The 68,464-nt window shown below is 62.4% G+C and overlaps 1 protein-coding gene across 7 annotated transcripts; it reads right to left on the reverse strand.

Annotated features, from left to right (window-relative positions):
- Positions 1 to 618: 618 nt before the first annotated feature.
- On the reverse strand, positions 619 to 58,539 carry BAHCC1 (BAH domain and coiled-coil containing 1). 7 transcript variants are annotated; one of them, XM_032616811.1, is made up of 29 exons: positions 57,654 to 58,539; positions 57,098 to 57,212; positions 56,484 to 56,881; positions 37,088 to 37,267; positions 26,908 to 27,030; positions 21,938 to 23,686; positions 21,547 to 21,655; positions 21,002 to 21,210; positions 20,691 to 20,849; positions 20,247 to 20,446; positions 19,735 to 20,068; positions 17,811 to 18,647; positions 13,614 to 13,813; positions 13,339 to 13,475; positions 12,588 to 12,698; positions 10,182 to 10,302; positions 9,060 to 9,351; positions 8,094 to 8,276; positions 7,693 to 7,994; positions 7,358 to 7,465; positions 7,136 to 7,271; positions 6,937 to 7,051; positions 6,760 to 6,835; positions 6,526 to 6,634; positions 5,669 to 5,788; positions 5,330 to 5,506; positions 4,037 to 5,223; positions 3,637 to 3,873; positions 619 to 3,023 (listed from the first exon to the last, which is right to left on the reverse strand). In XM_032616811.1, exons 3-29 carry the CDS (start codon positions 56,659 to 56,661, stop codon positions 2,814 to 2,816), a joined length of 7,899 nt encoding a protein of 2,632 aa, XP_032472702.1. In that variant the 5' UTR covers positions 56,662 to 56,881; positions 57,098 to 57,212; positions 57,654 to 58,539; the 3' UTR covers positions 619 to 2,813. The 7 variants fall into 7 exon arrangements, with proteins under 7 accessions (XP_032472702.1, XP_032472705.1, XP_032472706.1 ...); XM_032616814.1 differs by having other exon boundaries at positions 19,735 to 20,065; positions 57,098 to 58,539; XM_032616815.1 differs by having other exon boundaries at positions 13,351 to 13,475; positions 57,098 to 58,539.
- Between the last annotated feature and the right edge of the window lie 9,925 nt (positions 58,540 to 68,464).

Raw genomic sequence — 68,464 nt, forward strand, 5'->3', positions numbered from 1 at the left:
TGGAGGAAAAACAGCATCCCCCCCAAATTGGTAGGGTTCCTGGAAAGCCCTCGGGGCTGCAGCCTCACTGGGTGGGGCTCTCCGGCTGGGGGATGCATTGAGATGTACCCCCGCCCAACACCCCTCAGGCCCCGGGGGGCCAACCCGCTGTTGAACGATCAGGACTGCTGGTTACGACTCCCGCACAGCTGAAAATGTTTCTCAGATGAGGAAATTCATGCCTTCCTTGAGGAGGGCGTCTGCTGTCTGGTCTGCACAGACCCCTCCCCTGCACTGTGGGGACCACCCTTCCTCCCCGCCAGGGGCACCCGGCCTGGCCACGTGGACTGGTTCAGGCTGAACATCTCACCCACCGTGGGGGAGATCTACTAAGATAAGGGACCCTCATCCTGGGGGGTTTCAAAGGCCAAGGCCACCCCAAAATCATTCTGGTTGCGTGTGCCTCTCACGGGCCCAGCACCCCAAGGGGCTCTGCTCGGCTGCCGCAGCCGAGGTAGGCCTGACCCAGATGTCCCAGTCCCTCATCTGCTGAGACCCTAGCCTCTGGGGCCTCCAGGGAGTCCCCATGGGACACGCACACGGACAGCGGGGTGAAGTTAGGATTCCGGACCATTGAAAACCTGCACAATAGTTCATATATTTATTCTTAAGCAAGTTATCAATAAAAAATTTAATACTAAAATGCCTTTACATAGAGTTTGCTGTTCATAAAACCTTTGTATTTTTTTTTGTTTGTTTTTAGTGTTTACATTGAAAAAAAAATTCAACCATCCTCTTAGTTTACACATTTACAAGAGTCGTGCTTTTGCCAGGTTTAACCATGGTGGGAAGGGCCGCGCTGTCCGCACGCACACGGACAGAGGGGGATGGGAAGAGAAAAGCAAAGGACAAAAGTCCACGGACTAGGGAGAAGAACCAATGGGAGGGCGGGAGGCCAAGAAAAGGCTGCCTGTTCGTTCGCGCCTGCCTCGGTGCTTGGGGTTGGAAGTAGCCTCAGGTTCTAATTTCTGTGGTTGGGGCTTCCCCACACATGCCTTGGCACTGGCCGCGTCGCCCCACAGCATCTTGCCACTTCCCCAGCCGCCAGCAGGACCTCAGCCGCCTCTCCAGGACGACCACCAGAATGAAATATTGCACTCGAGCCGAGACAAAGTGGAGAGCTGGGGTGGGAGAAGAAAGCTGGGGTGCAGGGGAATCCCTCCATGTCCCTATACTTCCCGTGGAGCCACCAGGAGCGGGGGAGGGGTGATTTCCTGGTTGGAAAGAAAAAGGGGCCCGGGCACCCACTGACATCCCTCATTTCCCAGGTACCTGGCTTGTGTCTGTGGGTCACACAAGAGCCCATCCTAAGGAGCAGTGGCTAACTTGGGAGGCCTTCCTGGGGCTCCCACTGTGGCCAGGGGAGACTTAGTATGGTGAGACATGGGGGCACGTGGCCCTCAGTGCGTATTTTCGGGGACAAGGGCTGCTGGGCCACGGGTCTGGCTTGCCCTGCTTGTCCCTCTTGGCCTCAGGAGAAGTGAAGGTGTGATGAGTTCTCCAGGGTTACGGGGGTGGTGCTGAGGGTCTGGGACACCCACACGGCACAACGGTAGCCAGGGCGCTGGGCAGAGGGCTGCTCCGTGCACCTGAGGCTGGGTTGTAGGCAGGAGGGAACCCTGCTCTGTGCCCCAAGCACTACCCTGCCAGGCCAGCAGCCCTGCCAAGTGGCCGCAGAAAAGTCCCAGAAACCTCCACATGAGTTGGCGGGGGCCAGTTCCTTCCTTGCTCTGAGTGAAGGCTGGACAAGCTGGCCATTGAGACGGAAATCAGAAATAACTTGGAACATTCAGGAAATAAAATCAAAACATCACTTTTTCTTATCGATAGTTTAAAATATTTGTTCATTTTTGCTTTGTTTTAAACAGAGGTAAGATACATATATGGCTGCCGTCACACTCTCGGGCTGGGGAGCCTGCCCTGGCATCCCTTCTCTCCCCGAGGGACCCTTATCGTCAAGCCCGCCCCCCAATCCTTTTTTTCCCAGGAGATGAATTAAAAGGAAATAAACTTGAGTGTGACTTCCATCTTAGACAGTCCCCCCAAGATATCAACAGGTGTAACCTAGGGTCCTGTCTGACCTCTCCTGTGCCCTCCGGCCCCCCTGCCCCCACCCCCAGCTGCCTCTGTTGTCACAGACGCCCCAGTTGGAACTCAGCTAGGCTGAGGAAAACAGTGCATTTTCAAAGAAACCCACCCCCCCCAAGAACAAAATCTCTACACACACACACACACACACACACACACACACACACACACACACACTCACGCACGCATACCCTCGTGTAAGCATGTAAGGAAAAAAAAATCCTTTTCGGCTTTTTTTCCATAAAACTTTCCCGCAGAAATACAATATTTACATAGAGAAATAAATAGACAACACACCTGATTTCTGCTTTCCCTGGTGGGAGACAGTCGGAGGTACTAGGGAAAATATGGCTTGGATTCTAATCTCTCGTGAACTGCCGATGTGGGAAAACAGAGAGGGCCGGTAGGTCCCAGTCGGGGCACAGGTGACCCTCCGCAGCAGACGGATGGAACTGGGTTCTGATGCCCGAAAGCTCTCTCTCCTTCCAGGGAAAATAATAAAAAAGCCTGGATCTTGCCTTGGTGGTTTTGCATATTTGCTCAGACCTGCCCCTCCGAGGTGTGGGCCAGCCTCCCGCTCGGAGGCATGGGGCTGGGTCCTCACGTCCTCACGTCCTCACGTCCCTGTGGCTCTGGCACTGGGCATGGCGGGGCAGGTGGGTCACCTGCAGCCGGTCTGCGCGGGCTCAGCACAGGACGGGCACACCATCGGCCGTCACCAGGCGCCCGGTGGTGGGGTCGTAGGTGCCCGCCAGGTAGTAGAGGTCCCGCCGGTCCTGGTACTTGCGGCTCCGTGTCATCTGCTCATACTGCTCGCGCCCCACTACCTGGCACTTGTGGGAGATGGTCTGCACGTCGTTCTCATCCTCGTGGCAGGACTGGTACAGCGCGTTCTGCTGGGGAAGGGGGGCGAGGAGCGCTCGGCGTCAGGTCTGGCCTTGGCCAGCGGACCCCACCCGACCCAGGACCCTCCGTTCTGGATAAGCTCTTAACTGTGTGGCCGGGGTCTGCGCCCGGACCCCCAGCAGGCTGGCAGAATTGGAGAAACACTTGTTTCTGCACCGTCTGCAAACATGGTTCTCAGGGAAGACTGGAGAGTGAGCTGGGGGCATTTTCTGTCTTGGGTTGACCTTGGGAGGCAGGGATCAGCAGGCCCGTGGTGGGGGACATGGGCTGCTGAGGGCAGGTGCTACAGGCTGTTGTGGGCCACAGCCCCCCCCACAAGGTGAAACTGTCACCCATTGCGTGGGGAGCCACAAAGGCCCAGCTGGGGAGGGATCCAGGTGGCCTGGCTCTGGGGCCTGAGTCCTCAGCTGTGTTACTCTCTGTGGGGCCCACGGCACCCTTGGGCCGGGAGGCCTTGAGGTGTGGGAACCGGGGGCGAGGGATGTCCATAGATGACCACTCCCCTTCTGGCTGCTGGTGCCAGTTGCTGAGATACCCCTTCCCAGGCCCCCCACTCTGAGCCTGCCCATACCTCCGGACCCCCTGCCCCACCCCAGGCCCCACCTTCCCGTCGCTCTGCCGCTTCCCCAGCTTGGTCTCCTCTGGGTGGTAGAACCACTTGACCTTCACCACCATGTTGCTGCCCCACGACTCCCACATGCTCTCGATGCGGCCGATGTAGGGCAGGTTGGGCCGCCCAGCTGACAGGAAGACGGCACAGTCCCCGATGCGAAGCGTCTCCTTGCCCCGGACGATGGCCTTGTAGAACAGCTTCCTGGCCTTCCCCTTCATGCCGCGTCTCTGTAGGAGACAGCCAGGGGCAGAGGGCAGTGAGGACAGGAGCCTCGGGGACAGGCGGTGGGCAGGGGACACAGGACAGAATGACAGAGACAGGCGCAGGGAGTGTGTAGGAGAGACAGATGGTGTGTCTTGTGTGTAAGTGTGCATGGTTGGGCCCACCTACCTGTGTGGGGTTCCCCGACCACTTCCAGAGCTGCCGGGCAGGCAGGAAGGCTGAGATCTTTGGCCGGTTTTCCACGGAGGGCAGCCGCTGCCTCCGGGACAGCTCTTTGGCTTTGGAGAAGCTCAGGGCCTCCTTGCGCTTGAGCCTGGGTCTGCCACTGCTGGGGCCCGCGCCCACACCCCCACCGGCCACCGCGGCCCTGGACAGGAAGCAGCGCTGGGCGTGCGGGTGTGGGCCAGCCCCCTTGGAGCGCAGGGCCTCGGGCTGGGCCAGGAGAGCGGGCACCGGGTGGGTGAGGCAGGTCTGCAGCAGCAGGGCTGGGTCCTCCTCGTCTGAGCTGTAGGAGGAGCCCTCGTCATCCGAGGAGCAGAGGCTGGAGGTGGACAGGGAGCCAGAGGAGGAGGAGGTGGACGAGCCCGAGGAGGAGGAGGACACGGAAAGGCGGGCGAGGAAGCGGGAGGGCACGCCGGGGGCCAGGCCAGGCCCGTCCTCCTCCTCGTCCGAGTAGGAGCTGTGGCAGTCACTGTCGCAGGGCAGCGGGTACTCGGCCTGGCCTGTGAACTTGCGCAGCGCCAGCCCCATGGGCAGCGGGTGGACAGGCGACCGCCCCTTCCTGTCCTTGCCCACAAGGGCCGGGTGCCCATAGCTGGGGCCGGGCAGGGGCCTCCCTGGCCTGGGTCCCACATCCTTGTCACCCGCATGCAGCGCCTTGCAGTTCTTGCTCTTGGGGGAGGTCACGCCCTCATGGTCCAGCTTGACCAGGAACTCGCCGCCCGCCCGCCGCCGCCCGCCCTTCTCGGCCTCCGCCCGCTCGGCCTTCTTGGCCCGCAGCAGCTTGTGGGCACCCCCGGGCAGGCCGGGCCCAGCCCCGCCGACAAAGGGAGCGTAGGAGCTGGCCAGGCTGCTGAAGGAGTCGGCGCGGAAGCCGTTGCCGAACACGGGAGCGGCCACGCTGTGGACGGGGAAGAGCGCCTCGCGGGCCCGCAGCTTCCTGGCGCTGCCGTTGAGTTGGAAGAGGTTCTGCAGCACGCCCGGCCCCTTGCCACCTGCTGCGGCCGTGGCCACCGCCTTCCGCTTGGTCTGCGCCACCGCGGACCAGCTCAGCAGCGGGCTGCCCCGGCGGCCCAGGAAGTGGTCTGAGGCCCCCGCGGAGGGCTTGGTACCAGAGGCCAGGAGCTCCGCTTTGCCTGGGGAGAGGCCAGGGAGAGTCAGAGGAACTACCTGCCCGCCCCTTCTGGCCCCCCACTCCCGAGGGTGCCTCCCCACCCGAGGGCCCCGCAGTCCCGCGAGTACCAGCTTTGTCTTTGCCTACGGATTTCTTCCCGGGGGTCTTTGAGGCTTCAGGGCCATCATGTGCCTTGGGAGACAGGCTGGGAGCGGCGGCCTCACCAGGTGGGGGCGCCTCGCAGGAAGATTTCTTGGTCCTTCGGCAGCTGCTGGACACCAGCAGGGCTGGCGAGGGCTCTGTGCCTGCAGAGTGGACCAGTGGCCTCAGTGATGTGCTGCCAGGGTGACCGCCTCCCCTCGCTCCCTCCTTGGGAGACTGGACGCAGGGGAGGCCCAGCCCGACTCCAGCCATAGGGGCTGACCCAGAAAGGGAAGGACCCCACGCTGGAGGGCCCTGGGGCTCACACTGGATCTTGAAGTCCGGAGGCAGCAGCCTGATGTTGGAGACAGCGATGTGGCCAGTGTCCCCATCGTCAAACTCCACCACCACGGAGTCCAGGTCGTCTTCCTCATCACTGGAGGCGCCTGGAGACAGGGCCCACCTGAGCACGGGGCCCTCTGCTCGGGGCCCACGGGGTTCTCCCTGGTGGCCGGGTGGCCGGGACGGGAGGATGACAGGAAGGGCTCCGTAGCACCTGACAGATGACGCTGGGATATTCTGCTCCCTGATCACATTTGACCTTGGAGCTGCCATGGCGGCTGGGAGCAGCCTGGCTCCCCTCCACCTTCCGGAGTGCGGCCGGAGAGGCAATATTACCGCCATCCATCACCCGCATCCCAGGGCACACTCACAGGGACGTGGGGCCCCGACCTCCCCCTACGCACACGCGCATGTGTGCAAACACATGCCTGGTTGAGGCCTGCCCGCCCCCCTGCCCCCGCACCTGTCAGACCGCAGGGTCCCCACATCCTGTGCCTGGGGGAGGGGGCAGAAGGATTTACCCCAGGAAAGCTGGTGCCCAGGTGACCAGTTTATAACCCTCAGGTCTGGGGCTCTGGGGCCCCTTCTCTGCTAGGCCTTCTGGACAGCCAGAGGCTCCACCCTGTCCTCACCCCAGGTCCCCCCTCGCCTTTTCCTGGCGACCAGGGAGCTGATGTTATCATCTGCTCTGTCTGACCCGCTCCAGCTTGGGAAGCAGGGCTGGCGGGAGGCCCTCCTTGAGAGACAGGGTCCCCTCCCTGGCACTCGGGTCTCTCATCTGCAGCTTCGCCTAAGGGGAGGGGCTGATGGGCCTCCCTGGGGGTCCCTGGGCGGGGCTTACCTCGCACTACACTGCCTGGGTACAGACAGCGGGACTTCTGGCTCCAGTAGGCACAGACCCTCGTGCCGGGCGGGAGGTACCTGCTGGACTGTGGCCGGACATCAAGAACCTGCGGGACCAGTGGGGGCGGCAGCCGTGAGTGGGCGGGGCTGGCCAAGGGCTGCCCGGGAGGGGCTGGGTGCAGCCAGGCCCACCTCCCTGGGGTGGTGAGCCGAGCGGGGGCTGTCCCCTCACCGCCTCCTGCAGCAGCTGCTCCAGTGAGTAGATCCTCTGCCGGTTGCCTCTCTCACCCTCGATGACGATGCTGTAGCTGAGGCGCATGGGTGGGGGAGCATGAGACAGGCCTGCGCATCCACCACCTCCCGCTCAGGCCTCAGCCCTCGTCCCTCCCTGCGCACGCCCAGGCCTTACATGTCGGGGGGCTGCAGGGTCCTGACACTGCCTGCGTATAGCAGACTGTCCTCTTTGGGGATGAGCACGGGCAGCCCGTCCTGTAGGTCCTCCTTGTGGATGGTGCATGAGCGTGCTGGGGAGACGGGGGTGTCAGCACCTGGCCCCCATCCGCCCCCTGCTGGCCCCAGACGCTCAGCATCCCCTCCTGGCCGCTCACCCAAGGCGGCGCTCTGCTCGGCGCTCAGGGGGCCACTGGCCTCCTCCTCCTCTGAGAGGCTGCTGCTGTCTTCAAACTCAAAGTCGTCCTCCACCGCGAAGCTCTCCAGCAGCCGGCTCACCGCCCGGCCCTTGCCCTGGGGGGTCAGAAGTGTCAGCTCTCTTGGGAGGGGCAGGAGAGGTCAGGGCTGGCTGGGTCTCAAGGTCGGGGTGGGGATGCTACCTGTTTGCCGGCAGCCTTGGTTTTCACCTTGCCCGCTTTCCTGCCCCTCCCCAGGATGGCCTTGGCGTTGCGGGGCGACAGGGCGATGGACAGGGCCCCGTTCTTCCGCTGTCGGAGGGGAGGGGCTGAGGTGAGGGTGGCATCAGCCTTCCTGCCCCCAGCCTGACCATGGTGTGACTCAGGCCGACCCTGAGTGTGACCCTGAATGTGAGTCCCAGAGTGTGACTTGGTGTAGCAAGTGGAGAGGAAGAGTGGAGTAAATGTCCCCGAAGGCCCTTCACATCTGGCACCCCCCCTGCTGGGCCCAGGACCCTGGCGTGCCCACTGGCCCTCACCCGCAGCCCTGGCTGGAGCACCGTGCTCTTGCGCGTGGCTCTCTTGAGGCGCTCACTGGCCAGCCTGCTGCCCTCCTCGTGGCAGGTGAAGGCCCGGGTGGGGCTGCAGAGGGCTTCCCTGCCGGGTGTGGCCCCCGGCTCTGCCCGCAGGCTGCCCTTGGCCTTGCCCTTGGCTTTCTTCTTGCCGGGCCCACCTGGGGGCCTGCGCCCCGGGGCCTGCTCCAGCTTGCTGCCCACCTTGGCCTTCACCGTCCTCCTCTTGACCTTGACCTCACTCTCGGGGCTGGACAGGCGGCAGGCCCCTGGGGAGGGAGGGATGGAAGCCGTCGCAGGAGCCCCAGCTGCCTGCTGGGGCCCTCGTCGGCCAGGCCTGCCCCAGCCCGCCCTCACCCCCTGGGTACCTAGCAAGCCCTGCCTCTCCTTCTTCTTCTTGGCCTTCTGGTTGGCCTCCATCTTGACCACGGAGGAGGGCGAGGGCCCCAGCACGGCCACGCGGGCCCCAGCGTGCAGTGCCAGCCCGGGCTCCTTGGGAGGTGCCTCTGTTTCCAACAGACCCTCGCAGTTTTCACTGTCCGAGCCGCTGCCTGGGGAGAGGCGGGTGGTCCAGGTGATTTGGCATCAGGGCAGTGCCATTTTGGGGTGGGTTCGGGGGAGCGGATCATTCGCATGTATGGATGTGTTGGGGGCTGAGTGGAGCCCGTCACTGTCATCCCGGGGCTGCTTCGAGGGCAGGCACCTGGGCCAGGTATCCAGGTGAGGGTGTTTGGACCAGAAAGGAGAAGGGGCTGCCTCTCTGACCTCCCTTTTTCTGCCTGTTTTCCTTTCTTATGCGCTGGGCAGTGGAGCACCCGCCTTGCAGGGCTGGGGACCCCCTTCCCCAGGGCAGCCCCTTCCTCTCCCTCGTCCCCCTGCCAGATGCCCTCCTGTTTCCTGCTTCCTCTTCCCTCCCTTTGTTCTTTCTCAGGCGGGACCTGGGGGAGGGGGCAGGGGCTGGCAGGGAGGAAGCATCTATTTTTCCAGGCTCCTGTTTCTGGACATGTGTGTTTGCTGGGGGCCAGATAACCCCTCCAGGTCACCGGGCCGGACGCTGCAGGAAGGCAGGCTGGAGCAGGCAGAAGGGCTATTTTTAGCCCCTCTTTCCAGGATGCATCCAGCAGCCTCTTTTCTCCCTGTGGCGCACGCCCCCCCCCGAGTGGGGGTGGGGCACGGAGAACCCATCCTGGGCCAGTGAGAGCTTCTCCCTGTGTCCGGCACACGCAGTGAGCCCTGACCAGGCGCTGATGGCTGTCCCAGCTCCCGCCCACCCACTCCCCCAGCCTCCAGTGACCGTGGAGGTCCTGGCCGTGCTGCTCAGACCGACAACTTGCCTGCCTCACGTGTTGCGGCCGCTGCCGGCTGGGCTGGGAACTTAGGTGTCTCCCTGCCAGCAACGCCACCATCTGGCTGTGGGTGCCGGGCTGCCCCAGACACCTTGGCGCTCTTGGCTCGCGACAGCTTCTTCCGGATGCGACCCCCTGGGGTGGCCTCCTTCCGCCGGAAGGGGCTGAGGCTGGTGGGCAGCCCCTTGCTCTTGACCTTCGGCTTCAGCTGGGCCGCCTTGTGGGTCACTGCAGATGCCAGGTCGCCCTGATCGCTGTTCTTCTTGCACCGAGCCTTCTCCTGTAGTAAACGGGCAGGTGGAGGCTGCAGTCACCGGGTCCCCCACCCTGAGCCACGGCCCTGTGACCTTCGGCCTCCCCTCTGCCAGTGCTGGGCCTGGAAGGTGGCACTTCGCTGGCCTTGCCCTCCAAAATGCCTGAGAGGGAATCTGGCCCCGGGGCACAGGGCCTGCCCACTGGAGCCTAAGCTTGTGCCTGTCCTGCCTCCCATTTCACAGCCTCCCCGGACGGCCCAGCCTACTCAGCTTGGCGGAGGGAGGCCAAGGGCCCAGGTGTTTGTCATGTCCTAGAGAGAGGGACCAGCCTCCTGCTCCGGGAGGGACAGGCAAAGTGACAACAGACTCAGACCCACCTCTCACCTGTCCCTCCCAGGTGGGAGGCACCCACTGCACTGAGAAGGAATGGGGTGCTGGCACCCCTGGGGAAGCCTGTCCCAAGGGAGGGGCAGTGCCCTTGGTCCACCCACTACACCAGGTATGCACCTGACATGGTGGACATCGTGAGCCCTCCCTCCTGAAAAGTCTCCCTGTGACCTGTGGTAACTGTGTGTTGCTTTCCTCCCGCTGGAGTGAGCAGAGGGAAGGGAGGCGTCGTGGAGCATGACCGGCCCCGGGTCATACCTGCAGCCTCAGAGGCTCGCCTCTGTGTGACGCACACGAAGCTCGCCCGACCTTGTCTGCTCATCTGAGCAGTGGGGCCCCAGCCGGATGGTGACACGGGGCAGGGCGGGGTGGCAGTGTTTGGCCTGGGGCTGGTCTACCGCCTGCCCCCTGTCCTGTCCATCTGACATCCTGCACCCGGGCTTGAGGGTGAGGCTGCTGGGGGACTCACCGCAGATGCGGGTTGCAGGCCCACGTAGGTGCCCTTCTCCAGCCGGCCTCGCTTCTTCGAGGGCTCATCATCGCCGCCCCGCAGCTCGGTGCACAGCAGGCTCAGGCTGGACCGCACTGCCCTGGGAGCACGGGGGGCGCGGGTCACACGTGGGCACCTGGGCCTCGTCCCCGAGACAGTCCCTGTGGCAGCAGCCAGGGCACCGTGGTGGGTCGTGTGGTGCAGCTGCCTGCCTGGGAGACCCACTTGCCCCTGTAAGGGCCCTGCTTCTTTCCTGGCCAAGGCTGTGCCCCTGGGCTAGTCTCCTCTAAGCACACAGAGCTGCTGGGAGGCCAGGGGGGCCAAGCCAGTGCTGAGCCCCCCGGCCCCCGCTACCTAGCTAGCCCCCTCTGCCCACTGACTGGGGAGGGGCAGCCCAGTGCTCGGGGGCCAGGGCTCTGTGGCCAGCTGGGCCACTGTGTGACCTGGGCTGTGGCCTCAGTCTATCTACCTGGAAAATGGGGATGCTTTAAACTGTGCCTCTGTGCAAGGCTGGGGTGGGATCATGCTGGCCTTTGCACTCACTAAGTGACCTTAGTGAGTGCAAAGGCCAACAGCTACCTCAGTTAGGAACAAAAAGGGCATCAGGAGAGGCCCCTGAGAAAGGGATCCACCCCGAGCATCTTTGCCACTGCCAGGAAGAGGATGTGGGGGACAGCGGCCAGAGAAACTCGTGCCCAGGCTCTGCCTCCTAGTCCCCAGGGACCCCCAGTGCCGGGCTCAGACCCCTCAGAGCTTTGTCCCCTGCTCTCAAGTCTCCGTCTCAAAGGAGAAACTCTGCACCCCCCGCCCCGCCACCCAGCTCCCAGATGGGGCCCTGGAAGCTGCTGACTCTGAGCCTGTTTCCCTGTGTCCCACAGGTGTGAGGCTGGGAGCTTGGCTGCCTGTCCTTTGCCAGACAGGGGCTGGGGGCTAGGCCTCTCACCTACTCCCTCCCTTACCCACACAGCATTAATGAAAATGAGTCACAGATGGAGGCTGAGGGCCCTGGCCCAGCCCTGGCCTTGTGCGGCCAGACGTCAGCTTTTACCTTCCCGCCCAGAGAGGCCAGGCAGGAAGCCGGCCCGGAACCATGCTTGGCCCCCGGGCCTCGGCCCTCCCGCTTCCTGCCTGGGCCCAACTGCCAGCAGCTACTGAAGGGCAGGGGCCCCCCAGAGGGATGGAGAGTGGGCAGGAGCCTGAGATGGGGGAGGGCGGGAGGGAACCCCGATCCTTAGGAAGGGCAGGGCCCCCCAGAGGGATGGAGAGTGGGCAGGAGCCTGAGATGGGGGAGGGCGGGAGGGGACCCCGATCCTTAGGAAGGGAGGGCCCTGGCCTTGGCTTCCTTCCTCGTCCAGCCAGGGCCTGTTTTCTCAGGTCAGTGGAGAAAGTGGCCACAATGCAAGCACCAGGATGGGGCTTCCAGGGTCAGGCAGGGGCTTGGCGCCAGGCGGGCTCGAGCAAAGCATGGGGCAGCTTCGCCAGGGGCTCCCCAACAGGGCCCCCTGCCAGGCCCTGGTCTTAGCCAGCAGCCCCTACAGTTCTGGCTGGTCCTCAAAGGGAGGCCCCTGGAGCCCCCGCCGGGTGACACCTGGGCAGGGCGGAGGGACAGCCTGGGGAGGCCCCCCAGCCATGTGGCGCATCCCCTCCCCGTCCGCAGCAGCCTATGCGAACTCCCCTCCCTGTAACCTTCTCCGCGTTCGCTAATGTTTTGTGACATAAAGCCCTGAGATTAATTTTTTGCCTCTGTCTTAACTGAAGGAGCCGTTTAGTGCCAATGTAACTATTATTACCAGATCGTCAGGACTGATGCAGTGCGCACACGCCGCGCCAATCGTGTTTGGAGGAGCTCGAGGATTTATGCAAATGGGCCTGCCGGGAGAGGCAATTTGTAGCCGAGAAGGACAATTATACCAGGCCCGGGAGTGCGCCAATGACTGCGCCGGGCGGGTAATGGATAATAACCGCGCGCCGGCAGCCACGCGCAGCACCGCAGCGTGACCAACGACTCTATACGGTGCAGATAAAGAGGCTTTTACGCAACGCCGCCTCGCACTCGTGGGGCCGGGCTGGGGCTGGGGCCTGGCAGGAGGGATGCCACGGCCCCAGCCGGCCACGGCCGGGTGCGTGGAGCTGGTGCGGCCATGCCCCAGGCCCAGGGGGAGGGGCTTGTCTGCTACGGGCTCAGTGCCCCAGACGCTCCCCACCGCGGCTGGCCCGGGGTTCTGGATCTTCAGGAGAAGCTGTGACGGAGGCCCAGCGGCCACGGAAGCCAGAGAGGAGCCCAGCCCCCACTGCCCGGGCCTCAAGGGCACCTGGGCCAGCCCAGCGCCACTGAGTAACCTCCAGCCCCACGCACCCCACGGGGCCCACGCATGCAAGACTCACTTGACTTTCTTGCCTTCGCTGGGTCGCAGGGCAGGCAGCAAGCTGGAGTATTTGCGCTTCCGTGGCCGGCCGGGCCCTCGCCTGGCAGGGCTTCGCGAGCTCTCGTCTCTCCTGGGAGCCACAGGAGGGGTGGGTGGTCAGAGGCTGATGCCTGTCCTGGCTCCCTGACAGGGGTCCAGGAGAGGGCAATACCCTTGGGGGCTGTGGCGGGGGGCGGGCCCTCCCAAGATTTGGCGGGAGCATGGTCCCCAAACAGAGGGCAAGGCTGAGCCAGCGTCCCCGCTGCCCCCACCATCCCTGCTTCCCAGTTCCAGCCGTCCAGCACACTCCAGTCAGGTGAGCTCCCCGCACTGCTACGGCAACTTTAGGGGTTCCCTCCGCCCTCCCACACCCCAATCCTGCCCCGGCCTCCCAGCCCCCTCTCAGACACCACTATTCTCACCCTTTGCCCCCCCCCGTCATGAGGACCGGCCTCTGCCTTGCACCAGTCTCTGTTGGGTGGTTCTTCCACCCCTCCACTCTCCCTTGGTTTCTCCACTGAGTGAACGCCTCAACCTTCCGCTACCTCTGGGGACCCTCCCAGGCCCCCACTTCTGGCCCAACTCATCCCAGCACACACAGGTTGACCTCTTCCCACAAGCCGGTGGCCCTGGGCTGGGCTGTGCCCACATCTGCCCCAGTGCCTGAACTGGGGGTGTCTCCACAAGCCACGCTCCAGCCCTCCCCGCCCCACTGCCAGCCTGGGCCATACTCATGGTCATGCCTGCGCTGCAGCCGGGCCAGCTCCCTCTGCTTCTCCTTGTAGCGCCTCTGCAACTCCGCCAGCTGCACACGCATCTCCACCTCCTGTGTGTCCAGCCGGTCGATGGCAGCCTTCAGCGGGCATACCTGGTAGGCAGGGGCACAGGGGCCTGTGAGCCCAGCTAGGGGGCCAAGATGGGGTGGGCAGGTGGCCAGCCTGGGCACTCGAGGCCTCCCCCAGGTCACGGCACTGGGCAATGGGGGCGACCAGGGCCCCCCACTCACAGGCTTGGTCTTGGGGGTCCAGGTGTCCTTGCGCTGCAGGATCTGCATACGGGGGGTGAGCATGGGAGCCCTGCAGGGGTCGGCAGTGGAGGGCTGGGCCAAGGAGGCGGGGCTGTCCAGGCCAGCAGCCTCTACCAGGGACCAGGCTGAGGCCAGCGTGGCCAGGCGCTGCAGGTTGAAGGCTAGCACATCCTCCTCTTCTGCAGGGGACATGAGGGTCAGTGTGTATGCAAGAGGCTCTTGATATCAGCCTGCATCTCAGCACAGCACAGCCCAGACTACTCCCTCCTACCCCGTGTACCCACCCCCCACCCCCAGACGCCCGGAGGCAGCCGGACTCCCTGAGACAGGCAGAGTGAGGCGGCCTGGAACAATGAGATGGGCACCTGGCGCTCGCCTCTGGTCTGGGTGGGAGAGGCGTCACCCTTGGTTACTGTGGGCCAGGTCGGTTGGGATGGCACAAGTCCTCAGGACAGTGCCCAAACCATTTAGGCACGTGGCTTGTTATGCTCTTAACAGAAACTGCCTTGCATTTTTGCCCTCTTCCAGATCCATGAAAACCCGGAGAGTCAGCCCTAGTGGGTGGGGAGGGATGGCCCAGTGCAGGGTCAGAGCCGAGCCAGTGGAGGGCAGTGTCCATCCAGGGGACAGGCCTGGAGTGGAGACTTGGGACTGAGCGCAACCATGGGGAGAGGGTGGTGGCAGAAATGGGGGTTGGGCATGCACAGGTGGGCTGATCGTATGAGGAGTTACGGCTGGGGAAGGAATCCGCCAGGATGAGCCCTGTGGGGTCAGACAGGGTGCCTAGTGCTGGAGGTGTCAGTGGGCAGTCGTGATTTCTAGAACACACAGCCAGCTCTGCCCTCTGAGAAGGCCTGAGAGCAGCAACACCCCAGTAGCAACGAGCACAACTAGCACCCTGAACTTGGCTTCTAAAATTCTCTGAGGAAGGGAACTGGGCTCCTTGGAGAAATGGCTGATTCCAGGGACTGGGACGTTCGGGGTGAGCTGGGAACACAGGAAGTTCTCAGAGGATGATCCAGCTGAAGGGGCCGAATCTGAGATAATTCAATCACCAAAATTAAATAGTGACAGTGACAAATTATAACGGACTGAAGTGAATAAAAATCCACAAGTCACACTGATATAGATAAATGAATCCAATGTTTGAAGAGGAAGGGGATATCACACCATTTCAAAGTCCCTCCCCACGAAATACTTAGTAACTACAAAAGGGGAAGTGCCCAGCCATAGCCTTAATGGAGTTATCATGGTGACCCACCCTCAGTGATGGGACAAAGCACAGGTGGACACCGGAAGTTCAACCCTCTGTACGCAGTGCTGGGTCAAGGCCAGAGGTGGGTTGCTGGGTCAAAGGTGCCCCGGGAAGGTGGGGGAGGCGCTGGGGGGGCTTTCTCCTCCCACCTCCAGCTGGGGCAGGGATATCTGCAAGCTCCATTTCAGCTAAAAGTTCCACAGGGTCTCCTCATCTCTTGGGGTTACTGTGACTGCTAGGAAGCCCCTCTGTTCCTCCCTGAAGCCCCCCCACCCCGGCCCCCACTCCTCAGGCTAAGCCCGCTGAGACTGCAAGGTCCTGCGGGGTGAGCTCTGCGAGGGGATGGTGGGCTCGGGGAGATGGCAGGGGTGGCGGTGCTGCTGGGTTCTCCTCTGGCCTCCAAACAACAACCGGCCTTGCTCTCCAGTTCAGGGAGCTGTGCGGCAGACAATAACAGCCCCACCCCCTAGCCTCGGGGGTCTATAATCCCTGTCCCGGGAGAGATGTAGGGCTGGGCTGTCCAGGCAGATTGAGGGCTCCACAGGCACAGAAGAGGGCCAAGGCTTGGACTTCCCCCAACCAGCCAGGCCGGTAGAAGCTGCTGGGGCCAGGAGAAGGTGGGAGGAGGGGTGCAGGTCAGCAGGGAAGTTCAAAAGGGGGGTCTGGGATCTTTGACTCACCTAAACCAGGTGGGTCACTCAGGAACAAGGGGTAACCATACTCCGGAAGGGACAGGGCCTGGCCTTCCCAAAATTCCAGGGTGGATGGGAAGCCCAGTGGGCACCATGCCCCCCAGTGGCCCCTCCAAATGCAGAGTGGAGCATTTTGGGTGTCTTGGGGATGGGCCCTTGCAGGCAGGCCCCACCATCCACGCCAGCCAAGTGAATGGCCAGAGAAGTGTCCGACTCCCTCCCACCCCAGGGCTCCATCTGGGGCCTGAGTCCCTGCCCCCCTGCGATGGAGGTCCGCGGGCTGGGCAGCCTGCCCACTGAGCTCCCTGGACTTGAGCCCAGGTGGGGGATAAGCCAGGGTCCTGCGGCCAACTCCTACTGGTGGGGGATGTGAGGGCTCTGGACGCCCACATCAGTGAGGGTGGGGCTGGCCCCAGCCTGGGAGCAAAGAGCCCGGGACCTGAACACCAGCTCCACTCGGCCCGGCTATGGGAGTTGGGGGCCATGTCACCTTTCAGAACCTGGTTACCTCCTCACCCCCACTTCTCAGGGGCCGCCACCTGGCCTTTCACCAGCTCTGCCTGGCCTGGGAGGTACTTCAGGGGGTCTCCTCTGGGAGGAGGGGGCAGGAGGCCCCGATGTCCCTCTGGATCTCTACCCCTCCCTCTCCCCTCTGTACCCTGGCCAGTTCCCGGCATGGTCTTCTCCCGCCTCCTCTGTCTGTGAGTCCTGCCTTTTGCTCAGAAAATGAGCTGATTTCCTAAGTAATTTCAGGCAAAGCAGTCACTGAGCTTGCAGGGAACGGCTCTAGAGCTGAGAGGCTGCGCAGACGGGCCAATTAACTGGGGCAGAGGGAGGGTGGGGGCCTGGGAGCAGCAGGAGGGGAGGGTGAAGGCCTGAGGGCTCCAAGAGGGGAGGGCGGGGGTCTTGGGAGAAACAGGAGGGGAGAGGGGGGTTTGAAGGTTCCAGAAGGGAAGGGTTGGGTGGAGACCCAGCAGTGGCAGCAGGGCCTGGCCTGGGCTGGCAGCTGCAATACCCACAATGGGACACACGTGGTCTACACGTGAGCATCCATTCAATGAATGGGCACGGGTCCAGTAGGCATTCACATGCACAGACCGGTGGCCACACACATGGCGCCCGGCAGCCTGCTCAGTGCACCCTCACGCCAGCCACGCTCACGCGGTGGCTCTGGGCAGCAAGGCCCTGACTGGGGCAGCCCCGCCTCACGCTACAGCTCCAAGCGAGGCCCTCCCAGAGTTCCTGACCGGCAAGGGCTCCCCGGCTTACTCTCTTCAGCACAGTGGTGGCCCCTCTGGTCAGACAAGAGAGGAGTGACACAGAGACCTTCAGGGAAATTAACTTTACAAGAACCTTCCCGTATCTCCACGCAGCACAAGAGGTGCTGGTGGCTGGCAGTTGGCAGTGGAGAGCTTCACGCGGTGGGAAAACGAGCGGGCCAGCTGAGGACTTCGTTGGGTTCTTTCTATAAATATCAACAGGGCACAAAGCCTGGCTGGGGGTGCTCCCCCCACCGCCTGAGGGGTTCCGGCAGGGAGCGCCTGGGAGGGGTCCCTGTGGGGGACCTAAGTGCTAGAGAGGCCTAAGCAAACACCTGGCCCTTGGGCTCTGGTCCGAGTCAGGGCGGCAACAGCCTTGGGCTGGCACCCTGGGGACCTTGGGCAGGGTGCAGGGAGCCCAGGAGCATCTTGTCCCACAGGTCAGCCCCAAGGCCTAGTGAGGCTGAGGGGGACGTGGGGGGTGCCACCTCCCCGGGGCCTGGGAGGCGAGGGCTGCCACGTCCTGAGCTGGGCCCCGTGCAGGCTAGGTTCGGAAGCTGCAAAACCCAAGGAAGTGAAAGCTTATAGCAAGAGCACCATCTTTCCTACCCGCTTCCTGGCTGTGAGGCCGTAGTTTAGTGACCTGACCCCCCTCACCCCCACCCCTGTGGGCCTTGGCATCCTTGCGTGTAAACTGGAGACACCCTCAAGCCCCTTCAGGGCACCGTGAATGTCCACGGCCACCTTTCTGACACCGTCGTCAGGGTGCAGGCCTGGCCCTGAGGCCCTACCCCATGGCTCATCCTGCAGCCAGGGCTGGGGGTAACACCGTGTGGGCACACCTGCCTGGTTTCCTGACAAGGGGCCACATTGTGGGGACAACGGAGCAGGGCTGAAGGCCACTGGCCGGCTGACCTTGAGCCTATGCCCAAGGGTCCAGCTCCTGGGGCTCCGGAGGGATGGGGCTTACCTTGCAGGTCTGGCTCAGTCCTCTGCTGCTGGATTTCCAGGTCGGCCAGCTCGCTGAGCAGGGCAATGCCATGAATCCCTGAGCTACGGGGCAGGGGAGCTGTGCTGGGTGGCCCAGGGACAGTGGGGGGCTGAGGGTCCAGTGGGCTGACAGCGGGCAGATCCCCCAGGTTGATGGTGGCTGCCACCAGGGCGTCCAGACCCGGCAGCTCCCTGGGCGGCTGGCTGTTTTCGGGAGTCAGCCCCCAGTCCTCCTCCTCCTCCTCCTCCAGCTCGGCCTCCTTGAACTTGGCCGCCTCCTCCGCCTCTGCTTCTGCAGGGGCCTGCTGCTCGCCCGGCTTGGCCTGATCCGGGGCACCCAGGCTCTTTGCTGGCTGCTCCATGGCCTGGGGGCTGGCCCCCAACGAGGGCCCCTGCTCTCCCTCCTCCCGTCCCTCTTCTGTGGTCCTCTCCTCTTGGGCCCCTCCCTGAGTAGAATCAGCCTGGCCAGTGGCCTCAGGGCCCCCTCCCTCGAGGAGGGCCCCACACCGCAGTTCTCGCAGCCCCTCCAGTGGGCTGGGGTCCGCTGCCTTCCCCGGGGGTCCCCGCTCGGCAGGGTTGGGGTGTCCGGCAAGGTCCTGGGTGGCCTCCCTGGCCCCTGAGGGCAGCCCAGGCTCCTCCAGGTTCTGGGGGCTGTGTGGGCCCAGCTCCCTGGGTGGGAACGTCCTGGCCAGCTCAGGCTGGGCCCCCGGCGGGGCGGTTTGCATAGTTTCGGGGTCCGAGAGGTCAGATGAGTGCACAATGCGGGGCAGGGAGAAGCCTGAGCCGGCCGCAGGGCACGTGTATCCGGGAGGCAGGTCTGCAAAAGAGGGCGCTGTCAGGAGAGAGCAGCTGGGGGTGAGGGTGACCTCAAACACCTCAGACCCACACCTGGCGGGGAGGGTCCCCAGACAACCCTCTGCCTGTGAAATGTGTGAGGCAGGAATGGGGACGTGGTATGTTGAGGGGGGCAGCAGGGGAGCACCAGGTGCAGGAGGGGAAGCCCCCAGGCCCTCCTCCTTGGCCAGGACAGCTGTGTGCTCCCCAGCTCGGGCCACTGCCTCGTGCGGGGTGGGGGGTGGGGGGTCCATGGCGGTCCCTGGAGGCCATCCCTGGTCTGTGTGGTGTGGCTAACCAGAAAAGGGGGATTTTAAAACAAGATACTTGAATCAGGGCTTTCCCTGAACCAGAACGAGCTGGCAGCCTGTCGGAGGCATTATGCCCCATTAACTACAATAAAAAAAAAAAAAAAGGAAAAAAACTCTAAAAAAAAAAAAAACCCAACAACCTCGGATGGCTTCAGCCTCCTTCTTGTGGAACTGGGACGAATTTTATGTTCGCCACACGGGCTTCCCGTGTACACTCTCAGCCTAATTCAGAGAGAATCAGATAGCTGTGGAGGAGCTGGGGGGCGGAGGGTGGGAGGGCAGCTACAGAGGCCGAGGCCAGGCCTGGACCCTCCACCACAGGCTGCCTCTCCTTGCCTTGGGCCCAAGTGGTGGCATTTCGGGCCCTGACAGTGAGGATGAGCTCCCTTGCCCAGCTTCGTCCCTGCTGCCCTGTGGTCCTGCCACTGTCCCCGGCGGGCCAGGCGCTTCCTTATCCACAAGGCTCCAGTGCCAGCCGGCTGGGCCTGACCTTCATCCTGCCCCATCTGCCAGGGGCGGGGGCCCTGAGTGCCTCCCCTGTGGGTCCCCCAGAAGGACTGTGGAGAAGAAGGAAGAGAAAGAGCAGGGGGACAGGCGACCTTGCCCCAGGCCCTACTGGGGGGACTGGGTCGGTGAGGACACCCTTGAAGGTGCTAAGCCAGGCAGCCCTGCCCCCCATTCAGCTCTGCCCACCAGACAAGTGACAGGCCTGAGTGGAGGGGGGCAGGCCAAGGCCAGCCCAGTGCCGCCCGCTCTCACCTGGTTCCAACGTGTTGAGGTCGGCTCCGGGCCGCTGGCCCTCCCCACTCTTCTCCTCGGCGCTGGGCAGCTTGGAGCCTGGCCCGGGGCTGCCGGTGGGGCAGACGGATAAAGTGCACGGGGCGCCAGGATGCGGCGGTGGTGTAGGGCAGCTGGCGGCGCGGGGCTTCGGGGCGGGAGAGTGGCAGCAGGGTGACAGCTTGGCAGGGCCTGCGGTGGCGGGTGAGGGGGTGCCCTTGGCCGTGGGGGTTAAGGCAACTGGCTTGTGGGTGGACTTCAAGGCCTTCTCCTGGGCGGGCTCCTCCAGCTCCAGGTGGCGGTCCTCAGGCTTCTGCTGTTGGGTTGGGGCAGAGGCTCAGCCCGGCTGGGCCCCCTGCTCAGGGCATCACATCAGCGTGGGGCAGGGGTGGGGGGAGCGTGCAGTGGGGACTCCTGGGCCAGGCCAGGTTGCAGCAGAGAGGCAGCCAGCAGTGCCCTGGGTCCCAGCTGGGTGTGGCCGAGGGGGCAGGTACCTGGAACTGGGTGGCCCGCTGCTGCTCCAGGGCCTGAGCGGCTCGCTGCTGCTGCTGCTGCTGCAGGGCGTAGAGCTCCTGCTGCCGTAGGAACTGGGACCGCGAGTAGACAGGGAGCTGGCCTGGGTGCTGCATGTGGGAGGCAGGGCCCCGGCCCCCGTACATGGGGGGCCACAGTGAAGCCTGGTCCATGACATCAGCTGTGGGCCGGGCCAAAGGGCTCGTCAGCCCCGGCGGGGACAGAGCGCGGGGCTGCATCCCAGCCACCGAGCTGGCCTCTGCCAGCCCTCACCTCCCGCTCGACCGCCTCGCACCTGCCTCCCGGGCTCTGGCCGGGTGCCTGCCTCCCTGTCCCTTCCCCTACCCCCGTGTGGGCCTGCTCCCTTCCTCAGACCCACTTCTGACAGCCGCACACGCGAGCAGCCTGGCCCGGGAGGCCCTTACCAAGCGCATGGGGGGCGGCGTGGGGCGTGGGCTCAGGAGGCAGGATGACGAGCTGTGTGGGGGCGTCCTGGGAGAGGGGGAAGACGGGGGGCATGGAGCCAGGCACGGACGCAGGGAAGCCGGGGGGCAGGTTCTGGTGCAGGGCAGGGTGCCCGAGGCCTGGGGAGACAGGACACTGAGGTCAGGCAGTGCGGGGCAGGAAGCAGGGCTCCAGGTTGAGGGCTGTCAGCCCCAGGCCAGCAATGACCACCACGCCCGGCCAGGGCTCTTGTCCTGCCCCATGCACCCCTACCTGCCCTCAGAGCACTGACCGTAGGAATGTCCCCCCATCCACAGGGAGGGGCTGCGGGTGCGGGGCAGCCAGGGGGGGTGGGCAGGGTGGGGATGGGGGGCTGGGTCCCCGCCCAGCTGGCTGCTCTGCAGGGAGGAGCCCCCGGCGATCATGAGATGGGGGGCCAGGTCTCCAGGGCAGCCGCTTGACGGGTGGATCCGGGCGAACTCCACGAGGTCCTTGTTGTCCCTGTACGTCACGGGGGATGGGTGAGGGCTCAGCACAGCTGCCATCCCTGGCCCAGCTCCTCCACCTCACCCCTCGGGGTCACGCTCAGCACCAGAGGTATCTGTCCCAGCAGCAGTCCCCCAGCAGAAGGGGAATTAGCAGAGGAGGGAGGGGGAGTTAACAGAACTCCCTCCAACAGGGACAGAAACCCCAGCAAAGCCTGGGGTGGGTACACAGCTGTGCCCGAGACAGGCCACAAAACCTGACACAGTGGCCACTTAATCCCACACGGCAATATCGGGTGAGCCCAGAGGCACGGCCCAGACCCCACCCCGAAGGCTGCAGCCCGGTTCTTACTGCAGCAGCAGCTCACGGCCGGCGAGCCCCAAGCGGTCCTCGCACAGACGCACCCTTTCCTCCTCGGCCTCCAGGTCCAGAGCGTGGGCGGAGCGGGGCCCACTGCCAGCTGCACAGGTTAGAGATGGTAGAAAGGGGCGAGGGTTGGGGCGGCTGGGGAGCCAGCAGGAACCCTACTTCGAGCCAGGGGGGCCGACGAACTAAGAGAGGGTCTCCTGACCCGTGGCCCTCGCAGGGAAGGGGCAGGGCAGGGCAGCCCTGGGAGGGCCTGGAGACATGGGGAGGTGATGGGCACAAAGGCCCAGGGCCCAGCCCTGGGAGCCTCAGGTGCGTGGATGAGGGCAGGTCAGCAACACAGCCCCACGCCTCCCTCTCTGTGGAGGGGCCATACCTTTGAAGGCGGGGGCTGCCCGGCCCTGCCGCCCTGTGTTGGCACTGTAGGCTGACTCCGCCCGGCTCACCGTGTCCTTCTGCCGGGCCAAGGCCACCGCAATGCCCACAGGCGGCTGCCGCACCTCCCCATCGCCATGCGGAGCGTCGTGCTCTCGGCTTCGGGCACAGTCGGGCCTTTCCATGTCGCCGGGGGCCTGGCCTGTGCCCTTGGAGGCTGGGAACTTCCCGTCCTGCTGGGCACAGCTGGCCTTCAGGCCCCCCAGGCCCACGAAGGGCACCTTCTGGCCGACGACCAGTGCTTGGTTGCTGTACTTGAGCAGGTTCTTCATGGCCGAGACCTCGTCAGGCGGGGCGGGCAGGTCCTGAGGCAGGAGGGCGGCCTGCTGCAGGGTGCCGCCAAAGGGGTCCAGGTAGGCGCCAGCCTTGCACTCCTCGCTAATGGCCACGGTGGCCCCCTGGCCCGACTGGACACTCCAGGGGGTCGGGGGCGGCCCGCCGTAGCCCAGAGACGCCAGCTCCAGAGACTTGCGCTTGGCCTCGGCCCCGCTGCCCCCCGGCTCTACCTCGGGGGCCACCGACTGCTGCTGATGCCGGATACGAGCCACCTTCTGGGCCCCGGGGGCACCCACAGGGGTCTCCTTGCTGGCAGTCTTGTCTAAAGTGCAGCAGGCCTGGGTGACTTTCCCGCCCAATGGGTCCTGGTGACTTGGCCGGGCGCAGTCCTGTGAGGGGGCGGGTAACTCAAAGTAGCCGCTTTTGTCCAGACCTGCTTTGGGGAGCCCCGGGAAGGGGGCCTCGGGGCCTGCGCCGTCCAGGTACTCCAGGCCCTTCAGCCGGGGGGCGTTGAGGGCCGCCTCGAAGCTCCCGGGCCGCCGCTCGCCCTTGCCCTCGGCCTTCAGGTGGGCATAGGAGACCCCATAAAGCGCAGCATGGTCAGGCACTGCAGGCCCATTCAGGTGCCGGTCCTTGCCCTCACCCGCCACGGCACAGGCCTCGGCCACCTGGAACGGGCGGCTCTTGTCGGCCAGGTGTCCCACGGAAGGCACGAAGGTGGGCCCGCTGGCCTTTGGGTCCCGGGGGGCTTTGTCCTGCAGGGGGCAGAGCCCATCCGGGCCCCCATGCAGCTGCAGGCAGGGGAAGGAGCCGCCGGCCGTGCTGAGGGGTGGGGGCGGCCCGGCAGGCAGGCCAGACGGCACCGTGTAGGGCACGGCATGGTGCAGCAGCTGCCTCCGCTCCAGGCACTCGCCGAAGGCTGGCCCAGGCTCCACGGGGCCGGCTGCCTCCTTGGTGCAGCGTCCAGAGGCCGGCACGCCCACAGCCGGCCGCCCCAGCACACCCCCTGCGCAGCTGGCCAGCGCGGACCTGCCCAGCTCACCGTCGAGCACCTTGGTGTTGAGAAGGCAGGAGGCCAGGTGTTTGGGGCGGCCCTCGCAGGCACCCCGGGCCACGCCACCCTCCTTGCAGTGCGAGTCCCCCGGTACGGGCAGCACCAGCTTGTGCCGCCCCCTGACGATATCCTCCTCCACCACCGGCCGCTCCTTGCCCTCGGCCGCCTTGCCGGCTTTCTCTTTGCCCATGAGGAAGCGGTCGAACTCCTTGGTGCCCTTCTGCAGGTGGCCGGCCTCGCCCCGGTCGCGGCTGCAGGAGCTGATGGGGTGGCCGGGGGCGGCCCGGGCCACGCTGGGGAAGTTGTGGTTGGCGGGCAGGAGCGTGGGCTGGGGCGGCAGGTTGCGCAGGTAGAAGTTATCTGTGTGCCGAGAGAGCTGAGGTCACCGGGAAGCCTGGGGCAGGGGCTGGAGGGCTCAGTGCCCCCAAGACACTGTGCCAGGTGCCTCCCCACTGCCAGCGGACGCTGACCCACTGGTACTTTATGAGGAAAGTTTATAATTGTAAAATACACGTGAGGTAAACATCGGCACTTCAACCATTTCTAAGTGTGCCGTTCAGTGGCAATTAGTACACTCGTGTGATGCAGCCTTTGCCACCGTCCATCTCCAGGATTCTTCACCGTCCCAATCTGAAGCTCTGTCCCCATTAAACACTGACTCCCCATGCCCCAGAGCTTTTGACTTATGTTCAGCCCCTAGGAGATGGGAGCTGCAAAGAGCCCAGCCGCTGTGCCCAGCTGTACCCGTGGAGATTAGTGAAGGGAAGGCAGGAGTGGGCGGCAGTGTGCCCTGACCAGAGCCAGGGGGTGAGGTCTGGGGCCACGGGCATCCCCCCCAACCCCACACGATGCTGGGGGAGTGTAAGCTGGTTGGGTCTTTACAAACAGCCGTCAGAACCTTAAAAGCTACGGAGGCTGTGGGCTCACAGTTGGGGAATGGCTAAGTGGACAGCATGTGGTGTGATGTGGTCACGACACAGCTCCGGATGCCCAGCCACGTGGAGAGTTGCCTGAGAGATGCCCCTGTAAGCAGGACCGTGCACTGTGGACAGTAAAGTGGACAGCCTTTAGTAGCCCCCTGTAAGTGCTAAGACCCCCAGGAGGAAGTGAGGCCCAGGGCAGGTATGTGTCTGAGAATGGGCTGGGTGCGAAGGACCCGGCCCACCTACCTCCTGAATACCCTGGAGGCCCCCAGCCTAGGATGATCATTTAAAGAAAGGAAAATGGTCCCAGATGGCCGTCCCCACCTAGTCCACTATGGGCTCTCAATGCCTCTACAGCTCTGGGCCCATCCAGCTTGGGTGGGTGGTAGGCGTACCCCCAGCTCCCTGCGCTGGGCCATGGCTTGCTGTCCAGCATGGGCCCTCAACCTGGGGTGCCTTGCTCTCTACCTGGGTCCCCAGCCAGCCCTGGGGACACCCACAGCTCCCTAAGCCTGTCTCTGGGGACCCTGGGGGGCCAACCCCATCTACACCCAGCTGGCACCCTGGATGGCATGGAGCAGAGAGGGAACAAAAGAAACCTTCAGAACTTGTAAAACCGTCCTGAGTCATGTAAATTACTTGTCAATTTCCTGCTAATTAAAGCAAGGGGGAAGAGTGTAGCTAAACCTAATTAGCTCAATTTCCAAAACTAAAGTGTTCTTGGGTGGGGCTCCACCACAGCACTGTGAAAGCCGGAGGCCACCAGCCAGTGAGTGCTCCTGGAAGCCAGTGGCCCACACCCTGGAGGGGGTCGCTAGCTGTGGCTCCGATCTCTGGGGCTGGGACCACCTGCTTGCTCCTGACGCACTGCCAGCAGCACACATTGAGGCTGCTGTGGGAGTTTGAGGCACTCAGCCCGAGGCCTGCGGGGCTCTGTCCTCTGGGCAGCAGTGCACCTGGCCTCCAGCCCCGAGGAGACTTGGTTCCCTGGGAGCATCCAGCGTCTGTCCCTACCCTTGATGGGGCTGGGGAGCTCTCCTGGCCCTGTCTGTAGGCGGGGTCTTACTTGCACCAATCAAAGCTGGCCAGCCCTGGGCTGGGCCAAGGCCTTCCCTAGCCCTGCCTGGACAAAGATGCAAGATGGGCTCCAGGACATAGACAAGCTGAGGTCACAGAGTGGGAGGCTGTGAGAAGGGGCTGGGGACGGCGGTGGAAGGGCAGGAGGGCTGGCCACAGGCCCGCCCCCAACCTGCCTCGCAGGGTCACCTCTCTGGGGTCCCCTTCCTTCTGTGAGACCCTTCAGGACTCTCTCCTGCTTAGCTGCTGCCACCTGAAGCCGACCCCCACTCAGAGCCCTGATCTTGGGGCTCCTTGGGCTCCCCAGAGCTGCTTCTGTCCTTATCCACCCTCCTTACCCAGGTGGTCCCTCTCCTTGGCCTGGGTCAACCTCTTAACCCGCCCCTCTAGCACTGACCCCCCACCATGAATGTCCAGTCACCCCTGGGAAGGCAGGTCCCCCAGTCCCTCTGCATGGAAGCTGAACTCACCCCTCCCCTCCGAACTGCTCCTCTGCAGATGCGCCGCCCTCCTACAGCCTGGGCCACAAATGGGGGGTGTCTGGGAACCCCCTGACCCTCATGCCCATTTCAGGTCTCCCATGGGATCCCATGTCCCCATTCAAGTCCATTATTTGTCATCCGAACGCAGTAACTAACCGAAAAACCTCTCTGCCCCAGCTTCTTGGGCACCACCCCCAGAAGATCTTTATAAAATGCAAATGAGACGTCACCCCACCAAGGAAAATCCTGGAGACAGGGCACCAAGGCCTCAGGCCACTCCCCACACCTGTCTCATCTCCAGGTGGCTACATCTCCCACAGGCTCCTTGAGGCTGGGCCTCTGCACGCAGACGTGTGAGTGTGTGTGCGCATGGCGTGAGCATGCCCTCTTCACGGAATGCCCTCCCCATGGCTCCACCAACCCCGCCTTCTCATCAGCAAAGCCTCAACCTCAGCATCCCCTCTCCAGCGACACCTCCTGCCAACAGGGTAGATGTTCCTCTGTCTGCTGGGGGCACACTATTGCCCCCCTTCCCTGCTGCCGCCCCCACCCCCCCGCCACCCCTCCCCTGCCCGGTCTTGACCTCAGGCCCAGGTGTGGGGTGGGTCCTGGGCCTCGTGTTGCCTAGCTTGGTGAGGCACAAAGTACAGGCTTCTGGGGGGCCTTCCCTACTCCCACCCGATGTCCCTGGGACCCCTGTTGGGGCGGGGCGGGGGGTGCTACAGCAAAAGGCCAGGTGCTGAGGGACCCAGGTGCCACCCCTCAGGGCCACGGTTGTTTGCAATGCTTCCATCTGAGCCACGAGAGCTCAGGGAGCACGGCTGTGTTTTCAGCCAGCTCGCCTGACCCCGGCATGTAACCTGCTGCTTGGCTGTGGTCCTGGGCCCTGCAGTTCAAAGTCTCCAGCGGCCTGAGAAGCAGGCCCACCCTCCTCCAGCCCCTATCCCTGCCGTGGCCTGAGACCTGGAGGTGAGGGTTCACCCAGGCTGGCCACCTTTACCTGGCACCCCAGAAGCCCCCAGCCCTGCCCTCCACCCCTCCAGGATGACCTGTGCCCCAGGCCCCACGCGATCCCTCACGGCCCCACACCAGCACTTGCCTTTTTGGGTTCCATAGAAACGATGTTGCCCATAGAGAACATTGCTGTTTCCATGGTGATCCAAGTGGCTCATGGGTAGGAAGGTAGATGCCAGACTCCCTGAAAATCTGGGGTACCCTGGAGCTAGAGAAGCAAGGAGACAGCTGTAGAGGCACCTCCAGGCCCCAGGCTCGCACCCGCCCTGACCCCAGGGAGGCGAGAAGCTGGCGGGTGGCCCGGGAGCGATGCCCCGTGGAGCCTGGTGCGTGCAGCCCGCCGGTGGGAAATCAACCCATCAATACATCATATTAACTCTGACTCGACTAATACCATCCCTCCGGTGTGGCACAAATTGAATTGCTGATGGGCTGGGGAGAGAGTGGAGGATGGAGGAGGGAGCCTTTGATTTCTCACCCAGCAGCACTTAGCAGTGCGGGAGCTTTGAGGCAGGGCAACAAAAGGGGCTCTGGAGAGCGTCTTGGGAGGAGGGAGACGCGGTGGTCACACACAGTGGACAGAGGCCCTTGCAGCCCTGGCTGAGCTTCTGGCCAGGAGGGGCAGGGCTGGACACAACCTGGGCCTGCACCATCCATAGCCTCCAGGTGAGCAAGCAGCTCTGGGGTCAGTGACCCACACCCCGCGGCTGACTTAGTTGGGTGTGACAGGCTTCTGCCTTGCTGGAGGCCGCAGGTATGGGGCTCTCCACCAGCCGGGCCTCCTCTGTGCTGTGAGATCTGCAAAAGGAGCTGGTGCCCAGCCGTGGCAGCATCGCCCCCAGGAGAGTTCCCTGCATTGGTCCCTAGCCTGAGACCCTCCCTGGAGCTTCCCAGTCAGGTCAAGCAGGCCCCTCTCTGTCCCTCTGAGGGGCCTGGACTTGTCCTCCTGGCCTGGCCCTGCCCAGCACAGGAACACCAGCCACACCCTGGACCTCGCTCTGGCCACCTGGGACACGCACCCTGCCCCCCAGAAGGGATGAAGACAGAACTAACACTTGGCCGGGGAGGCCCATCTAGGCACTGACGTCCTGGCCAGGCACATCCAGGGGAGGTGTGTCTGCTGGATGCCCAGAGCTACCAGCCACTTGGAATGTGGCTCCTCACAGCTGGTCCTTCCCCACCAGGCCCAGCAGTGAGGGGGCAGGGATGGGTGGAGGGCCTGCAGCTGGGATGGCCGAGTCGGCTGGGCTGGGGTGGGCAGGACGCTGTCTTACTCCACAACTCATGCTTTGAGCTAATGCTCTGAACGTTTTCCCCATGGAAAATGAGTCCCAGAAGAGTTTGTCTTGGGGACCCCATGATTGTCCCAAGAGTGACCGGCTGCTGGGAGCGGCTTCCCACCTGACTTCTGGGGCTCCTGGGCTTTGACGAGGGAGTAGGAATCACCGGGTCTCCCCAGGGAGCAGTGGCCTCAGGGACAGGGAGAGGGAGGGGCTGGAGCAGGGCCCTGAGGCAGCAGTCCCCGAGGGGAAGGCGCGGGTCGCAGGGCAAGTGTTTGAACAAGGTCATAACTGTGCCTTGAAACAAGGGAGCTGTGAGCCCCATGCCTGGGGAGCAGGGGTGCCAGCACCCCACTTAGTGCATCATGTCGAAGTTACGGACGAGTCTGAGTCAGCGAGTTCCGTGCGAACCTGCTCATTAACTGTTTTCCAAACTCCTTTTAGGACAGGAGCCCTTTGCTGTTTCAGTGGAACTCCTTGTGGCAACTCGTGGCCTCACGCTCTGCTCCACTCCACAGAATACACGAGACAAACACCTTTCCAGAAGGGGAGGCTCAGAGCCATAGCACAGACCTCCAGGCCCCCAGGCCCTCAGAGGCCCGGAGGCCGGCCTGCCATGTTGCTGCAGCTGTTGAGATGGAGAGTGAAGGCCAGCTCTGTCTCAGCGCTGGGGGCATCTGTGGGGGCATGGGGGGCAGCCCTGGAGCTCACCGTGAGCATGGGGGGCCCAGAGGCCCCTTGGCAGGTCTGAGGCTGAGGGGGAGCTATGCCAGCGTGGGTGGGGCTGTGGAACCCAGCTCAGAGGTAGGGATGGACGAGGAGCCCCAGGAGAACCACTCAGAATGGGAAATGGGCAGGCATCCAACAGGGACACTCTGGGATGCCCCAGGATCAAGGCCCCCAGTCCAAATGGCGCACCCTGCACCCTGCTCCTGGCAGCCCCCTCGGCAGTAGCCACCGTTCAGCCCTAATAACGCAGTGTCATGTTCTCTAGCCCAGGGGATCTGAGGTCAAGCTCTGGAACGCTATCCCCAAGAGGTGCTCCACGCAGAACACGGCCCATGCCAGCCCCATTCGGAGGCTCTCCACCAGCGTGCATGTTGTGAGAGCTCTGAGAAGTCCCAAGACGTCTCCCCACTGGGGGTTCACATCCCAGGCCCATCTGAGGACGCAGGGAAGGTGCCCACCGCCCCCCAGGCCTGTCCCCCCGCAGCCCCCTCCTGCGAGGGCACGGCTGAGTTCGGAGAGCCTGGCCAACTGGCCCGGTTTGTGTGCAGAGACACATCTGGAGCAGATGTTCCCTAGATTAAACGCAGCTCCTGGAAGACTTGACAAAAGCCGAGAGCCGGACGGGGGTGGGGGCGGGCCGGGGCAGGGGGGCTGAGGCCTGTGTGTGTAGTATGGGGAGTGGTTAAACCACCACAGCTGTCCTCCTTTAATTGGCTGCTGTTAAATGTTTTACGGGGCCTCGTTTTGGTAAACAGAAGTCTGTAAATTCCTCCTTCCCAGACGCCGTTTCCCAGGCACAGACCCCCATGACCCCTCGGGAGGTCTGGGCCTCCCGCCCACCCGCCCTCCGGGGAGCAGGCATTCAGCTGGCCAAGTGGTGGGCTCCTTCCTGCCGCACCCTTTGGGGGCAGTGGGAGGGCGATGGCCATGCACGTCCTTCCACTTCTGACCCTGAGATGGTGGCCAGGGATGAGGGGACAGAACTCTACCAGGGGCCCTTCCCCCATCTCCAGCCTGCCTGAAGCCCCACCCTCTGGGACCCCAGAAGGGGAATTAAGGTTCAGGGAGGAAGGAGGGAGCAGCTGGGGGAGACGGAAGAAGAAGCAGAGGGGGCATGGGCCAGGGCTGAGTGGGGCGGCCGGGGCGAGTGTGAGGAAAGAGGCCCGGACGGGTGGGTATCTGGGGTGGGGGGCAGCGAGGGAGGAAGGGGAGAAGTCCTTCCAGCCCAGCCACAGAAAGGACCCTTTCTTTTCCCAACAAGACTGTACTCTCTGAACTGAAGAAGAAAATAAAAAATGATTTTCCTGAATCAGAGCAGCTGTTCTGAAACCAGAAGCCAGGGCCGCTGCGTCCAGCCTAGGAGATGCCTGGTTCTCGAAGGGGCTTCTGCAGAGGAGAACGTGGTGGTAGTGTGGGGCTCTGGAGAGGGCTCAGGGAGCAGGGGACGGGTGTCAGAGTTCCTCTACCCAGTACTCTTTCAGGAGTGGTGTGGTCCAGAACCCCATCATTCCCAGGCCCTCACACCCCTTGAGGTCGGGCTACTGTGATCACCCCAACTGACACACGAGCCCACGCTGTATCCCTGGGCCCTGCTGCCCTCGGAGCCTTGGAGGCCCCTGGTGAGCTCCGGGGAGAGGCCCTGGGCCTCAGGGAACACCTCACTGAGGATGCCCCCCATCCTGGCCCCACGCTCTGAGTCGCCAGGAGGCAACCCAATCCTGTGACGTAAGTGGCAACGGAGGACAAAAGGTTGACGCCATCAGCACCTAATGAGGTGCAATGAAGTGGAAGCAGTCTTGAACAGGGCAGGGACAGCACAGACCAGGTCCTTGGGCTGCTGGGACGCCCCAGCACCCCGCCCCCAGCATCCCCTATGGTGGGAGTGTTCCTGGCCAGGTCCTGGGGGAGGGGTGCATGGCCAGCCAACAGAGGACCAGAATCCCCGGAGCGGGGTGGGGGTCAGGGGACCTCCCACCACAGGGTCCCTCGAGATCCCCACCCCCAGGCCCACAGAGCTCAGTGCAGACACTGAAGGCTTAGCAAACTCTTCCAGGGGCCTGACGCACAGGGCTCTGATCACCCCCATGCTACCAGGGTCCTGCCCCAGCTCCCTGTATGCACACCCACGAGGGCAAGGCCTTCTGCAACGGATGCCCCCTGCCCCCCATGCCACCTTGACAAAGACATTGCCACCTCTCTGGAGGCTCCAGTTGCTAGAAAGTTCTCCCCACCACTGAGCCCTGAGTTAAGGCCAGGGGCTGCCAGCAGGGTTCTGGCATCAGGTCCCAAGGGCAGCTGCCCACAACATGACTGGCTGAGCCCCCAACCCCTGGGACCAGGAACCATCCTTTTACATAGCCAGCCATTCTGGGCAGGCTCTGGGAAACCCGGATCGGACCATCTCAACTACCCATCTCCTCTGGGTCGGGGCCACCCTCCAGGGCTCAGCAGAGGCTAAAGCCCCTCTGGGTAGAGCCCCACCGGACCACGCCATCCCCCCACCCATGTCCTGCCAGCCCTGACAGATCCCATCCTTTCTCTACCCACAGCAATCCCCGCAGACACCTAGGCAAACCACCCTTGCTCCTGGGGCCCTGCACACTCCTGTCATTTTGAATTCTGCCACACGTGCCAGGCTAGGGGTCCCGACCCAATGCCCAACACTAACTGGGTGCTGGCTCTCTCCCATGTGACACCCCTTTCACTCAGGGTGCCAATGGGTTTCGACTGTGGTGCGTAAGACTACTAAACGGTGGTGACCACCCAGAATGCTGGATGAAGAAGGATTCTGAGGCTGCATCCACATGCAGTTTAGAAAGTGCTGCGATTGACTAATAACGTCTGCCCTGGGTGCAGGAGGGGCATTGGCAACAAGTTGCGAGGACGCTTGCCACCACCTCTGCTCTAGTATCTGAAGTGGGTAACCTTGCAACAGCCCCCTCCCCACGGCCTCCCTCTTCCTTGCCAAACACTCCAGCTTCTGTCCATAAGCCCTCTCAGGCTTACAGTGGTCAGAACCCGTGGGTGTCCGGGCCGTGCATCGGAGTGCAGCTCCCAGGACCAACCACCCTGGGCTTTGCTGGGAGGAGCCTAGCGAGACCCCTTCTGGGGCTGAAGGTGGCTTTGGAAGCTGGGCCCCTCAGGGAGTGGCCAGGCCTCGGCCTCTCACAGTTGGGGGCTGGGGTAGGGGCCCGAGGGGGGCCCAGGATGATTCCTGCCCCACCCCATCCCATCACGCACATACACTGACCCCCAGTCACCCCAGGTTTGGGCCTGGCAGCCTTGGTCTGTTCCCAGGCCGGGAGGAGTGGCTCAGAGCCGGGGGGAGGTGCCAGGCTGCCGCGGGCACCTCTGGAACAAAAGCAGCGGGCAGCTAGCCCAGGAGCCAGGCGGTTGTGGACAGTCCTGGGCTCCTGGCACGTGCTGCGCAGGGAGGAGCTGGGCTCACGCCGCACAGAGCAGAGATGCAGGGCTCGGCAGCAGTCCCTGCGAGGGAGCAGGGCCTGCGGGCTGGGGAGGGTTGGGTCCAGGGCTCGCTGCAGGACTAAAGATGGAGAAGATAACAGACTCTCAGAGCTTGGAGCTGGGAACAAGCTGGCATGACCTCCCAAACCCTCAGGAACACCCACTCGGCAGCTCTGACTGCCAGGGAGCTCAGCTGGAGGGAACCCTTACACCGCCCCTGCCCAGGCCTCCTGCCCCTGGCTCCGCACTCTGCCTTCTTGCACGCTGCAAGCCTCGCCTCCCCCCGCCACCACCCCGGGGTGTCTATAAGATACGGGGCTTGGGGCCACAGGAACAATGCAAGCCAGCCCCACGCCCAGATGTGACACCAGGCCTCTCCCCAGCCCTGTCAGGCCCAGGGCTGCCCACACACACTCCTGCTGCAACGTCAGCCCGGGAAGGCACCACGGCCCCCGGCCCAGCAGTGGACAGTTGCTACAGGGGACCTGCAAGGACAGAGGGGTCCCCGGAGGCTGGGACCCTGATGAGGAGGCGGGCTGAGGCAAGGCCAAGTGAGGGGCCAAGGTCACAGGGAGGGCTGGCCCAAGAAGGCTCTGGAGGGGGTCAGAGGTCCAGACGGGACAGGCCTCCTTCTGACTAAGATGAAGCTGGCGGGAGAGGGCCTGTCTGGCAGGGCAGCCCTGATCCCCACATCTGGATCTGGGTAGCTCGGGCCCTTCCCCCATGCTGTCCCAAGATCTCAGAGGAGCCAGCTGCTCCCACTGACCCAGCTCCTCGCCTCCAGCATGGGCAGGGACAGGTGGGCAGAGTGAGGGGTGCCGCTTAGACGTGGGGGCATCTTCACCGGGCTGGGGGGCAGTGATCGTCAGTGGTCCTGTGGGGGCAGGTTCAGAGGCCATTTCGGCCACCAAGAAAACTGAGGCCAGGAGAAGGGGTTGGAGCTGCCAGGGTCTGGGGGAAAAGGACCAGGTCCAGGGCAGGGACCTGCCTCAGAGAAGGGCTGGTGGAGGGCTCCTCTAGACGGTGTCACCACACACAGATGGTGACACTGGCTGGGACCTTTGTCCCTCACACAGACATGCTCCCAGAAGCCCTGGTGAGCCCTGAAGCCTCAGAGGGGACAGAGGGGGACAGAGGGACAGCTGACAGGGCTCAGGGAAGCTGGGGCGCCGGGAACAGCAGGGGGTGCCCAGTGGCTCTTTGGTGCAGCCCCTGCCCCCACTGGAGGTCAGCCCAGCCTTGGATGGAGAAGTGGCTGCCGGGGCGGGTGCGGCTCTGACAAAGAGGCCAGGCCAGGCTAACGGCCAGCGCTGGCACATGTACCTGCTGCCTCTCGAGGCTCCCCCTCCAGGTGGCACAAGAGACCGTAAGTAGCCCAGGCTGTGGGAGCACAGCAGCTCCGGCCCCCATCCCTCCCCCGCTGAACCCCCAGGAACAGAATCCCCTTTCATGGCCCTGTGGGTGGTCCCACCAGGCCGCCGGGGGTGGGGGAGGGGGGGAGGGGGCCAGGCTTGCTGACAATAGGACCAGCTGTGCTGCACCCCACCCCCGCTAGGACCCACCCAGGACAGGCTGGCTGGACACTGGTTCACCCCTGCCTTGGGCCAGTTCCGCCGCCCACCCCACCCCAGGCCCCAGAAGGGAAAGTCTAGCCTCTGGCAGGACCCCTCACTTGGGTGAACCTGGGGGGCCAGGAGGCCCGAGGGCTGCACAGACGAGCTCTGCCCCAGGCCAGATGTTCCTGGGCGGCTCCTCCAGCTCCGGGGTGCTTCTCCTGCACCACAGCTGCTCCACCAGGGAAGCAGGAAGCTCTGGCCCCTGCTCTAGCAGTTGTCCCACAGATGGTGGACTGGGTCCACCCACGGAGAGCTAGGGGGCCCTGCCTGGAGTGGAAAGGCGCCTGGGCCCATACCCCTCCTGGCCCCCGCTGACATCCCCCGAGCCCATCCTGGCCTCCTTGCCCTTAAGCTAAGAGCCCCTTCAAGGGCCTAGCCCTGACCAGCCCCAGGCTGGGGAGGGGGCGGCAAGCAGGCTTTGCCAGGCACCTGTCTTCCCACCCATCCTGGGGGTGGTGAAAGGATGAGGGTGAGGTCAGACCTCTGAGCAGCCCGCCCAGGCAGCCCACCGTGCCTGCCGGCCCCCGCTCTCCAGCCATGTCGCGTGCCCCCCGCCCACCTCTCCCCCCTTTCCCCTGAACACACACGGCAGAGAAACAGGCCCCGGCACGCAGGGAGCCAGCTGGCACCCAGTCAAACTAGCAGCCCGGCAAGCTGCCAGGGCAGCCCGCCAGCAAGCACTGCCACTCGGCCCAGCCCCGCCCGCCCGCCCGCCGGCCTCTACGCCGGGAGCTCACAGCGAGGCAGCCACACCACGTGGCCTGTCGGAGCGAGGCTGCAGAGGGCGGAGGGCAGGGGAACCCCGTAGGAAGGGGATCCCAGGCTGGGCAGCCTACCCGGAGGCAGAGAAGGGGGGAGTGTGAGGGGGAGACCGAGGCACAGGCCTGGGAGGTGGTGTGGTCCCCAGGACAGATGCACTAGCTACCTCAGGTGGGACCCGGCAGGCTGGGGTGCTCTCCCCGGGGGCTGCTGCTCTCCCACACTCATCTTTAGCCCCGGATGGGCCCTGCTCCCCACCCACCCCGTGTTCCAGAGGCTGTGTGGAGGTGGGAGGCTCGGAGGCCCCATCTGCTTCCCCTTGTCCTGCATCCACCAGTGTTTGCCCACTGAGCCCAGTGCCCCACATGCGTGCCCTCCCCCGTGAGACCGTGGGCACGTCCAGCCTGAGGAGGACCCGGGGCTGTTTCAGGGCTGCTCAGACTGCCCTTGCCTCGAAGTAGCTGCCTCCCCAACATGCAGGATGGGTAGGGTGGGTAGGGGGCCGGCACAGCCAGGGTGCTACCCCCACGCTGGTCCCATCCCACTGGGTGGTGACAACTGTCACTGCCAGGTGGCTCTGAGGCTGTGGCTGTGGGCGGCGGGGTGTCCCACAAGCAGCTCCGCCAAGGCAGCCGTTGGCCGGGGGAAGTGAGTGTCTGGAGGCCGTTGAGGGTGCCATCTGCAGGCTGCCTCCCACCCGCCTCTCCCCAGCAGTCCCCAGAGGGGCAAGACAGGGGCACCTTCTCCCCGGGCCCCAGGGCAGGTGGCACTGCCCACAAACTGCCCTCCTTGCCGGCAAGGTCCCCAAGGGTGGGCCAGAGCGGCGGGGGATATATGTCTCCTGACGCAGACCTCTGCCATCCCGACCCTGACCAGGGGCCACCGTTGCAGCCAGCCTGGCTGTGCCCACACACCTGTGGCTGGGCCAGGGCAGGGCAGCGGCCGTTACTTCGGTCGAGGTGGTCCCACGTGGCTGCTGTGGGTATCCCCTGCCCTCGCCACAGCAATCGGCCCTCTCCTCCCTCCCACAGACGTCCTGGGAGCCAGATGCTCCCACCAGGGCCAGGAGTGGGCCTGACAGCCACAGAAGGCGGAAGGGCTGGAAAGAGCAGGGGAGCGAGGGGTGCCACGAGCTTGTGGGGTCCACCCACAGCCGGCCCAGGAAGCCCTGAACCAGGGCCTGGCACTGTTGCACCAGGTCTCCCCCGGGGAGGCTGCTAAGAGGCAGGGGTGGGAAGCAGGCAGCAGAGGTGTCTCGGCCAGGGAGCCTGCTCTGCCCACCTGGGTCCTCAGGGCCAGCCCGGCCTCCCCTCCACCGGGGAGGAGAACTGCTCCTTATCGCCTGCCCAACATGTGCGCTCCACACGGCGCTTAAAGCCCAGATTATTTTAACAACTGTCCCTCACTCGTCACCTGTCCTGTTTGGAAAACAGCCCCTTTCTTGTTGCACAAAGAGAAGTTTCTCTCGCTCTCCAGCAGCACTGGGCGCTAATCTCCCCGCCTGGAACGCGGGTGGCAGCGGGCGCGGTGTGTGGGTCCACGTGTTCTGCAAACACAACGCCCGCTGCTCAGCAGTCATTGAGTTACGGCGGTGCCGGTGCCAGGAGCGGAGAGCCCTCTGTGCCCGCTGCCAACTGCAATTACCTCTCCGTGTGCCAGCCGCTGTCGGGTTTAACCCTTCCCACGCTGTGGTGGCCAAGCCAATACCAGGAACCTCGGGTGGGGGACACTGGGGCCCAGGGCCTCTGCCCACGTCACAGTGCCCAGGGGCTGAGCGGACAGTGGGGAGCTGGGCGGTGCGGAGCTCTGTCCCTCTGTGGGAAAGCCAAGGGGAGCCCCAAGGTCCTAGAAGGGTGTGCAGGGGCCCTTCTGCCAGCTACGAGGACTGAGACACATATGAGGCACCTACTGTGTGTACGAGGCTGCAACCAAGGGGAGGAAGGGACCGGGAGGGGCTCTGTTCTCGGCCAGGCCCCCAGGGTGGCAGCTGGAGTCTGCTGACAGCTCTCTCCTCCCCACCCCTCCCTCCCAGCTGACACATCTGGAGCCCATGCCTCCCCGAGTCTAGGAGGTGGGCGCAGCCCTGCCCGGCCGGCCCAGCTGTGTTCCACATTTCCCCGGCTCCCCAGAGCCTTCCTGGCCCCACCCCCTTCTTCCCTCTCTGACCATCTCTGGTGCACATCTGGCCAGGATCACTGACTGGCGAGACTGGCCCCCTGTTTCCAACCAATTACCACCTCCCCCGTGGGGGCCTCCTCAACAGGGAGGCAGCCCCTCGCCAGAGTGCTTGGCACGGTCTGCCAGCTGACTCTTGCCAGCCACAGCGGGGGAGCCCTTTGCCTCACCACTGGCCCTGGGCACCACAGTCAGTGGCTCCAGCCGTGGGGTGCGGCTGGGAGCCCCGGCCCCGACTTACCTTCGTGGGAGTGGGAGAACCAGATCTGGGAGGTGGTGGGGTGGGAGCCACGGTAGGCCTGATCCGAGGGGGAGGGGTTGGGGCCACTGGGATGTGCGGAGGCCGCTGAGCCCAGGCTGCTGGTGAGGAAACTGCCCATGAAAGAGGAAGCCGGAGAGTTCCCCATCAGGCGGCTGCCGGCTGTGGACACAGGGGGCAAGAGTGAGTCTGGGCAGGGACAGCGCTAAGGAGCCCTTCTCCAGGGCTGACTATCAGGTCCCAAGCTCCCTGGGCTTCTGTCTTCAAACAGCCAAGAAGCCGAGGTGGGAGAAGCTGCCCGCTCAGGCCTCTGAGGCCCTGACACCCTCTTGTTACTGCAAAACCCCCAAGAATGGCACTTTTGCCGAATGACGCACCTTCACCCCCACCCCCATCAACCAGGTGCCACGTACTGTGGGCCCCAGGGCCTGTAGGAAACAGGTGGCCCTGTGGGCGGGCCTTCGACTCGGAGGCTCTGACTCTGACTCTCCCAGGCCAAGGCCTCTTAGCTGCCGGCAGACCTGCTAGAGTATGTACCTCCTGGATAGGTCCAGGACCAGCAGGTGCCGGCAGTCTCTGCCCACCCCCTGGGTGGCACTGGGAGGGCCGGCCTTTCCCCCAGGCAGCATCTTCAACCTTCTCCCCAGGTCCAGTTAACCACCTCATCAGACTGGGGTGCCCTCTCCCAGGTGACCAAGAAAAGAAACCAAGGCAGAGGAAGAGAGACATGCAAGAGGAGCCTGAGGATGGAAGTGTCAGGATCTGCTTTAACGCCCCCAGGGTTTCTCAGGGTCAGGCCCTGACCGGCGGCATCGGGATGCAGGCAGTCACTTATGGTCCAGGACACTCTTGGCATTTCCCCTGGCAGCCAGCCTCCGTAGCCTGTCCACGTGCACCCTCCGACACTGTATACCCTATCTGCCCAAGCCCAGTGGCCAAGGCCAGGATGATCAAGCCTCCCCAGGTTACCATGGCGACCAGGGGATTGCATAGGAAGGATGTACACAGAGTACTCTGCGCAGAGCAGCGCCTGGTGGGTGGTCTGGGCTGCACTGCTCAGCCCCCACCCCAGCAGGGCCCCCGGCACCTTGTCACCTCTGCTCCATGGGCAGAGAGCCTAGCTTGGGACCATCCCAGGGGACAGGGAAGTGGAACCTGGGGGCTCACCATCCCATTAGGCTGAGTGTAGGGGCCTGGCGGGGTTTGCAAGGGTTTTGGCGGCCCCAGGAGGCTGCAGGCCCGGCCCAAGGTGAGGCAGGGCAGCCGTTCCCCTGCCCGGGAGGCAGGGGGAATATGTGATGCCTCATCCAGCCTGGCTTGGCCCCGGGAGCTTCCCAGACACCCCGTGACTCAGCAGAGAGGCGGCACGGCCCGAAGCGGGGGAGAGGGAGGGGCTGCCCCGCCGGGACCCTGGCCGCTCCCCTCCCCTTCCCTCCACTCCCGTGCCGGAATGAGACATGTGGATGAGAGAGGCCTCTCCTCGTCACGGGCCTCAGAGGAAGTGTCTGTGAGAACTGCTGGGCACCAGGGTGTGAACTGACCTCTGTGGTGGGTATCAGGCCAAAGGGAGACCGTGAGAGGACCCAGGGGCAGGGGGCGAAGGTGCCCAGGAGCCAGGGACTTCCCAGACCGCAAGGCTGGGACTTCCGTGGGCCCCAGCCAGACCACAGGCATGTCCAGCCAGGGGAGGGGACTCTGGGCTGGGAAGGGAAGTGCTGGACTCCCAGGCGGGCGGGTAGAGCCTGCAGGAGATGGAGGGCGGCCCCTGCTGTGCTCCAGGGACCCTGGAGGCAGAGGGCCATGCCTGTGGGATGACTGAGGCCTCTTCCTGCCTCGCCCGGGCCCACCCCATGTCCCCCAGGCCTTCCCACCCCCGCACCCTCCCAGGGAAGTTCCTCCGCCCTGCCCTTCCCGGGGACAGTGGGAAGCAACTGAGTCCAGGAGTCGGTCTGGATAAAGGGTTTCTCCAGGAGCGTGGCCTGAGAACCTTGAATTCTCCCACACCACGGTGGGCGGGGGCAGTGGGCAGGCCCCAGGCTGGGTGGAAGAAGCAGCCTGGCGTTCCATAGGGCCCTTCCGGTTTGAGGATCCAGGGAAACCGAGGCTCAGAGGCGGCCCCCTCACAGGGCCTCCCACACCTGGGGGCCCTGCACGGGCAGCAGGCCACCTCTGCAGACCCACCACCCACACCCCCAAGGACCACCCACCTGGGGCAGGGGCAGGTAGGAAGCAGGCCTGAGGCCCAGAGGGGTGTCTGACCTGACTGGTCCCCTAAGCTGGAATTGGGGTGGGGGTGGGGGAGGCATGGGACTTCATGCCCTCCTCCCCTGGGAGACCGATCCTGGCCCTGGGTGGGGACTCTCAAGGGTGCCTGTTTTGACACCATCCCAGAAGGGGGTCCCACTGCATGGGAGATTTGCGGGGGGGTGCTGCAGCTCAGCCAGCCCCAGTCCCGACTCTACGGGGCAGGGGACAAACCAGTAACAGGCAGTTTCCTGCTGTGTGCCTACCTTGCCCCACGCCAGCCAGTCTCCCAACTTGGGGGACCCTCTTGGGGCCCTTCCTGAGTCCATAATGAAGGAACCTCTGTCCCAGAGTGTGGTAAGTGAGCAAATGGGACAGCGCTCCAGCCCCGCCCTCTGGCCTCGGTTCTGGGCTCTCCAGGGCCCCCCTTTGCTCCGAGCCTTCTGGGCTGCCCCTGCCACTCCACCTCTCCCAGCCTCGTGGGCAGCTTGCAGCCCCCTGTGTCCTGCCTCCGCCTGGGCCATTTATCTGGGGTGTCTTTTCCCTCCGTTTTCCTTTCATGTTGAAAACGGAAGAGGCTTGTCACATGAATATTATGTCTTTATGTCTTCACTGTAAGACGTTCAAGTGATAGACACAGCAAGGCAGGAAACAGAGGTCACGGGAGACCCCACTGCCCTGGGGCAGAGCCACACACGTACGTGTCCCAGGGACCACCTTCTGGGCACTCACCCACTCGCCCTGGTGGGAGACCTGTGCAGGTACCCAGGTGGCCTCTCCTCTGAAAACCCCAGCCCACGGCAGCAGCTCCTGCCAAGGGCTCTCATACTCTCTGACCAGCAGGCCAGCCCTGGGGGATGCACGCTGGGCAGGTGCAAAGACAACTCCCTGACGGGCCCCCCAGCCTGGGCCCTGCACGATGGGGCTCCATGAGCCTTGATCTGAAGGGGTCCGTTTCTCCCCCGCCATCCTGGGCTAGAAGTTTGGAAGCAGACAAAGTCCTACAGGCTTTGCTGGGCCGGCACTGCCATGGTGGGTGTGGGGGAGGGGACTGCTGGTACCCAGAGTCCCCCCATCCCCCCCAGCTGGCTCCTGACCCTCAGACAGAGCGTGCGGGCTCCTGTGTCACTTCCACCTCCAAGGAGTTTGGCCATGGCACCGTGCCCAGCCAGCAGAGGCGTGGGCAGACCTGGCTGCCACCTCCCCAGCCCCCGCCCGCCGACCAGTAGCCAGGCCCAGACAGAGCCTGAGCAGAGGCGGCCTGGGCCCTGGCCAGGGCTGGAGCTGCACAGCCAAGTCTGGCCGGGAACTGGGCTGGAGGCTTCTTTCCTCTTGGCAAGGTCCTTGCCCACGGAGTGCTGTGGTTAGCAACCTGGGAGGGGACAGTGGGAGCCCCAAGCAGCAGGGAGGGCCAAAGGGGCTTTCAGCTCAGAGCCCCCCGGGCCGGGAGCTCCGATCCTGTCACCATCTGCACTAGCCCTTCTCACGGCAAGGGCTTTATGAACCTTGTATCAATTCAGGTCTTCGCGATCCCAGGTGGCGGTCCCACCACGGGGCTGACAAAGGAACGGGCATCATCAGTGTTGGCCCCACGGCCCCAAGTGCCCGGGCTGGGGTTTGGATGAGGCTTGTCCACTCCAAGGCTGCCCTGGCCCCTCCAGTGAGCATGGTCACGGTGGCCAGTGCCCTGTATCCTCTGCAGGCTCTCATCACAGCGATCTGGCCAAGGTTAGCATCGTCTTGGGACAGGGACCCGAATGCTGTGTGAGGTGTCAGGCTGTGTGAGGCAGGCCATTCTGTACTACGCACCAGCCCCCAGCTGGCCATCCCCACTGCCTGGCTGGCCCAATCCAGGGTTTGCGGCCCCAGACACAGGGCTCCAGCCCCAACTCCAGCGCTGCCTCAGCTCTGCCTAGGACACCACGGAGGCCTGGCCCGGGTGCCGGGCTGGCTGAGAAAACCACTCCGGAAGCCAGAATGCCCAGGAGGGCTGGTCGACACCCCCCACCCACTGCCATGGCCCAGTTCCTCAGGCCAGGCCCCACCCCCGGAGGCCCAACCTTTCCCACGCTCCAAGGCCCAGACAACCTGGACCGGGAGACAGGCCGTACCTGGACCCTGGCTGTGTGGCTACTTCCCTCCCAGCTGCCCCAGCTGGACGGAGCCGGGCGGGAGTGCCCTGACCACTAAGCCCAGCCTTTGCTCACAGGGCCTCTATGTGCTGGCCGTGGTAGAGGCGACCGCACATGCCCAGGCAAAACCAGGGGGAGGGGCCTTCCTCTGTCAACCCGTGCCAGGCCCACCTGCTGCAGCCAAGACGGTCAACAGATGTTGGGCAGGCCCGAGGGGTGCTGAGGGTGTTCCTGCCTTGGAGCCCACGTGCTACCCCGGGGAGCCTCCAGTCCAGGGAGGGGCTGACTGGCAGCAAAGCCCCCAGAGCGCGAGGGGCTGGCACACCAGAGGCCAGGCCCAGAGCCCTGGACAGCCAGGTGCGCACCGTGCCTGCTCACCCCCTCTCCCTCCAGCCTCCACCTTCATGCCAGGCTGACAGAGGGACAGAGAAGGGCCTCGGAGAGCTGGGGAGAGCGAGCGGGAGCGCAGAGCTACAGCAAAACGAGCATTTGTTTTGACTTAAGTGAGCTACCTTTTCTGGAAACGGTGAAACTGGTTGTAAAAAACAAAAAGGGCCTCGTTGCGACGGCTGGCGGCCGCTGCTGAGAGGCAAGCCCCTTCCCAGGCTCTCCTGATGCTTCTGGAGGCCCAGCTGACAGGCTGCTGGCACCGGGCTCCCCAGCTCTGCGTCTGGCGGCTGCACCCTCCGCTCGAAACAGCTCCCGCCCTCCTGCTCACACCTGCTCAGGCTCCCCACGGCCTCCAGCCCCCTGAGGCCATCCCTGGGTCTCCCTCAGGACACCAGGGGCGGCCTGCCTAGGAGGCCAAAGTGCCCCTCCGGTGCTGGGCCAGGCTCCAGAGGGAGCGGACTGGAGAAGAGGAGGCAGGAAGGATAACAACCCACTGTGTGGACCCGGCCCACATTCCTCTCATTCCAGGAGAGGGAAGGGGAGGGAGGATGTCCACCCTGGGTGTCCGCGTGGACGGGGGGTGGAGAAGCTTCAGTCCAGCCTGCTCGAAGGCAGGTGGGTGTCCATCTGTCTGACCACCCAGGAGCAGAATGGGGGGAGGGGGACAGGGATGGGGATACCAGGCCCTGGTGGGAGGGGCCGCTTTGGACTGCCCCACAGGAAACCCAAAGTGGCCACAGCAGGGGTCACAGAGGCTGCACCAACCACACCACCGGCCACCAGACCCACTCTAGGTGTACACGAGTTTGCAAGCTCAATTCCTGATGCCACCAGGGACGTTCCCTGCTGGGCTGGAACCCACCAGTGGCCCAGGCGTGAGATACTGTGTGTGCCTCTGTGTGTGTCTGTGCACAGGGGCACAGAGGCAGCGAAGGGACTACGTGTGGGCACTCAGGGTGTGTCTGGGTGTGTGTGCATGGCTGAGCGTGCATGTGGGCAATGGCCGTGCACACAGGCACAGACGTGCATGCGGGTCTGCGGCAGAGGCTCCGAGGGTGCACTCTGGACGTGGGTGTGCACGCCTGGCTCCAAGTGTGCGCAAGGTGGTGACTTGTTCTTGTGTGAGGGAGTCACACACGGGCTGGGCCGGCCCTGAGGGATGCTGCTTCCCAGGGTCACGCTGCCACCAAACCGGTCTCCTTCCTGGCCCAGGCTCTGAAAAGGGCTCCTGGCCTTTAATTCTGTCTGATGCCTGTGGTGGCAGGCGAGAAACAACAGGACACTCCCCCCGCTCCTTCTCCACCCTGGGGGGCACATCCAGCTTACTCACGGTGGAAGGGGAACTCTAGTCTCAAGCCTGTACCAAGCTGCGGCACCAAGACCCCCGACCCCCTCCTGCCTGGGAGTCGGCCCCCTCCCCAGCCCAGCTGCTCAGCCCCCAGCCACCTGGACCTGAAAGTGGGTCCAGCGGTTGTGTGGATTCTGGGGGCAGTTGGCAGGTCACGTGGCTGGGGCCATCTCCCCACAGACAGCCCAATTCCTCTGTGGTGGAGAAGCAGCTCAGAAGCCCCCTCCGATCTGGGACCCGCTCCGGGCAGGCCCAGCCTCACCAGGCAGGCTCTCCAGGACCCAGAAATTATGGGGATCTGGGGCAGTCCCCTCCAGCCACAAACCGGTGGCCTCCAGATGTCGGCCTGTCTGACCCCCCTCACTCACTTGGTCTCACCGGACACGGAGCCTGCCCTGCTTCAAGCCACCCCCTGCTGCCACAGTCCCAGAATCCCTGAGGATGCCACCCAATGACCCCAGCTGCCATCCACAGCCCCGAGAAGACAGAGGGACAAGAAGAGGAGGCACGAGGAGGAAGGAAGGACAGAAGAGAAGGAGGAGACTGGAGGCAGAGAGAGACAGCTGCAGCCGTGGGAGAGGGGGTGCTGGTGGGGGAGGGGCGTGGGGCGGCAGCAGTAGGAGCAGAACGCGAGCCTCCGCCAGCCCAGCCGTGGGACGCAGGGGCAGCCCCGGTGAGGGGTGCCCGCCCAGAAACATGAGTGCGTCACAGGGGAAGCCCCTCTCTGCTGGTCCAGCAGAACCTTCTAGAAGACCCGGTTGGCCCAAAGGCAGTGTCTCACAGGCCATAATAGGAAAACTCTGTGTTTGTTGAGCCACCAGGCCCACAAATATAGAGGCAATGATGACAGGGGACGGGCCCAACCACCAACAGCCCAGAACTAATAAAAGAAAAGGAAAACCGGATATAAGTCTGGTTCTTATTAAAAGGGTAAATTTAGCCTTTTGGCTAGGCGGGGAGTGCGGGGTGGCCAACACTCCCCACCAGGGCCGCCTCGGACTCTGGCCGAGAGTGACTCAGAGGGCTGCCCCCCACCCCCTCCTCATTCTTCACACCTTCTGGGGTCTCCGCCTCCCTTCCCTCTCACACCCTCCCTGGCGAATGACCAGCACTCCCCCTCCAGGACGCCCCTGAAGGCCAGCAAACAGGCGGGGGGCGGGGGGGCGCAGGGAGGTGACCAGGGCTGGTCGGCGCCACCCCCTCCAAACCCCGCCAGCTGGAGGAGCACCCTCAGCCAGGGCAAGGCTTCCCTTCACACCATCTTGAACTAAGCCAGCTGCAGGGCGACAAACGCCCTAGTGGTTGCAGTCCAGTGCAGACATCAGGGTGCACACTCACGCCCTAGCCCCACCGGTCCCCTCAGAGGGAGAGCCATCTGGACAGGGTCGGAGGTGCCCACCCCGCTCTCCTACGCCCCATCCCCTGGACCCAGGCACCCAGCACCTCGAGCTGGTCTGAACGCGCCTCTTTCTCAGCTGTGGGTAGGCAGGGGAAGAGGGCACCCAACACTCCCAGTTCATTCCCAGCAGATGGGGGGGGTGCCCTGTGCTTCTCCCAGCAGAGCCCTCCAGGGAGCCCACATTTTGGAATTTCTGACAGGCCACCCTCTGCACCCCATCCCTGCCTTCTGAGGCTCTCAGCAGACCTGCCCTCCCAACCCGACTCTAATGTCTGTGACCAGAAGCAGGGAAAGGCCTGGCACCGGGGCTGCCCACGGCTCCTGGTGGGAGGAGCATTTGGGGGGCAGCCCGCTGGGGAGCAGGGATCCCCCACAGTGTGCTCCTGGGGGCAGCGCTACACCCCCATAAGAAGGGAGATGGGGTGGGGGCAGGATGCACCCAGGGCTCTGTATCCTTGTAGTTTCTTCTAACAGCGCTGCTTTGACAAACCACCCCACTTCCTTCAAAGAACGGAGAGAAAATATTTTAATTTCTAAAGATGGTGAGTATAAGTAGGGAGAAAACCTCAATTCTCTGACGTAAAACGACGGTGTTTCTGGGAACTCTTGAAGTGAACAGGGCAAGGAGAGCTGTTTCTGGGGTGAAGTGCACCCCACTGGTCTGGGGGTCCCAAATGGGGATGGAGTGCCAGCCAGCCCAGGGGAGCCAGCGGGGAACCAGCCTCGAGGCGGCCCAGCAAGAGCTCCCAACGGAGAGAAGACCCCTGCCCCGTGCAGCTCACCCACAGCCTGGGGCACCCAGCCCTGTGCTCCCCCAGCCCCACCCCATGCCAGGGGCGGGGGGCTCAGGCAGAGAACCAGCCTTGGACCTCCAGCCCAGAAGCCTGTGCTCCTGGGTGGCTCCCGATGTGACCACAGAGCAAGCACGTGGCATTGCTGAGCCTCCACCTGGACCCCACCTGCCTCAGGACCAGGGGGCAGCAGGGGACTCAGCCCTGAGCCTGAGGACTGACCCCTCGCCCGATTCACATGCTGGGCTCCGACCAAGTGTCGTGTGTGGGAAAGGCTCTGTTGCCAGACCAGGGGAGGGGGCTCTGCGCTGGGCTGCCCGGGTGGAAGGAGGTCTCCAAAGGGTGCCCCCCACACAGCCTAGAGACCTCAAGATGCACCATGCCCTCCGGCCACCTGGTCCAGCGGCTCTCGGGAGCCAGGGCCTGGTGGGGCTGCCCTGAACCTCCGTCAGCTCCAGGCAGTCCAGGAGGAGTGCCCAGGTAAGCCCGGGGCACCTGCTGACCTCACCAGGGCAGGCAGCTGGCGTGGGAACATCGGGAGAGAGTGCTGCCCAGACCGGACAGCACAAACGTCCTTGTCACCCAAGCCACAGACTGGGCTCTGAGCTCCGTCCAGAGAATGAAATTCTAACCCAGCTCACTCGTTAAGACAAACAGTTACTGAGTGGCGGCAGTGTGCAGGGTCACTCACCCTCACCCTGGAATCCGAGGAAGTCGCAGGCTGCCCGGGCACCCTGGCTTCCAACAATGGCCCTCGGACCTCTCGGTGACCCACACTACCGTGCGCAGCCGCTTGGGGCCGTCTCACTGGCCTGTACCTTTTCTTGATTTTATCTGTATTCATACCTGTTAAGGGCTTCTTAAGAGCTCGCCTAAAGATGCATTGCAATTTAATTTAGATTTAATTTTAATATTAATTTAAAACAAATTAAAAGCTTATTTTTAGGAGACCCAAAGGGATGCAAAATGTCTCAAAAAGGGGACTGGCTTCAGGCAAACTGCCCTCAAGTGACCTGCTGGCCAGGCCTGTGGAAGGCCAGTTGGACAGGGCAGCTGCCTCACCAGGCAAACAGGCAAGTCCTGGGGGACCACAGGTCCGGCTCCTTCCCCTGCATCCTGTGTAGGGTGAGAAAGGCTGTGCACACAGGCCAGGCACAGAGGGATCTGCTGGCACCCTTCTGCACGGTGCTGCTGAGGCCAGGAGGCGGGCGGGAGCCCCGGTCCTGCCCTCCCCACGTCTATGTCCAATACTGGGTCCTGAATCCCCACCTGCCGGCCGCCAGGACCCTATAGGGAGTGATGGGAAGAGGCATCAAGGGCCTGTGCCCCACTGAGTACAAAGTGCAGGGATGTGAGCGCTGCCTGGGGGAGAGAAGCGACCAGGATCTGGAGAGTCAGGGCTTGTGGGAAAGAGCCGCCACGAGATGTGCAGGCAGGGGTGTGCCACTAGCTGCCACCAGCCCCGGGCAGCCACGCACTCCTCCCAGACTGGGCACTGGGGCCCAAACCAGGAGCGGCTCCTAAGCCTCCTGGTGTGTAAATGCTGGAAAGCAGAGTGGTGCAGCGAGCGGGCCCCACCTGGCAACACAATGCTCCAGTGCCTGCAGCCCCTCGCTGCCATGCCTGACTGCCCGGGATGGAGATGGAGCAGACAGCGAGGGGCCACAGCCTTGCTCCCTCATCTCTCCTGTGCCCTCATTTCCCTTTTGTTGGTTGTCCCCCCACCCCAGCCCCTGCCTATGCAGCCACCCACACAGCCACCACAGAAGGGAGGGGAGGGGGGCGGGCAGCTCTCCCCCAGCGTCTGTCCCCCCTCGCCCACCAGGCCCTAAGGCCCAGGTGAAGCCGCTAGCTTCTGTCCTCCAATCTATCGTAGGTGCCCAACCACACATGTTGACGGTGAGGGAGTCACCTGCAAGGGGCCAGTCAGGGGACGGGCAGGAAGTGGTCCCACCCGGTGCCCAGCTCCTGCACCACCAGGTCCCTCCCTTACTGCAGGGGGAGGGGGTAGCGGTGTCTCCGCAGGGACAGTCCCATCCTGAGCCTTGTTCTATCTCCACTGGTCCCCCTCTCCACTGCACAACCTCACACGTGCGCCCAGAGGCCAGCCCGCATGCCACAAGGATGACGCTGGGCTGCACTGCCCAGTGGACCTCTCACTGCCACCCCCTCACCCCGTCACTGGGTGTGACACTAAGAAGGAGGGGATTGTCCTCTCTGCCAATCTTTTTAGCTCTGACACCTCTTTTAAATGGAATGCACACAGTCTGGGAGCCTCTGCGGACGACAGAAGATGCTTCTGGAAGGTAAGGAGATGCTGACCTGGCCCCTGGGAGGTGGCCACACAGGCTGGAGATACTGCCCACGTGAATGTCCCCATGTATGTGTGGTCGGGTGTCGGGCGGGCATCTTGGTTTTTAGTGAAGAGACCAGGGCCAGTTCAGAATCCGGTGTCTCCTGCCCTTCTCTTCCTCGTGAGGTTCTCCCAAAGGGTTATCGTCTCGATTTTCCAGTGTGGGGTCAAAATTGCAGGAGAAAAAAAATGAACAGGGCTCTTTTCGTGTCCACAGGCACGTGTGTACCTTACCCAAGTGTGGACAGGCACGCACACCCCGTCTCGGCCCCAGCCATCCTGCACGGGAGGGAGGCCAGCAACGGCCAGGCCCAGCTCTGGGGGAACCAAGGGATGGAGGGCACAGACACCCAGACTCAGGACGCTGGGGTCCCACGGGGAAGATGGCCCCGCGTGGAGAAGGGCGGGGGTGCTGCAAGGCCTGGGGGGACAGACTGCCAAGGGCGGTCAGGGCAGGAGGTCACGGACCATGCGGGTGGAGCCTGGGCACTGGTGGCTGTAGGGGCTGCCCAGGTCGGGAGACTCCAGGAGGGACAGGGGAAGGGGAGCAGAGAAGGTACCTGGGGCAGCAAAGAGGGGAGTACAGGTGGCCAGAGCCTGTGGGTGGCTTGGCACATGTGCTGAGTGTTGGGAACCTTCGGGGACAGTGATATGACAAGGGTGGTAGGTGGGAGCTGACCTACGGTGTAGGGGGCTTGGGGAAGGGAGGCCCCAAGGGAAGGAGAAGCAGGGCTGAAGGCTCAGACAGGCTTGGGGCTGACCTGCAGGTAGACGCAGAGCAGGGAAGCTGACCGGCACCTCCTGGAGGAATTGGACGTGGGGATAGCTTCATTCGAAACAGAAGCCTGGGGCGGGTGCTGGGAAAGGACCAGCTCCAGTTCAGCAGAAGCCAGTGACACAGTGAAGAAGGGGGCTGAAGCGGGGGTGGGCAGCTCACCAGCACCAAGCTCTGCACGTCAGGCCCTCAGTCTGCCACCGAGGGTCACTGGGGACCTTCAGGCTCCATCCCCGGCAGGTGGCCAGGAGCTGAAGGATGGAGCAGGTGGCGGGAACTGGAGACAGATCAGAACGCACATTCCGACTGCGGGGCGGGCTGGCTCTCCCAGGGGCCAACTGGGATGTGACTCCTTGAAGGCCAGTTGTGAGTGACCGTGAGCGAGTGTCTGCATGAGTGTGAGCAGGTGTGGGTGTAAGGACATGCCTGGGGGTGTGAGCACACGTGAGCAGGTGTGACGTGTGTCCATTCACCGTGGGCTCATGTGAGCTCAGCCAGTTAATGCCCTGGAGGGCCTGTGGGGACATTGGGGTCTGCAGGGTAGGTCTGTGCCTCTGCCCCCAAAGGGGACACGGGCTGGGCCAGGCAGCAATGCCTGTGCTGACACGGAGCCTGCCACAGGGTGCTGTGAGATGCTCGTGAGATGCTGGTGGACAGCGGCCTGGGAGTGCAGCCCCTTCCTTACACCTCCACCGCGTCCCCACCCTGGGTTCCGCCCCTTGGTTGTTCCCAAACTGCCTTCTTTTCACCCCCATCCAGCTGTGCTCCCAGCATGCCTGCCTTGATGGTGGGGGGCCCTGCCTGGTCTGGCTCTGTGATGATGGGGCCATGGTGCCCTCCCCAGAGTTGCCTTCAGAAGGAAGTCCCAGGGAAGAAAGGCTCTGGCTTCCCAGAAGGAGGAGCAAAGGGATCCAGCCAAGACTGCCTTTTCCCAAGATGATGGCAGAGCGCGGTTTAGTTATTAAACCACCACTAAAATGTGGCCGATGAGTCTCTCTTACTCGGCGAGGTTCCCCAAGAAGACACCACCCCAGGCCACCCTTGGGGACCCCAGCCTACTGCTCAGAGGCCTCTCTCAGCAGCACACCTATCCCCTGCCCCTCCCCTGCATTTCTGGTAATTTCTAGAGGAAACCAAGTTCCTATACTTAGATGAAGCAGGGCTGCTTTAACTTTCCTTCCGGTTCCACGCACACAGTGGGTCCCCCCTTCCCCAGCCTCAAAAGTCTTTGGATCTAAAAACACTGGACTCTTTGTTGGGGGCCCTGGGGGAGGGGAGAGGGGGCAGGGAACCCAACCCACCTGTTCATTCCCTCCTCCCCCTCCCCCACCCTAGGTCAGAAAGAAAAAAAAAAAAGCTTCCTGGCTGATCCAATCTGGAACCTAATCGTCTGGACAGCTGCAGCAGCCCTCAGATGCCAGCCCGGCTGGCTCCCAGCTTGGGCACTGGATGCCTCTCCGCCAGGCCCGCAGCCTGCTGCAAACGCACACCAATCCCCTAAGCGGGGAGGGGGCAACCCCCACCCGGCGCCCCCCCACCTCCTCTAAGCCCACACCCAGTTCCCACCAACCGGTCCCCGTCCTCCAGTGGCAGCTGCTGGCAGGGCCACAGGAGGCAGTAATGTTATATATTACAACAAACAGGGGCGGCCCACTGACAAATAGGCCTGCATGATCTAAATGGTATATTATCCCATAAAAACGTCATCGGGCAGGGCGTCAAAGCCGAGACGGAGCAGCAGTCTTGGAGTGCCGGCTGCAAAACCCGAACCTTCCTTGGCGTGGCCCAGGGCTTTGGGGACATGTTCTAGACAGTGCATGCTGGTTGTAATTTTGTTGTTTGCTTTTAATCTGGAGTCTTTGGTGGGAGAAAGGAGGTCCCAGAGGTTAATGGGGACAGGGGAACCCCGGGGAGCCATCCCCTGGCGGGCAAGGCAGGAGGAAGCCCTGCAGTGCAAGTCACCTACTGCCGAACAGACAGGGCACATGCTGCACCCCAAAGCCCTGAGGTCGGCCTCAGCTCGAGAGCTGTGGCGCAAGTCCCAGCAAAGACCTCCGACGAGGGCCTTTCCCAAGGGGTGCCCACCTCTCCAGGAGGCTGTCGGGAGCGGCAGGAGTGAGAACTTTCTCTGGATGGGTGATGATGGGCTAGGCCTTCCTTCCAGAGGGGCTAAGGCAGCACCCCCGTCCTGGGGGGATGGTTTCTATTCATCAGAAGTCATCCAGGGTGGATGCTGGTCAATACGGCATTGATAGGGTTTACTGCCGCCTGTCAGTGGGAGGCTGGGGAGTGGGGCGCCGCCCCAAAGTCTGTGCAGGGTTTTCTCATGGGACTCTCTAGGCAGAGATGCCCTGATGCCACCCAGGTGGAGTCCCCACATCCCTTCCAAGCTGACCCTTTGCCAGTGTGACCAGGGCCCCTCTGAGAAGGCCACGTGCAATGGGCTGGGATCAGGGCATATGGTGGGAATCCCCCTGGGACTCTGGCCACGCCAATAAAGGCAGCTGCCCTCTGCACAGGGTGCCCCTGGGGCAGAGGGGCAGCTCCCATCTTTTGGGGCCTCTATTCAGATATTTATGGTAGGGAGGAAGCCAGGCAGGGCCCAGAGGCCTCTTTCAGGAGGAAGGGCAAGGGGTTACTGGAGGTGGCAACCAAGGCCCCCTTCCGCCCAGAAAGCACTCATTCCCAGTGGCACTGGCTGAACTCTATCTGAGCTTGGGAATTCCCAGCTCAGGGCCGGTCCCAGGCTCAGACCCTGGAGCTAGACCAGGAGCATTCTGGGAAGTGTAGTCCTCTGGGAGTTGGGAGGGCCTGCTGGGATTTCCAGGGGCGTCTCATCAAGAGCAAGCAAGAGGACAGAGCAAAGGAGGTTACCCTGACTGTAATCCCAAGGTGGAAGTTTGACATTCCTGGGAAATGGCTGAACTTAAGACATCTGCTCCCTGAAAAGATACCAGCCAACGCTGGATTCCAGCCTCAGATCATACCCGCAGTGGTCTCTCTGAGCAAGCCATCTGGAGCTCTTATTTTGGTGGGAAGACCTGGGGACTCCCCAGAGGGAAAAAAACCCTGCCTGAAGTGCCCGGACTCCTATCCTCCTCTGGCAGCTGCCCCCAGACAGCACGAGAGACAAGGGTGCTACCTGCCGGGCTCCTGGAGAGGCTGTAGCGCATCCCGCACACTCTCGCACATTATTTATGCTCACAGCCCCCGCTGATGACATATGTAAGTTGACAGCGAACATCCTATCAACTTGCTGGAGTGTATCTTGATTGTTAAAACACACTCTTAAAGGTATACGATCATTTATCAAATTAAAATAGCGGCGCCTTGCCTGTCCTCTTTTCTGCCTTCCCTGACCACTCCCCTGCAGCCTCCCTCCTCTGGCCTCCTGGGCATCCTGCCCTTGCACCCAGGCCCTGCTCCTCGGGTTGGTGGGGAGAGACACTGCCCTGCTTCCAGGGACCCAGACTCAGCACCCCATCCCCACCCTACCCCAGGCCAGGGCAAGCCCACTAATCGCCAAGAAGTGACAAACGCCAGAAGCCCCACCAATTAAATCTAAACTCAAGCAAAGCTCAGTGGCCAGTAAATTATTATTTTTATTAGCTTGAACCAAGTTCCCGTAAGAGAGAAAGTCAACTTGCTCCCATGAATGGCTCTTGTATAATTTATTTAACTCTGTGCTCTTTGCCAAAGCCTGGAATATTTTTAGCTCGTTCTGTTGTTGGATTTGGCTTTTTTATGTGTGTTTCTGAGGGGTATTTTTAGCTCCCTCCATGTTATTCTAACAGCCTCCTGTGCGTTTTGTCCTGTCTGTGCGGGCTGTTGAACCCAGTCTCACAGCAGACGAGGGAGATTTCTAAGAATACACGGGAGCGTTTGGGGGTGATGAGGGATGGCACAAGGCTGCTCCCTGCCTCGCTGGCTAATTTGCCTTAGTGCTCACGTGACCTGGATATTCCTATAGGAATATCCTTGTAGGAAAAATCAGACATGGGGGCAGTACAAGCCCCACTGAGAAAAAACCCACATTCCAAAAATGGCTTCACTGGGGTGGGCGAGGCGGCCACAGCCTGGCCGATCCACGAGGCCACTGGATTCCTGGCTCCGCAGGGCAGCCTTGGCTTTGATGTCTGCTTCTGTCACTTACAGAGCAGGATGGGTAGAGTCTTCGGAAAGTAACTCTTTTCACACCTACTTAATGTTGGTAACTGTTGCGGAAACACTCCACCGTGTCACTGAGTTAATGAGGTATTTACGAAAATGTATTTTTATTCCTTTACAAAAAAATATCCCATGAGGAGGGAGGGGGACCCTTTGATGGGGTCTTTTTACACCCGGAAATTATCTTTTTTTTCCTCTGTATTTTTCTTTTCTTTTCCTTTTTTTTTTTTTTTTTTTTTTTTTTTTTTTGAGATTTGGCAATCAGGAGCACTGTTAGCAGGAGAGAAGTTTGTGGTTCTCCCACCAGAAGGAACGTGCCGTCCTGTTTACTCCCAACAACCGCAGGCCGAGGGCACCTGGCTTCCAGGCCCGGCCATTTACACCCCAAAGAAGCAGGGAGAAGGGGCGGAGAGGAGAACCCACCCGCTGTCACATTGCTGAAACCAAGACTTGATCGGCTCCTCCGCCTTCCTCGGGTGGAGACCCGGTGATTCTCGAAGGTTCAGCCCTGAGGGGGACGTACAGAGAAGGATGGAGGGCAGGAGCTGACCGGCTAGAAGAGGGGGCGGGGACTGGGCTTCTCCCAGGCCGGGCTGCCTCCTACTAAACGCGCTCGGAGGAGAGGCGCGATCCCCAATCGCTCCAGGCAGTAGCGCTGATGAAAAATCTTGGGTTGGTGCGTTGTTGATTTTCCTTTTTTTTCCCCTAGATTTCACAGCTTTGCCTCCGGACCATCTGTATTAGAGACAAAATCTAACACTGCACTAAAAATAACGATTCCAAACATTCTAATTACACCTTTTGGTGACAAGGTTACTGGAACAGCACTTTACCATAAAACCCTTCAGCCCAATGATAAAGCTATGGGCACTTTCAGTTTTAGAAAAACAATGAAAGAAGCCCTGGAGCCCAACATCCCATCGGGGTCCCTCAAGCTGACATTTTGAAAGCACTGGGTGGGGACGAGGAAGGGCAGTACTGGCGGAGGGCAGGGAGGGAGACCCTTGGCCAGGCCGTGTGTCTGTGCCAGGGACGAGCAATCCTCAGAAGCCAGAGACTCAATCTCTGGTGGCTGGATCTTACTCCCGTGTTAGAGCCGGACAAATAGGAAGAAGCTCGGAGCAATTTTCCTTTCAGCAGGATAGTCAGTGCAGGGAGGGGCGGGATGGGCTGCTGCAGCCGTGGCCTGTGGACCTGAGGCCATCCGCGAAAATGGGAAGAAAGTCTGCCAAACTGGCCATTTTGAAATCCATACAAGAGATGCAAAAAAAATTTTAACTTAATTATACCTTTTTCTTTTTAAACTAGATCATATACAGACACAGACCAAAGCAAAGTAGTCTGGGGTATAATTCCTTTTAAAAAAAATTGATGTAGCTATATTTTAAAACCAATACAAGATACTGGCTTTCAGCAATTTCAAAAGGCTTTCAGCGGCAGATGTTTCTAGCTGAACACCCTGTAGGCCAGCCTTCCCGTCACAAATGGGTTGAACATCTCCAAGCACAATAGGTCTCTTTGGTCCCCCGGGAGGTGCAAACAGCCTCCAGGAGCAGGGGACACGTGGCCCTCCAGCTCCCCCCCGCCAGGGTGCCCTGGGGACCTCCAGCGCCCCCTAGAGCACCCTGCATATGGGGGAGGTGGGTAGGGTCTGGGTCAAGGACACAGACCAAGCCAGCACCCACCCAATTTCTCCAAACCCTCCATGGCCTATGATCCAAGAACCACGTGGTCAAACTTGGAATGAACAAGACAATGGTTTGGGCCACCCAGACCACGCTCCCACCTGACTTGGTGGTGCCGGCATCTGGATATAAGAACAGAAAGGGGAAATGGCGGCTGACCAGGACCTGGGGAAGGCCGTGGGCTGTTGAATGGGGACGAGGGAGACAGCAGTGACCTGAACTGACGGGGAATCTGGTCTGGCCCTGCCCCACCCCATGGGGGGCACAGCCCCAGCCTGTCTGTGTACTACTGGGAGAGCCTTGGTGTCGGGGGCCCTTCTGGACCGGTTTCTGTACCCTCCAGGCTAGAGGGTATGGCATATGCAGGGTGTGTGTGTGTGTGTGTGTGTGTGTGTGTGCAGCCAGAAGGGGCTAGGGAAACTGTAGCACTGTCCCTGCTGCCACCACAAGCCCCCAACCTCAACCCCCCAGTGTGGGCTGAGCTGGGCGGGCAGCATCTCCAATGCAGGGGCAGGAGAGACAACCACAGGAACAGCAAGGACAGATATTTAAAATCGCCAATTGCCCAGGCAAGTACTTTTGCTTTTTTGAGTTATAAATCTGTAAGAGAAAAAAGCAAAGGAGAGGAAGAAGGAAGAGCAAGGAAGAGAAAAAAAAGCAGCGCTGCAGAAGGCTCGCACTGGAACAGGAAACGCGGGCGAAGGGCTGATTCCAGGAGAGTGCTGAGTCCAGCCCCTCTACTCCCAGCGTGCTCGAACTTTTTGTATCTCACGTTGTAAATGCTAAACGCCCATTAGTAATCAAGCAATTTCTCGTATTTTTTTTCTTTTTAGGTAATTTATGTTTTTCTTTCTGACTGCCCTCTCTTCTGACATTTTCCCTTTTAGCCTGACTCTGCCATCCGTTTTAATCCACACACTAATTGTAACCCCATTAAAGCAGATATAATTTTATTAGTATTCACAGTTCATCAAGCTAGCAATAACTGTTACTGCCAAATTAACAACAACAAAAAAAGCGGCAAACAACATTTCTGATGTTTAGAACAAACTGTAAACAAAAGCAAGCCAACCTTTCAGGGTGACCAGCGGGTCCCCACACACGCAGCCCCTCCAGCTTCCTGCAAACTCAGCCGGCGCTGGCCAGTAACCTCCAGGGTCTCAGGCGAGATCGCGGCCCCTTCGCCACCCTCTGCCCGGCCCTGCTTCTCTTCTGACCTGGCTCGACAGTAATATCAAAGCCACCCGAGACGGGGACTGCTCTGGAGGCCTGGGTCAGCTCTGCCAAGGAACAGCTCTCTCCGGGAGAGAACTGGAGAAGACCCGAGTGCAGGGCGGCCCCAGCTCTCTCCTCCTGGAGCAAATTTGCTGCGAACTCGCCTGCACCGAAATCCGTCGGCGGCCCCCGCGCCGCCCCCAGCCGAGCCGGCGCCGGCGCTGCGCTCCCCCAGGGCGCAGGCCGCGGGGCTGGGCCGTGATCTGGCCACGCTTTGTCCGGCTTTAGCAGGATACCAGAGGCACTTGTTAAAGCAAATGCATCCCCTGCAAACCCATTCTCGCCCTGACACTTCAAGGCTTTATATAGAAACAGGATTTGCTCGTCTTACACCAGCAGTCCCTATTAACGCTCACCCCGCGCACACACCGCCCTAATCCGAGAGGCCGCGGCACCCCCCCCCCCACCTTCACAACGGCCGTTTTGTTCCCGCAGAATGTGCCTCGTTGTCCCAGCCCCGGAATGTTTTAAGGATGTGAATGCAGAATGCAGAAATGAGGTTTCCGCGGAATTTAGTTCTTTTGCAGGAAGGAGTGGGGGAGGGTGGCAGGAGGGGATAGGCTTTATTTTTAGTCGGCTCCGAGGCTGCCCCTCCGAGACACTGGGGGACCCTGGGGAAGGCCGCTCTAAACCGCGATGATCCGGCTCGGGGCGCCCGTAGGATGCGCGGGCCGCCACCGGTGCCGGAGCAGGGAAATGAAACCGAAGGCTTCTCCGCAAATGCTCCAAGGAGAGGAGGGGCAGGCTCCCGTACGACCCTCGACTGTGCCCACCTCGCGGCAGGGCCTCCTCTCCCGCGCCCACCCGGCCGGCACTGACCTGTGTGCGAAGCCATGGGCAGCGGCGACGGGAAGTACTTTCCGGGCTGGAAGTGCGCCGGGGGCTGCGCAGCGGGCCCGGCCGGGGCGAGGCGCGCGGCAGCGGCGGCGCTGCGGTGGCCCAGGCTCCCGCGGTCCGACAGCAGATGCGGCGGCGGTGCGAAGTCGCGGCCATCCATGCCGGGCCCCGGCCCCGGCCCGCCGCCGCCTCCCGGGAGCAGCGCGGCCGGGGCCCGGGGGCGGCTCGGCGCGCGGACGGCGCGCGGGAGGCGCGGAGGAGGCGGCGTCCGGGGTCACTGGCGGCGGCGGCGGCGGCGGGGCCGGTCAGCAAGCCGGCGGACTGAGCTCCTCGGCGGGCGGCCGCGTGCCGAGCCGGCGGCCGCCGTGCGGGTCCATAGTCTGCGGAGGCAAGCAGAGGAGACTTGGTGACTCTGGGGCTCGGCTCGCCCGGGGGTCTCCGCCCCGCCCGCCCCCCACCCCCCCACCCCCCCACCCCGTCGGCCCGAGCCTCGCGGCCAGGCCCCGCGGCCGGGCCCGGAGCGCTCCGCGCGTCTCCCCGCTGCACGCGCGCGCGCTGGCCACCCGGGCCGCCCCGATCCCCGCGCGCACACGCACCGTCCCGGCCACGCTCCGCCCGGAGGAGCCTGAGGGAACCCGGCCGTACAGCTCGACGCTTCCCCTTCGCGGATCCCTGCGGCGAGGGCGCCTCGGCGAAAGGCTGCTGGCTCCTCTGGGTGATAAAAACCCAAATCTGCGAAGCCATCACGCACACACACACACACACACACACACACTCACACGCACACCCTCTCCCCTCCCCCGCTGCCCAAAGGTGTCTCTGAGGAAAGGCCTGGGGTCGACGCTAGCTTTTTCCCTCTCCCCCCATTCCGAGGTTCAGCTTTTACTGCATTCTGCTTAACCGAATGACCATGCTAATTAAGCGAGTAATTTTATTGATTGTAACTCGAGTTTTTTTTTTTAAATAACCTTCATTTTCTTCCCTCTCCCATCCCCCTCATGCGTCTTTCGGCCCATTCTTTTGAACCCGCCGCGCCCCCCCCCCCCCCGCCAACATCCCTAACGGGACCAGGTCCCCACTCCGCATTGCCGAGCTAGGACTCCGGGCCAGCTCCCCGGAGCCCCAGGGGTCTACGTCCGCCGGCGGCGTCACCTGGGCCGCCACGCCGCAGTGCCCGGTCCGCCGTCCCGGAGCCGGGAGCTTCCTGGAGAGGCTGGAACAATCACCCCGCCCCCCAGTCAAATTCGCCCAGGATCTTCCTCTGAGGATTGGAGGTTTGGAGGGGGGCGATTTGAGAGTCAGAAATTGTTTTCTCTCAACGCCCCAAATCGGCCACATTATTTCTCCCTTCAGCGCCTGCCCCGGGTCGCCGAGCCGAGGCCTGTCTCTGCACTGCCGGGGGACGTGGGGTTTGCGACGCTGGGCTGGGCCCTGGGGAGGCGGACAAGTGCCCGGGCCCAGTGCAACCTTCACCGCTGCCCACGTCCCAGCAGACCCCCGGCCTCCGTCGTGCACCTCCACCTCCCGGCTGGGCACTTAATGCCCCCCACCTCCCTTCTCTTCCACCCCCACCCAACGCCGAGAGTCCACTCGGAAGCGAAATTGGGGGTAATTTCAGACGCTGAGTGCGGAACGGCGGAGCAACACATAGACTGGACGGCTGTGCGCCCGCGTGGAGGACCGCTTTCATTCGACACATTTCTCCTCATTTCCTAAATCTGCATTGTTTTAATGTTTGATATCACCTTAACAACAGGGAGATGGGTAGGCTTAATATTCTTAACTGTGAACTTTGCAGAAAGTCTTCTGATTTTTTTTAGCCGTCCCATCGTGACAATAAAGCGATTAAGATGTTTTCCATTTTGTGAATACCATTTTAAATTGCTATATTTAATGCTACAGGTTCTACACGTCTTATTTGCAGACTATTTTGTGTTTGATTTAATCTACAACCGAAAACATAATGTATTAAGTGAATACATATTTGCTCAGCTGATAAGCTTTTTAATATTTATTCGGAGAGCTTTTGCATTGTAAATAAACGGAACCTACACAAAGAGTTCTCTTTGTCTCTCAACTTTATACAAAGGGGTTTGGGGCTTCCTCCCTCTGGGGATCGTCAGCTCTCTACCCCGGTCTAACAAATAACTCGGCTCGCCGCCGCTCCGGCCTGCAGAGCGAGCGCCCGGCCTCCAGGGCCGGGGGAGCGCCGGGCGAGGGGGCTGCCCGCTCCGGGGTCAGGGGAGGGAGGGGCTGCCCGCGCCGGGCTAGGGGCCGGGGGGCGCGGGGAGGGACAAAGGGAAAGGAGGGGAGGGAGGTCGGGAACCTGCGGCTTCAAAGGCGCGGAGGGCCCGGGGCTGCGCGCGCGGGGGGTGGGGGGCTTCCCGGCGGCCTCCGGGGAGCCGTGTATGCTATGCTTTTGTTTTGTGGGGTTTCTTTTTACCGATAAGAAATTCCAAAATTGTCGAGAAAGAAAGAGTTGCTCTCGATTCTCGGGACGCGGGCTTGGTTACCAGCAGCAATTTCAATCTTCACCTTCAGCGGGTGGATCGCGGGCTGGATTGATCCTTCCCCACTAGCCCGCTAGACTTTTTACGCGGAAGGAGGTGGGTTATTGTCGCTCGTCTGTGCCACAGAGATTCTTACCAGGTCGGAGGGAGCTTTTCTTTGTGCTCTTTGCTCCCGGGGAGAGGCCGCGCTGCGCCTCACCGCCCGCCAGAGAGCGGCTCCTGGGGGCCTGCGGAACACGAGCCAGGCAGGGAGCGGGCCGCCCCGGCCTGGGCCCGGAGCCCCGAGCCCGGAGCTCAGGCGCCGCCATTCGCGAGTCCTAGGGCTCCGAGCCCCCTCCCCCCAGCTCCAGGAGAGGCCGCAGCAAAGCACAGCTCCAGCCTCGGATCGGGCCGGACTCAGAGAGGAAACGGAGCGAAAACGGTGGCGGGCACGGGGCCCCACGCCGGCTGGAAAATCGCTGACAAGGGTATTTTGGAAACAGCCGAACCTCGGAAAGCCGGGCTCCTCCCCAGGACCCCGCGGCGCGGTCCCTGGAGCCGCCCGTCCCTCTGCGCGTGGCTCAAGCGCTCCAGGATGTGAGGCTCCTTCGGGTTTGCTTCGGTTTTAACTTATACACGGAAAAACCTGCCCTTGCTTCGGCCGCCCGCATCCCCCGGCGCCGTCTCCGAGTGCGCTGGCGTTGTGGGACCTGCAGGCTGGGCTGGGGCCCGGCGCGCGCGGGGCGCGGGCTGCTCGGGCGCCGCCACAGAACCCGCTCCCTGCGAAACGGTCGCGCCCGACACCATCCCCCCCGCACGCCGGGAGAGGACCGAGGCCCGGGGCCGCGCCGGACCCCCGCACCCCAGGGCGCACCCGCCCGCAGACCCCGCCTCGCGGGCGGTGGCCTGAGCCCCGCACACCGCCCGGAATGCGCGCGGGGAGAAAGCCCCGCTGCGCTAGCCTCGCTTGGCCACCTACGTCCTCCACCCTCACCCCCCCCCCGGAAAAAATTTTCTGAAATGCCCTAAAATGAATTAGGCTCTGGGAAACGAACCCCCCAAAACCTCGCGGTTACCCCTTTCCGCCCGGTCCCTCGCCCCGCACGCGGCCGGCGGCCGGCAAGCCCCTCTGGTAGGCGGCTCGGGCCGCCTCGGCCAGCGCGAGCCAGCCGCTTCCCAGCGCCGCGGAGCGACCGGGCGGGGCTGACCCGAGGCTGCTCGGGGGAGGGGAGCAGGGTGTGTGGGGGGCGAACAACTGGGGTTCGTTCGTGGTGCCGCCAGAGCCGGGAGCGCGTTGGCTGCGTCGGGGACCTCGCCGACTGTCCACCCGGAGCCGCCCGCGAGGCTTGCGCCAGACGCAGCCTGGCGGTCCCTGTCCTGTCGCGATCATTTATTTTTAATGCTGGGTGTCGATCGAGACAACAAGCGCTCAGAGCAAAGCAAGGACGCATTACGGGGGGAATTTTAAAGCGATCGATAAGATTTTTCAAAGGGAGAAAAAATCGCTCTTATATATAGTCCATCTTTAAAAAAGAAAAAGCCTGCTCGACATTATAACGGATTTTTAAAAAGGGAAGATATATACTTCTTAACATCGCAACCCTGAATTTCTCTTACTAAAAAAATTGTATATCCCCAAAGCCAAAATAAAAAATAAAATAATAAAAATACAAAAACAAAAAAATGAAAGCAATTTCAGTTACTTACTGGAGGCTGTTTCCTGGATACAATTGAATGCAATACAATTAAACCAGTAAATGTGACTTTGTTTTGTATTCCTATTGGTATTTTCAATGTGCTGACTGTTGCACTGTAAATGCACCGCTTCCACAACAACGACTCTAGCGAGCCCATCCAGAGCGGCTCTCAAACCTGCAGCCCGGCGCGGCGAGCCACGGGCCCTGCATACTAATAAGCTCGTGCCACTCAGCCCCGAGCAGCCTGCGCGCTGATTGGCCGCGCGGCCCTCCTCTGCCGGGAGCTCGTGCCACTCATTCGGCGTAAACAGGCCTCCCAATAGGCTGGCGCCGGGCCAGGGAGCTGCCAATCAGGGAGCAGCAGGGCTACTACTGAGCCCGATGGCGCCTAATTCAAGCCCGGCGACTGCGCAGCTCCTTTGCGCAGATCGTTGCTGCTGAATGGGAATGTGTTGGCGCAGGGCGGGAGAGGGAGCAGGGGCGAGTGGGAGCCCGTGTCCACGCCGCGGGGAAGGCTTTTGCTTTTTTTTTTTTTTTTTTTAAATTTAACCCAGCAGGTATAAAGTTTGGCGTCTGGAGCACAGAGGCCAGGAGAAGAAACAGCAACACGCGTTGAAGCAGATGCTCTTTAAAATACCTGGGATTTGTCTAGCAGGTGGCTGAACCCGGCACAGGTAGGCCCGAGTCCCAAGCATGGAGGCCTCCCCGGGTTGCCCGGCCCTTCCACCACTCCGAGGCCTCCGCCTGCTCTGACCGAGCTCAGGAATGTCCCATGCCCACAACCTGGGTATCACGGGCTCTAGAGTCACCTGCCTGGTCCTCTCCTCCCCCTGCCCCAGGGATCAGACCCTGGGGAGAAGGTCCTGTATCTCTGGCCACCTATCTGCGGAACCTCAGTTTTTATCTCTTTTGGCTACATTTTGCAACGCAGCACCGATCAAAATGAAAATCGGGGGTTTATGGCCATAACAAAGATTTCCCCTTCTTCATCTGCAACTAGATTTTTAAAATATGTTCACCTTGATACCCACGGTGTGGAAACCACGCATGGTATTTTTCAATGTTACTTTCCTGCATATCTGCTAAATTCTATGTTGCTTTCCTGCATATCTGCTAAATTCTCGCCTCAATTAAAAGAGCCACTGAACGAATATCTTCATCGTAATCAGATGCAAACTACTTTTAAAGATATTCTCCAAATATTTCTGTTAGATTTGGTTTCCCAACAATATGCTATTTATTCTCTGGAGTCAAGGCGATGCCTTAGTGGCGATGGATACATTATTTTTACTTCTCTTTCTCCACGTGAAGCTCTGCCTGCCCCTCTGGGGGACCAAAAAAAAATCGTTTTTATACTAGATGCCAAGCAACACAGGCACACGCGTTAGAAATTCTCCGCCGGCTCATTCCGGTAGGGACACGAAGGGGTTAAGCCGGAGGCCTTCTGTTGTCACCTTCCTTTCCCCGCCCCCCCGCCCTCTCCCGCAGGACCTCCGGGATTGGCTGGCACTCCGCCAGTAGGCTGTCAATCACCGAGTGTAAACAAGGCGCTGATTGGCTGTTGTCTAGTCCGCACAGGGCCTCCTGAAAAAAGCAATTACTGGCTCCGCGGTTTCAAGGCGGCCCGAGGCCGCTTGATGAAAGGAGATAAGCTGGGGACCGTTTCCAGGACCCCCGCGGGCCGACCCCGGCAGCCCCGGAGCCGAGGTGCTGCAGAGAGCCAGCGGATCAAAGGAATCCAGAGAGAAAGGGGAAGCGGGTGCACGGCCCCTGCCGGCCTTTCCCCGCGGGTATCTCTGACCTGGGTGGGGGCTCGGGCCGCGGGCGGGGCTCCGGAATTGGGAGCCCGCTTCGGGCGGCACGGCCGGCGGGGCAGCTCCGGAGAGCCCGGGGCTGGCAGGTAAGCGCCGGGCTCCGCGGGCCGGGGCCGGGGACTCAGGACAGGGCGCGCGGCCCTGAGTCCCGGCTCCGGCGATACCCCTACCGGGCGATGAAGACCCCCGCCCCCCATGGCCCGAGCTCCTGGCCAGTCCCACTTGGTGCCTTCGGAAGCGACCCCGGGTGGTGCGCGTCGGCCGCGAGAGGAGAGGCGGCACGCATAAATTCATAAGCGTTCGGAGATCTGATTAGCGCACAGCTATTCATTAGGCCGGGGGCGATTGAATTAGGTCCCGGGTGCGGGCCCGGGGGGGCCGGCGCGGGCTGGGCGCAGCCTTCAGGACAAGGAGGATGCGGTTATGGCGCGGACCACCGGGCTTGTGCCATGGCTTCCGGAGGAAGAAGTCAAAGCATCGGCCCCGGAGTGAGTGTTGAGGGGACGGGTTCCTCCGGGTCCTGCCCTAGCGGGTGCGTGCGCAGGCCTCCCGCTTCCCACGCACACCAAGGAAAGCCAGCCTGAGCCTGGCCCGGCTCCGGAGAAATCGCGCCCTCGCAGGGGTGGGTGGCTGGCTGGCTGGCTGGCTGGGTGGGCGGGGGCGGCCTCGGCTCCTGGACCCAGCTCAGGACCAGGCGGGGCCGGAGCTAGGCCTGGGAGCAGCTAGCTGTGCCGTCCCTGAGCTCGCTGGGCTCCCACCGCCCCTGATCCGGTGGCCTGGCGCGCCGAGGCGGCCGGGTCCGCACGCCCAGGGGCCCCGCCAGCTTCCCTCAGCCCTCGGAGTTCCGGCCCCCAGCAGGGCGCCCCTAGCCCCCGCACGTTTCCCACTCTAGTTTGGAAGCGGAATTCCCCATTACTTCTCCGATGACCTTGTTTTCTGGCCCAGAAACTTTTTTTTACCTTAAGTTTTAAAGCTCCATTTGAAATTTTAAAAAATTATAAAAAGTGTATAAGAGAAAAATCCTCCATCCAAGAGAAAACACCTTGGCAACCCGCGGCGTCCCTGGAGTTACGCCGAGTTCCCGGAGCGCGCGCCGGTGCTATCCCGCCGGCGCGCAAGAGTCAGGAAGGGGCTCCAGCCTGTGACCGCCAGGTGGGGGCGGGGCCTCCAGACTCCCACTCTCCTTCCGAGTGTGTGAGGAGGGGCATCCGCTGCGAGGCCCCTCCGGGGCCCCCAACCCTGTCCCCATCCTCCGCGGGCAGAATATTGTCCGAGGGTCCTGGAGCCTGGCTGATGGGCCCCACCCCAGACACAATCCAAGACATGCAGGGTGCCAGCGAGATGGGAGGACAGAGGACGGCAGGGGGTCGGGTCCGCCCTCCCCTGCGAAGGCTGTCTCAGATCCTTCCAGCTCGCCTTTGCCACATTCCTAATTCAAGGGGTGAGAACTCGCTTTCAGAACCCCCAGTGCTGTCCCCTGCCCCTCCTGTCGCATCCTGAGAGAGAGGCTGCCCGCGTGGGGAGGGCGAAGCGCAGCCCCCTGTTCACCTGGCTTCCCCCTTTCTCTCCCCAGTGTCACTTGAAAACAAATCTAGTGGGATTTTTTTTTTTTTTAAATACTGTTTCAAAACAGTTGTTACAGCAAATAGCTGCAGACGGGCCTGCTGGATGTGGCAGGGGCTGGCAGCTGCCCAGCGCAGGCGCCTGGCCGCTCTGCAGCTCCCGCAGTACCAAAATAAGCTCCCCGTGTTCCCCCTCGGAAGACGCGGCCTACCGAGGCTCCGGCTGGCCGGGGCATGTTTGGCTGGGCGCACTATCAGGTCAGAGAAAACCTCCCTGGTTTCCTTTTTTACTCTCCCTGCTGTCCAGAGCTAACAAATGTTTTTAATTTTAGAGGAACATGGTGTAGGGATCTGCAGACCAGCCTTCTACTGGGGAGGGAGAGAGAACCAGGGCGGGGAAGGAGAAAGGAGAGGGGATAGAAATGTGAGGTCAGGGTTGAGCTGGGGTGTCCAGGTTTCTGCAGTTGCCCACAGTTTCACAAATGAATGGGCTCCCAGTCAGGCGAGGCCCACCCACCCTGGCACACTACCTGGGTGTCCTTGAACCCCCAGCTCTCTTTTTCTCTGTCAGGGGCACAGGCCTGGCAGGTACCTAAGCTTGGCCTATGGCCCCAGGCAGCCAGCTGTACCCTGACACCTGGGCATGCACCCTTGCACATCACCCATCCACACTCCACTCTCTCACACGCACACACATACATACACAAACATCACATGGGCACATCACACACCGACACGTTCACAGCACACACTGGCACCAGTGCTCTGGAGAACCTGCCTTCCCTCGCCCAACCTATCCCCAGCCCTAGGGCCCCTCCCCGAACTTGCCCCCGCACACTGTTCCCCTGAGAGCAGCAGCAAATCCAGGGCTCCTCGCTCCTGCTCCCGAAAGACCACCATCCCGCTCTGTCTGAAATCATGAAATTAATCATTTTTTAACGCAAGGGGGTGGAGGTGTTGGGTGAGTTACATAAAATTGTGAATTAGTCGCCACTCCGAATAAACGCCTGCTTGGGCCAGAGAGCAGCAGAGCTGCGCTGGGTAATTGTGTGTTGGGTGTCTCTCCATTGTTCCCTGGGCCATTAGTCAAAGGGCAAATTAGAAACAATTTCTTGACAAAGATTGACTCTTAATTTTTCCCACCAGAGGCACAGGGGGCCAGGTCCAGAGGCTGGGCCAGGGCGCAGGCAGGCCCATCCGGAGGGGCTCTGGGATCACCGGTTTGCACTTGCCCAGCCTGCAGCACGGGGAACTGGGGCCCCAGTGTGGTTCATGGTACCCCCCACCCTCCCTCAGCTGGAGGGCAGCGTTACCCCACCCACACATGGCATCTGGTGCAGGGATTAGGGGTTTGCTTCTCCCTCTCAAGTAAGTGGGGTAGAAGAAAAAATCAAATGCACTCCCAGAGGTGCCTGGGCTGGAGGAGCTCAGCCTCAGCACCACTCCAGCTCCAGGAAGCAGGGCTGGGCCCCACCCCATCCCCTGAAGGAGGTCTTCTGCCACCAGATGTGGGAGGTGGTTCTTTTCACCGAGGCCTTTGGCTGATCGACTGAAGGGGGCAGGGGTGTGGGGGGAAGGTCTGAGGGCGCCAGCCCAGACCAGGCCCCAGAAGCCCCCACGTCCCACCCTGGCTCCCACTCACTAGGCACTCATTAGAGCAGCCTGCGCCCCTGCCTGCCCAGGTGCCCTCAGCTCTGGCTATGAGTGGGGTTGAGAAGCCGCCACCCCTTCCCCGAGGGTCCTCTCCAAGGTGCTGCAGGGGGAATTTGTGCCTAGAGCGGGGGTGGCCTTCTTTTCGGCCCATCTTCTGTCTGCAGGCTTAAGCTTTGTTGGGGCAGGCCTATGTTGGAGGGGAGAGGAAGGCAAAGATCTCCCAGACACCCCCTACCAAGGGAAGGGGGCTGCCCCCACCGAAAACAAAGCCTCCAGTCACAGCCTCTTCATTATCTAGCAGGGCCTGCAGGGCCCCAGGGGGCTAGGTAGCAGGGGAGGGGGCCGCTCTGAGGCCCAGGGTCAAGGGGAAGCAGCCGACAGAGGATGAAGGGTTGTCAGGAGCCAGGCCAGGCGGGAGGGTCCTCCAGTCACACAGCCCGCCCACGGGGCCTTCCTCCAGCATTTCCCAGGCCCTGTGCGCTGGGCTGAATCCCTTCCTAGAGGTCCCAGCTCAGGCCCGAGCAAGGGGCCTGCATGCTGAGGCCTGAGCCCTGCTCAGTTGGAGCCCCCGGCATGTCAGGGAGGCACAGCTGGTCTCTGCAGGCCACAGACAGGCTCCAAGACAGACTTGGGGATGTGGCTGGAAGTTTTAAAAGGCAACAAGAGCAGCAGGGGAGCCAGCCTTTGAAGGCTGATGAACAGCTTTCCCCGGGCCCCGCCCTCCTGGGGGGGTGTGATTCTGTTACTGGTTTGTCCAACCAGGTCAGGAGGCTGCCCAGCCCCCTCCGCTCAGGAAAGGTGCTTGTTAAACACAGAGTCGTAACTTGCGGCTGCTGCTTTAAATATAAGCCGGTGTGTTCACACGGAAGGTATAATTCAGGGTGCTGGCTGTGTGAGGTTATCAACCAGGAGGCCCATCTGGGTTAAACTGAAGTGATTTTCATAAATGGGTGGGAGCATCCCATTGCCAGGCTCCTCCCTGACCTTTTATTAGTGACAGGGTGATTGTTATTAGTGTTAAAGGGGATAATGGGAGTGGGGGACTCCTGAGACCCCAGGGGAGGGGGGAAGGGGAGCCTCCCCACTGCCCTCCCTACTCCCCTCTGTCCTGTCCCTCCAGCCTCCCAGTCACTTTCTCATCTAGGCCGGAGGAAGGCAGGGGACTTGTCGGGGAGTCTTGAAAAGAATCATTGGTGCCAGGCTGCCCTCCCCAAAGGCCAGCACTGCTCCTTCCCCACAGGAAGTCTGGGGGTGGCCGCGGAAGGCAATGGGAGGGAGAGGGAAGCAGGTTCTCTGGGGACCCATACTCACCCTCTAATGCTGAAATTGGGGGTGATGCACTGAGGCATCTCCTCGCAGGCGGCTGACCCAAACTGGGCCCTCTGTCTTCCTGCTTGTAAGGAAGGGCCCCACTGCCCAGAGCCCAGACCCGGCCTGCGGGTATAGGGGCGGATGGCAGTGGCAGGAACTGCCCCTCCTGGGGACAAAAGCTCTGCAGGGCCTAATGAGGGGTGGGTTACAGGGTACTTGGTGCTTCCAGGCACACCCCCAACCAGACCCTGGCTGCCACCCTCCCTGAAAAGACACCTGCCTCCCTCCACACCCGTCCTCGGAGCCCAGCCACGGGAAGTGCCGAGTAAGCCTTGCTGCCCAGGCTGCTCTGCTCATTCACGGCTGTGTTTGGGTGTGTTTCCACGTGTCACTGTCAGAGTATGTCTGGACAGGGCCTCCAGGGCCGGACTTCCCAGGCCTGGTCTCACACTGGCGGGAGGGCCCTGGGAGAGGGGCGCAGGCTGGGTGTCAGGGTCTCCCCTGCTAAAATCCAGCTGGCCCCGGCAGAGCCAGAGCAGGCCAACCAGGCCAGGAGTAGAACCTGAAGGACAGGGACTGGGACCGGCAACCCCTAATCTGCTGGGCCGCAGCTCATCAGCTCCCACCCCCACCACTCTGTCCAGCAAATTCCTCTGAGCACCAATTTCAGGGCCCAGGCGGCAGGAGCGGCATCTGCCCCTTCCACCTGGAAGTCAGCTTCCCCGCTGGATTTCTTCAAATTCCCAGACTTGGAGAAGCCCCAGCCCCCAGCAGACTCCCCCTCCCAAATCTGCCCCAGCAGCGGGCTCCAGAGGGTAAAGGGCTGCCCATTCAGACTTGCTTCTGACATGCAAAATGGAGGCCTGGGCGGTTCCTGTCTCAGGGGCCACACACCCCACCCTCCAGTTCTCTTCCTGCTCTAAAGTGGTGCCTGCCAAGCTCCCCACTCACACCCGGGCCCAGCAATCTGGGCCCCCACCCCACAAACCTCCTGCCCTTGGGCTGAGTCACACCCCCATCCTGTCCTGTAGCCCTAGGACTTTCTCCTGTGTCTGATGACCAAGTCTGGGGGCTCCCTCCCCAGGCTGCCTTTGGGAGGAACCCAGGGCTGGGCATGAGGGCTGGGAAGGCAACAAACACACCTTTTCCTCCTGTCTCTTATTTCTGGGGAAGGTGGGTGTTGAGTCCTTGGCCTGGTTACCCGTGGCATATATAGACCAAAAATAAATTACTCCCATCAAAATTCCCACAGAGCAGCCAGGGCCTGCAGCAAAGCCCTTTCCCCCCAGTCCTCAGAGGCAGGTAGCGGGTCTGGCGGGCTCAGCTACACCACCACTGATCAGGCCTGGCCTAAGCACGGCCACCGCCTCTGGCCACCGCCTCTTACAGGACAGTCGAGCCATTTAATTAAACATCATTCAATAGGTCTGTTTTCTT

The sequence above is a fragment of the Phocoena sinus genome, chromosome 20, assembly GCF_008692025.1.
Source record: "Phocoena sinus isolate mPhoSin1 chromosome 20, mPhoSin1.pri, whole genome shotgun sequence".
Lineage (NCBI taxonomy): Eukaryota > Metazoa > Chordata > Mammalia > Artiodactyla > Phocoenidae > Phocoena > Phocoena sinus.

Bases quoted from the DNA above. Each gene is read 5' to 3' on its own strand.
- BAHCC1 (XM_032616811.1), bottom strand. From the start codon at position 56,661: ATGGATGGCCGCGACTTCGCACCGCCGCCGCATCTGCTGTCGGACCGC. The intron at 6,836-6,936 runs GTAAGGCCTGGG...CATGCGCCTCAG, and splicing joins ACCCTGCAGCCCCCCGACAT to CTACAGCATCGTCATCGAGG. The intron at 3,024-3,636 runs GTGGGGCCTGGG...CCCCTTCCCCAG, and splicing joins AGCGGCAGAGCGACGGGAAG to CAGAACGCGCTGTACCAGTC.